The 70,023-nt window shown below is 41.9% G+C and overlaps 4 protein-coding genes across 7 annotated transcripts; all 4 read left to right on the top strand.

Moving 5' to 3' along the window:
• The first annotated feature begins 10,735 nt into the window (after positions 1 to 10,735).
• ATP13A3 (ATPase 13A3) lies at positions 10,736 to 46,709 on the top strand. 3 transcript variants are annotated; one of them, XM_062498992.1, is made up of 32 exons: positions 10,736 to 10,786; positions 12,538 to 12,711; positions 13,228 to 13,443; positions 13,719 to 13,789; positions 16,383 to 16,463; positions 17,155 to 17,224; positions 18,066 to 18,200; positions 18,990 to 19,062; positions 19,840 to 19,971; positions 21,005 to 21,184; positions 23,924 to 24,081; positions 24,753 to 24,941; positions 25,833 to 25,894; positions 26,457 to 26,607; positions 26,696 to 26,812; positions 27,852 to 27,869; positions 27,961 to 28,114; positions 28,200 to 28,320; positions 29,503 to 29,627; positions 30,528 to 30,706; positions 31,158 to 31,280; positions 31,363 to 31,442; positions 32,116 to 32,158; positions 32,253 to 32,362; positions 33,200 to 33,296; positions 34,167 to 34,239; positions 35,024 to 35,201; positions 35,873 to 36,060; positions 36,490 to 36,578; positions 36,776 to 36,856; positions 40,608 to 40,697; positions 42,168 to 46,709. In XM_062498992.1, the coding sequence occupies exons 1-32, from the start codon at positions 10,736 to 10,738 to the stop codon at positions 42,363 to 42,365; spliced, it is 3,807 nt and encodes a 1,268-aa protein (XP_062354976.1). In that variant the 3' UTR covers positions 42,366 to 46,709. The 3 variants fall into 3 exon arrangements, with proteins under 3 accessions (XP_062354976.1, XP_062354977.1, XP_062354978.1); XM_062498993.1 differs by lacking the exon at positions 16,383 to 16,463; XM_062498994.1 differs by lacking the exon at positions 40,608 to 40,697.
• Positions 46,710 to 47,907: 1,198 nt separating this feature from the next.
• Positions 47,908 to 53,736, top strand: LOC134047607 (platelet glycoprotein V-like). 2 transcript variants are annotated; one of them, XM_062498881.1, is made up of 3 exons: positions 48,149 to 48,194; positions 49,183 to 49,218; positions 50,535 to 53,736. In XM_062498881.1, the coding sequence occupies exons 1-3, from the start codon at positions 48,149 to 48,151 to the stop codon at positions 52,487 to 52,489; spliced, it is 2,037 nt and encodes a 678-aa protein (XP_062354865.1). In that variant the 3' UTR covers positions 52,490 to 53,736. The 2 variants fall into 2 exon arrangements, with proteins under 2 accessions (XP_062354867.1, XP_062354865.1); XM_062498883.1 differs by lacking the exons at positions 48,149 to 48,194; positions 49,183 to 49,218 and adding an exon at positions 47,908 to 47,978.
• LOC134047608 (leucine-rich repeat-containing protein 15-like) lies at positions 53,474 to 65,590 on the top strand. Its single transcript, XM_062498884.1, has 2 exons — positions 53,474 to 53,568; positions 62,330 to 65,590. The coding sequence occupies exons 1-2, from the start codon at positions 53,559 to 53,561 to the stop codon at positions 64,057 to 64,059; spliced, it is 1,740 nt and encodes a 579-aa protein (XP_062354868.1). The 5' UTR covers positions 53,474 to 53,558; the 3' UTR covers positions 64,060 to 65,590.
• Positions 65,591 to 65,952: 362 nt separating this feature from the next.
• On the top strand, positions 65,953 to 69,607 carry LOC134047707 (carboxypeptidase N subunit 2-like). The gene is made up of 2 exons (XM_062499059.1): positions 65,953 to 66,794; positions 67,694 to 69,607. Exons 1-2 carry the CDS (start codon positions 66,783 to 66,785, stop codon positions 69,317 to 69,319), a joined length of 1,638 nt encoding a protein of 545 aa, XP_062355043.1. The 5' UTR covers positions 65,953 to 66,782; the 3' UTR covers positions 69,320 to 69,607.
• Positions 69,608 to 70,023: the final 416 nt, after the last annotated feature.

Here is a 70,023-nt window from a genome sequence, read left to right as displayed (position 1 = left end):
TGTTTTCACTTAACATTTATGAAAAAGCAAGGCTGAAGGGGGAAAGCTGGGTCGAGCATCTGGACTAGAGCTATCTGGGAAGATACTCTACTTCTGAGTATTTGGCTAGACAGTGGTGATATTTCAGTTAGTAAGGTCACTGTTGAGGAAAAAGTGCTCCTTGATACACTTCAGGTACTTGAAACATTTCAGTCTTGCTTTTAAGGAAACTTTCCTCCTCTCAGCAGAGAATATGGATACAGTTACACTTCTTAATACTGTTATAAAATCTTTTGTAGGCTAGGAAAGAAAGAAAAAAAAAGTTATTGCGCAGATAAAAATGTTGCTCTAGACAAGATACCTTAAAGCAAAAATTGTGCCTTGAGGTAAGTGTGCAGGATAAAAGTTGGCTATAAATGGACTGATCAGCAAAAGCTGTTACAGGAGAAGCAAGACTCAAGATGTTTGCTGATGGTCATTAGGTCTGAGAAGATTGCAGCAGCTGAAGGGATAGCCCTTGTCAGATTTTTGCAGTCTGTTTCCATTATACAGGAGATGTCTCCCACTGCTGATGCTGCGGAAGTCATTCCCAAGGGTCACAGAAGCACTGAACAGTGTCATTTAAACGGAGATATTTAAGGCAATGATGAAATGTATTGTAGCAGGATGTGGGGAGTTAATTTCATGGATTGTGGAAGTCCTTCTCTGAATACAACTATTGACTCAATCTCTGAAGCTCTTCTGGGTTTGTAGGACTGTTCAGAATGACTGGGACATAGTAGCTAGATGGATGTGGGCCAAGGTTTACATTGGAGGCATGGAGTTAAATGTTACAGTATTGTAGGTCTGTTCTCTTCTTGTCTTTGTCAGACTTCTTTTCATGGAAACAGAGAGTGCAACTTTCCCCCTTGATTTTTTCATCTTGCCTCATATGGTAGTTCTGAGGGTAAATTAATCATTTTCAGGAGCTAAGCTGTCAGGTCCTATAAATTCCTGTGCATAAAAAATTGTCCTGTACAAGCTCAGTCTTGGAATGGAACTTGTTTGGAGATTTTTCTGTTAATTTTTTCAGTTACAGTAATTTGAGATCAAAACAAATATATTGTCATATGTGACATCTTAAATTGAATTTAATTCTTTTATACATTAATACTTAGTGTCATTATATAATATTTAGAGTTTTGACAATTTGTCACGCACAGTATTTCTATTGATTGACAAGTTGTTTGCACACAAGAGATTTTTCCTTGAAATGTTTCTGATCTAAGTTAAGTGAATCTGCCACATACTTCAGACTTTGTGTCAATTTATTATGGCTATTTTTAAAAATTGTGCTTTCAGTAAACATTAGAAACCAGTGGTTTAATGTATAGATTTTCTTACAGAATACATTTTTAGAAATTAGTGCAATTTGGTGCTATATTTGTTATTCTGGAATAACAGATACTTGTGTACTTTTAGTAGTTACATAGTTGGACTTCAGAATATCTAAGTTTTACATTTTGACTTCAGGAAACTGAAGAAATACTGCTGCTTTGTCTGAGAATGCTTGGCTGAAAGCAGTGAAAGGTACCAAGTCATAATTAGGATGGGAAAGGAAGGTGTGAAAGCCAGTTACTTGCTTATAATGAGTGTGACTGCTGTAGTCATAGGTGTATGCCACATATGTGCTTCTGAGGAAACAAAAATTAAATATATGAACTTTGGAGCAAAGTTCATCTCTTGTGATTTCTCTAGTTGTGCTTGATGCTCTCCTTGCAGACGAAGAGAAATTTGATACAAATGTTCTTGTATTAACCTCAGAAATATTTTCCAAGAATTTAAGAGGAAGAGGAAAAAAAGTCATTACCTCCTTTTATTGAGCATCCATACTACAAAAGCAAATATATCCCAGGAAGCAGATACTCTACATTGCACAATAAGGCGGCAGCCACACAGGAAAGGTTGGGCTCTTGGCACAGCCCCTAAGGGGAAATGCTTCCTTGAAAGGACCCATTGTTGCTGGGTCTGGGTCTTCAGACTCCCAGTTCTCCACTAGAATGGCTGCAGGTCTCTTGGTGCTGGGATGGGGCATCTTTGCCATCCCCGTTATCTATCCATAATAGTCTTGGTTATTTAATCACATAGAAGGGCTGAGTAAAGTTCATGCCTCATGTGAGAAAGGAACAAGGAACATTTCTTTGGAAACAGCCTCAGTGCTCAGTTGTTGAGAATTCATGCTGGGTGTCATGGCGCCATGCCTTACCCAAAGTATTTGGAACAGTTTGGCTTTCTGTTCCAAGAACAAACAAAACACAGTCTGTGAATTCTAACCCAAATGTCTGGTATACTCTTCCAAGAGACAAAAGAACTAATAAGCATCCAAAATAAATGTGTGCTTTGTTGAATTCCCTGACTGTGGGACAGGTCTTCTTTCCCTCATGGCAGATAGGTATGAGATCCAGAAATCTGAAAGGAAATGGATAAAGACTCTGTTTCTCTGAGCCTGAGAGTGGGAGCAAGCTTTGGGTGATTGCGATTTTTGGTGCTTGGTTTTTCAGTTTAAAATTTTCATTAATGTGAATAGCTGTTGCTTGAAGTAAGATAAATGAAATGCTGGGAAGGTTAGGTATCAAAATGCTTGACTAGTTGTCCTTGAGATGACCGAGGGCTTTCCTAAATTCTTTTCTAACATGTCTTCAACTTCTTCATTGCTGCTGTATTAATAACAAATTTCTAAGTGGTCTGAAAATAATGATCTAATGACAAGTTAGAAAGCAAATTTTGTGTCTAGTATTGGCTATAGTACTTCATTATCATGATGAATTGACATACTGAGTTTATTGTTAGTTGTGGAATTATCTTTCCTTAATGTAGACTGTACTCTACTATAAACATTGCAATTGCTATTACAGCCTGCAAAAAGTATACTTTACAAAGAATACACTCTACAAATGTAAATACAGTTTTGGTTTGGTGATTGTTGGATACAATGGTCTTCCTTAAGCCTAAACACAGAAACAAAAGCTTGTATTATAACAGAAAGCCTAAGATGGGAAGTGATAAAATAGGTATTGAGTGGAGGGCTTTGTTAAAATTTAGCTCGTGTACTTGTAAAATTTCCATGTATTCATTAAACTATTATGTCATTCTTATTGTTAGAGCTTGGTTGGTTGACTAAAGTGTTAAGCTTTGTTTGTAGTACAAATTATAACCTTAACTCCTTTCAAAATGCAGTTGAAGGATTTTTGATCTTCCATAGTTTTTTCAGTTTGTATGTCTTACCTGAGCATCTGTTGTACATTATGTGGATAACTTAGTGTTTAAGGGTTCAGCTGCAAGTTACTTGGAGGGCTGTAAACTGCATCAGCTGCCATTTTTTTAAGGTGCATTTCTTAGGGCGAGGCTGCCTCTCAAGTAGAGTATCTCTTGTGTTTGTAAACCAAATACTTGTAAAAATACAGATATGTTCAGATAATACTGAAAGCTTTACAAGTGAATTACCTGTGTAAGCTCACGGTAATGCACATTGAAATAAAAGTTATAACCTTTTGGTTTTTATGGTCACAAAAGTGTGACAGCCCCAGGCCTTTGGCTAAGTCGTGTATCACCTGTAAAGGGATCTGTTTGAGTTTCAGGGTGGTCTTTGAGTGACATGGGTTTTGTATTTTGGGGACAGGCAGAGAGGCTCTCACATGTGATGTCAGGCTTGCCAGGTGGTGTGAGAGGTCTCTGACGTTGTGCTGGTGCTCAGACATAGGGATCCTTCCAAGTCCAGGGCATAGCAAAATCCATCTGGCACACACCATGGCTGTGGTCTGGGTACCTGCAACACTGAAACAGAATCAGAGAAGCAAAAATGTAGAGTGCAGGCATACCTGTGTACAGAAACTCCTTGGAAACTGAGGATCCAAAAAGAGCAACTAAGAAACTCTTTCCTATAAGGAGGTACAGAGACTAATGATGAATCTTGATTATTGACTATTTGGTGACAATAAGTCATAAGGTGCATTTTAGCAGGACCTTCTTATAGCTGTTTAAATAGATTTCAACATTCTTAATTGCAAGTGTAATAAAATGGTCCTTCTTTCATTCTCAGTGGCTGCAGATTCTGCCTGTCTTGTTTCAAAAGCTGCCAGTGGGAAAATTTTAGGAAATGATGCGTTATTTTTATAAATGCTAAAGTAGGATATTTTAGGTTAAAGGGAAGGACTGGAAAGCAAATACAGGACTTATGTCCAAGACACTGTGGGCAGAAATTTTTATTCCATCCCTTGCAAGCTGGAAATGTTGTGTCCAAATTTGCTTTATGGTGATTGGTTTTTAGCATCTGCAGTGTATTGTGAAATATGTTTTGAGAAGAATGTGCTTGTAAGTATTTTATAATATATGTTTTTCCTGATTCTTACATTTTCTTAGCCTTGTGTCAAGGAAAATATTTATTTCATTGTGTCACGGAAAATGAATTGCCATCCTTTTCTGCTAGTGGTCAACTATTGACCAGGCTGAGTTTTCGTCTTTTCCCAAGAAATCAGATGAATTTTCAGATGGAATATTTTCTTAGAAGGTATATTCATTCCTTTTCCAGGTCTGTTATGGCTCTTCCAGCTTGAGTATTTCTTCAGTTTTAATTACATTACTGCCAGTATGGCAGAGATTGAGCATTAGCTGGTGTTTTGTATATGTGTAGCAATTATTTGATCTCCATTTTAGGCCCATTGCATGAATCCCAAAAACTTTTACTATAATGTTTGGAAAAAATGGACTGTTGGTAACTGATCTCAGTGTGTGGGAATCTCATGGCACTGTAACAAGAATAAGCCCTAGTGGTAAGCACTGCCTTTGTAAGGTCTTTTCCCTTCTAGGGAACAGATTTCTTCTTGGTGTAAATTGTTGAAAGTACGGCTCTGAAGTGCAGAAATTTTGAATTTCTGAGTGACTAAATAATGTTTGGCTTTCAAGTTGCAAAAAACCCCTAATTTTTTTCATGTGTTTTGGCAGCTAGTCGGGATATAGTTGAAGATGATGACTCTCAAGGTGTTTTTTATTCAAAAATATGAAAGGCTTTTCATGCCATTGAGCTATTTAGAAACTTAATTTTTAACAATAGGTGTAAGGTGGCTCTTGGTGGAAGATGTACTTGTAAATAGGTTCTGAAAGAGGAGATTTTGTCCTTTAGTAGCCTGTTTGGACCCAGGAGAGCCAGGTGAGTCACTTGCTAGGACAATAGCTCAGATGTCAGGAATAGGAATCGTGTGTTCGATTGTTTTCTAGGCAGGTCAGTCAGGTTTTTTCTGTTCTTAATTTTCTTCCTGTATTAGTTTACTTTGATTTATTTATTGATAGTGATTATATAGGGTGCTGAGGAAGATTTACTTGTATTAATCTTGGCACAGAGGTGAATTTGAAGTTTAAACTTTCTCGTGTTTCTCTTGCTTTCTCTGCCTTGCTGTATCTCTTGGTTTGCCTTTTGTGTTCTTACCAAAGCCGAGCTGACTGACCCTTGTCTTGTACAGAAAAGTACCTTGTTTCTGTGATGTTCAAGTAGTGACAAAGTTCACTTTCTTGGCTTTGTAGCACTCAGTCTCTAAAGGTCGTCTGATCTGGTTTGTGTGATTGCTTCATTATTCTCTGTGATAAACTGCAAAATGCTGAGAATGAGAAATGTGTGCATTTCTGACCTGCTGCCTTTAGCTCCTCAAAATGAATGTTGTTGTCTTCACTCACAACCTCTGTAAATACAAGGAAGGGTTTGGTCAGAAGCCTAGATGCTTTTAGCTGGGCAGATAGTATCAGGGCTTGTGCATAGCCCTGCAAGTGTCTGCAGGCTCCTGGGGAGGCATTTGTTGTTTGAATAGAAGGAGCTGGACCAGGCGGCTGATGCCTGGAAGTGCAGCCTCCGCCAGCCCGGCCACAGTCTTGCAATTGTTCGGCCACACTGGAGGGAAGAGGGAAAAAAAAAAAAGGCATTCCAAGCAGTGCCAAATTTTCTTTGATATGTTAATCTTTTGATAACAGTTTGAAAAGCCCTTGGAGACTTTTTTTAGATTTTAGACAAAATAGTTCATTTGTCAGGACTTCCCTTGTAGATAGGGTCTCCGTTATTAAAAACTGCCTCACATGGTAACAAAAGCAAGTGCAGAGGACAGCTGCTGGACTGCTTGTGGGTAAGAGAAACTATTAGTTATCACTGGACTTTTTACAAAAATCTGAAAAGAATAAAGTAGGGAGTGTTTAAGGTACAAATGTGTGAGTTTACTAATGTATTTTAAGCAGACAGATGGTAAGAGCGTAAGCAAAATTAATAACTTGATAATTTTTTGGTTTTTTATCCAATACATGGATATTATTAAAGACTTCACCTTCAAAAATTGCATTTTAATCTGAGAATTCTGGGGTTTAAATTACCCAGTGGTTATAGGAGATATCAAAACTTCCTTCTGTTGGAGCTGTAATTTGTCCAGACTTTAAAAGTTTTCTCTTGAAGCTATGAAACTTCCACTTACATTGAAAAACTGGAAGAATAAATAAATGGAAGCAACGTGTGTATTATTTAGTTTTTAAGGATTGTGGAATTGGGATAAATGTTGAAGGCAATATTCTTAGAGGAAATACTCCTTGCTTCCCACCCAAAAAATCGAACTCTAAGGGTAAAATTTGCACTGAAGTAGTTTGCTAATTGTGCCAGCTGTTAGAAAACTGACTTGAGGTAAGCCAGTAGTCCTTCAAAAGTGTGGCTTGCAGAACTCTTCAGGTGTACTGATGGAGACTTGCTCTGGTGCTTTTAGAACAGTTTCCTTAATAAATACACCATACTTCACTTACACCTTTTATACTGTTCCTACAAATGTTTGTTACTTACAAATATGTTGGTGCAATTGCTTTGTATCCTGGTTGTTTAGTCCGGGTAGATGTACAAATATGGAGTGGTGTAGTAATTGAGGAAAAGTGCAGCATTTTCTTCATTGTGGGGGATGCATATAGTTTTAAGTTCTGTACACTGCACTAATTTCTTCAATGATCCAATTTGTGATTTATTTTAGCTCCAAAATAGTGCCAGCTTAAGTCTGAAGCTGCAGGTGCTGTCCTACTCACAGCTGCACACTTCAGGACAGTAACAAATTGGAAATGCTGCTCAACTTAATTTTGATATACTGTGTTTTGCAAAGTTGCAGATTTACTGTTTAAGCTTGTGACTGAAATGTATGCTCTTAAAAGTACTTAACAGTTCAGACACTGTTCAGCTGATCTCTAGACCATTTGTTAAATTCATACCTACATTGTTACAAAGTATTGCAAGTGATTTTCATTCTCTTAATCTCAGCAGCAAATAGCATTTTCTTTTACAGACCTTTTTGGTATTTCCTACTGCTCTGACTCTATAATATTCTTAGCTATACAATAGCAACTCAATAAGTAAAAATTATGAATGGAGTGATAGTAACTTTCACCATTTCCACTGGTTGTAAGTCTTCTTTCTTTAAAAGGTTGCTATTTATTTTCAATTTATTAAAAAGGGGAGAGGATTTCTCTGGCTATTCACTCCAGGGCTGGAGAGAGACTGAGTGGCAGCTTGTAGTGTGCATCAGAAGCACATTGTATTTGGATATTCCCATGTTCATATTGCTTATTGCAAGTGGATTTCTACCTCACTTCATTTTGAATACTAGTAAAATGTCATACTCTCTCATGGTGTGAAAAGTCCAAGGTTTATATTTAAATCTTTAATTAAAGGTTTAAAGTAGTGAAATGTTTAATTCCCCATCATAATATAGCAGGAAGGAAGTAAAACTCAAATGCAGATTGCTAAAGTCACTTCTGAATTGGTAAGGTTTTTTCAGTCTGACCCAGCAGCCTGAAGTCACCCAAGGAGGCAGCCCTGGGGAGTCCATGGTGATGTTCAACCCCAGCCTTCAGCAGGGCAGTGGGAGACAAACCAAAGAACTTACCTCTTTCAACTCTTGATGATGTGCTTGGGCTGATGGTGTGCCAGAAGGGATATGATAGGAGGAAGAATGCAGTACTTTGTTGTGGAATAGGAATAATTTTCATGACCCATGAACAAAGAAAATATCTGTATAATGCTTTTTAAATTTAGAGATTTGAATTGAAGTTTAATATGGAAAATTACCAGCAGTATGTGCCATGTTGAGAATGTTAGTTGAAGGTTGTTCAGTAAATGAGTCTGTATAAAATAATGCAGCTGGAGCTAATGATGTGAGTCAGAAATAGCCTCCTAATTCTCCTCATGTATTCCCTGTCTGATTCTACCCAGCTGTTGAAAGAGCTTGCAGAATCACAGGAATTACTGCTAGTGCTGAGGTTTCCTTTCATACTTCTTCAGACCTACAACTTGATGTTCCTTCCCGGCAGTGGAACAACCCTAAATGAAGGCAATTGCACTTCTCTCATACTTCCATATATCCCATAAGGTCCCTGTGCTGACATATTTGCCATATGGAAATCTCAGTTAAGAGATTGATCTGGAAGCCATATGCATTTATTTTTCTGCCTGGTGCTTTCCTGTATCAAGTTCCTGCTTGATGTGTCCATCAAAGTTGGAGAGTTGTCTGCAGGCACCCTTTCTGATGTTACTGTACATTATAGTGGGGAAGTGTGTGTTGTTTAAGAGCAGACTAGTTCAAGTATGATTAACCTAATAATTCTTTCCTGGAGCTGTGAACTCTATTAGAAGTAGAATTCTGTTAATACACAGAACTTTTCTGGCTGCATGACTTCTTGATTGAAAATGTGATTTGTATGGTGTACATTAAGTTATTTGATCTGATTAACTCAAATATTGTTCTCAGGAGCTTTCTTAGCAGTCCTGTGTAGATTTAGGACAGATTTTAACTGGGTTTATGTGTTTTCTTTATCTTTCCCAGGACGGAAAGTTCCTTAGTTAAGAGAAGTGGCAATTTAAACAAAAGTCTGGTTTAGAACTTTAATAGCTTATGTGGCTTAATTTCCAAATAATTCTGCAGTAAAATTATAGTAAAGCAGTATAAAATTTTCAGATTAAAAAGGCAAGGGAAGTGTGAGCTGGTGTTCCAATCTAAGGAGGCAGTTATTGCCAAGTTAGCTTCCTTCCATTCAGAGCAAAATGTCAACTGTATCAAGCACTCAATTTATGAAGTACTGAGATTCTTCTCACCTGAGACTCAGCTCTGTGCTGTGATGCAGTTTTCTCCTTTGAGTGTGTATTTCTTTTACTAGGACCTTATTCAGCAGTGGGAATAGATTTCTGAGGACATTCAGTTTTGGGTAGCAAAATAAACCTTTCCTCTTGGGTTCCTGCTTCATTTATTGGGTTAACTGGGAAGGAGATAGTAGGTTTCAGAAAACACGTGTGGATGTGATGCTGTTGATAAGCTGCAGGAGATGGGAGGAGGGACCCTTGGGAGCTGGCATTGCTGGTGAATGTAAGTGCATGGATCCAGGGGCTGGCTTTGAGAGGAACTGCCTTGGAGTCTGGTGATTTGGTTTGCAAAAATGCTGGGGAGATAATGACAGAGAAGTTGGTAGTGATTGTACTTACTGTGCAACCTAGTACTAATAACAGCCTGAAAAAGGACAATTAGAGTAGCTGCTTCTGCTGTGAGTTAATACTTGAGGACTGGTTATAAGCTGTGGTAGTAAGTGCTGTTTTCTGAGAGATTTATGTATGTGCAGTAAATAAAATTGAAGGCTGTATCATGTCAGTGCAGAGAATTATAGTCAATCTATGTCTTGGCAGGCAAGTACTGGCTATTTAGTTATTTTAATTGTGGTAGTTGTTTGTTCCTATGCATTAATTATAAACTGTTTATTTACATTTAACATGTACAGGGGTGCCCAGATGAAGGTTAAATGCAGTTTTAATTTCAAAAATTTGGCTTTTTGGCATGGTACTTATGATTTTACTTGCTTATGTGACAAGGAAAATTCTGATAAGCCTCACAATATGTTCTAGCTTTTGTTTGTAGCTCTCCCCTTTTGGAGTATGGATCTGTGTGCGCTGCATTCATCCCATAGACAGTGCCATATTTTTTCCATGCCTTTTCTTGTTCATGAAAATTGTGATCGTAATCTGTCCTCAAATCAACTCTCAAGATTAGCAACTGTGAGAGATTTTGATGCAAATTGTGAATTGTAGGGGAATTGGAAAGAAGGGGAAAGACTGATCAAAAAGCATGTATAGATTTAGAAATGGTGACCTGGGGACTAAACGTTTTTAAGCATGTATTTATTCTTCTGCTCAGATGAGACGTGCAGATCCCAGGGGTACTGTGCCTTTCCTCTTTAAGGATAGACTGACTTCTGAAAGCATGTCATTGGAGCTATTACATATAGAGTGAAACAAATGTGTAATATTGACCTATTTTAAGCTTCTTTTTTTTTAAACAGGATTAATTTGTATGTCCATTATGAAGCTTGTAGGATGTACCAAAAACTGCTTGCTGCATGTAGAATGTAGCCAAGTTAAATTGGTACAAGCTTCTTCCCTCACTTTTAAAGCCTGGTTTTTCTACAGTATTTCACTTGTATCATCTGATGTTCAGTCATAAAGCTCTATAGACCTATTTGGATAGTTGCTTCTAGAAACTAGTAACAGTGAAAATTGAAGATAAATATAAATATTTTGTCAGTGTTGTGTTATATGTATGCACTTACTGAAAGTAGCTTGTAATGACTTAAAACTTGAGTGTAAAATCAGTAATGTTGCTTCAGTTTTTAATTCTTGTCTTTTTGAAGGTCTTCCATATCTCAAGTCGAGAAGTTCCATATCATACTAAACATGGAGAAAGAAGAAAAGAAATATGTCAATAAAGCAGAGGAAGATGAGATGGTAATGAACTCTGTTAATCTATTTTTATACAATGATGGAAACACATTTTTAGGGTTTTCTGTTTAAAGGGACGTATTCAATCAGGAAGTGGATTGTCTCAGTTTAAATCAATATAGCAATTTTATAAGATTATCCTTGGCAATATTTTTTGGTATTAAGAAATTAGTCTTGGAATAGGAAAGGCTTTTGTTAAGTAGTCCAGTAGATAACACATTTTGGTGCTTAACATTTCTACTTACACATGAAAATGGAAACAAAGTGGGTTGTGTTTTGGTTTTTGTTTACTATTGATATTATTTTGTTGTTCTTTGATTATTTGGTGTTTCTTCCCTCCATGTCCTGGAGATTTTTTGTTGTATTTTAAAATAGATTACTGCTTCATAATGTGATTCAAAGCAGTAAGCTTTGGCAGGAAAGCACTAGCAGCTAATCTTCCAATTTCTTGCCCACTTGGGGTTCATAGGTATTTTTCTAGTACACTTGGTATATATAGGGATTCCTGATTCAAAAAATGATAGGTTTCTGTGAATTAAAGATCTTGTTCTGTCCTTGTACCAACTGCTAGGAAAAGTAGTTGTTCACTAGACAGCTCTAATACAGAAAGTAAGCAAATGCATCTTAGAACAGGAGATGCTTATGGCCTGATCAGTAAAATTAATTTTTTTTTTTTTTAGGAAATAATTTTATTTTGTCCTAAAATGAGTGTTAACTTCTCTCACTGTCTTTCACTCTCCTATTTTGCTGAAATAAATAGTGTTTTGGGGGTAAGAGAGAATGGGCTTTATTTCTGCTTTTGTCATCAGCAAAGGTGGCAAACCAAACTTTTGAAAAGCCTTTTCTTAGGGAAGGAATTTAAACAATTTCTAACTCTGTTTAATGAAAAGTAGAAAAAAAAACCCCAAGAAGTTCATGTCAGTATGAACAATGGGTGGGACTCAATGGGAAACTTCATTGCCCTTTTACAGCAGGAAGTATAATGTAATGATGTAATGTGAAACTCAGGAATGTAAAACAGTGTCCAGTAAATCACTAAATTATTTTCTGTTCCTGGCTGTCATCAAGTTAAGTTAGTGCTTGCACACTGAATACTTGGGGTTTTTTTTCATGGGAGAAGGATTTTTCTGTCTGGTGCAAGTTACAGAACCTTTGAGTGTGGCTTGGAGTTTGTAAAGTAGCATTTCTTGTTAAATGGCAAGCAAAATAAGCAAAATTCTCTACTAAAAAATGATGTTTGATATATTTAGGGGCTTTTTCAGAATGTGTAAAATTCAGCCTGCAGTAGTAATTCAAAACTGTCAATGCTAGCTAATCAAATATCATGTCATAAAATCAGGATTTGACAAAAACACACGCTTTTGCTCTTAAATGTTCAGCTGACTTGTGCTGTGTCACAGCCAAAAATGTTGTTCACTGAGAGTTAAGGCAGGTTGTGTTGCAACCTCAGTCCTTAGGGAGCAGTGCAGAGAGGAGACAGTCTTGCAATGAAATGTTTTACACAGTATGCATGATCTGCCTGTCAGGCTTTTATTGATGTTTATATTTCTGACTAAGCAAAACAGTGTTCTTTTCAGCTTCCACCTCCATCATGTATTAAATGTTTCAAATCTTTCCTTCCCCTAGAAAAGAAAAAAGAGGAAATGGCATTGAAATTTTGTTTGCTTTAAATACTGCGCATTATGAAAAATTAACGTTGGCATCCCAAGCCACAGTAATGAAGAGAGTAATCCTATCTTGTTTCTGCTTCCGTGCAGGAGATCTATGGCTATGATCTGTGTCGCTGGAAGTTGGTGCTGGTTGCTGTAGGAGTCATCTGTTCTGGTGGCTTCCTCCTCCTCCTCCTCTACTGGATGCCCCAGTGGCGTGTGAAAGCAACGTGCAAAAGAACTACGCTTAAAGACTGTGAGGTGGTTCTGCTAAGAACAACTGTAAGTGTTCAGAGGGATGTGCTTCTCCCCGTTTGCAGTTCCTTCTGCTTGCTAGAGTACACCAATCTTTGCTTTGCAGTGTAGATATGACTGTGTTTTACAGCAGTGCACAGTGCTGCTCCTGTGTGTAGCTTTGCTGGGAAGACTGCCAGCTTTTTGCAGTGGGCATTGTGAATAGTCTTTCAGTTTTAAGAATCAAAGTTAGTAAAGCTGTTGTCAAGAACAGTTACAGAGCAAATACCTTGTTCATATCAGCTGAAACATGGTATCCCCTCCCGAGTTCATCAAAGATACATTTGTTGAAGTAGGGTGTAACTGCTGACCCAAGTGCAAAAATACTCTTTTAGTATTGTGCAACTAAATTTATTCTTAAGTTAACTGATATTAACTTGGGGATATGTTCTATAATTCTGTATGGGCTCTGCTAATCTATGAGCTGTGATTTTGCTACAGCTGTCGTTGTAAAATGCTGTTTAAATGCTCTTTCAGCTAACTCATTTTCCCCCTCTTTTAAAGGATGAATTCAAGATATGGTTTTGTGCAAAGGTTCGCATTATGCCTTCCTTGGGAGCTGATCCTTTTCAGAATCCTAACCCTATCGTACACAAGGTTTCAAATGGCCATGCTGTTCATTTCTCTGAATCTGCTGCAGAAGAGAATAAAAACGATATGAAAAAATATTTACCTGTAAGTGAACTTGCAATACTATACTGGCAGTACTATAATTCTCAAGTATTTCAAGTACTATTGAGAATAAACACACACAGTACAGGACACGTGAGCTGCTACTTTTGTTTGAAAGGCTAACTCTGGGTGGAAAAGAAATCTCTTCAATAACCTGTTACTGGAAATTATAGGAAGCTTGAAAGATTACGTCAGAAGAAAAGTGTTCATTTTTCAGTGAAGCTTTTCTAAATTCACTTTCTGTCACCTCTCTGAATAAGGTCAGTCAGAAGAGACGTGTTAAGTGGTACCAGTTTAACATCTCTGTGTTGTTGCCCTTACAGATTCGTTATTTCACGCATCACAGTGTGAAGTATTTTTGGAATGATTCAGTTCAAAGTTTTGACGTTGTACGGTAAGAATACTTTTTTCTTATATGTTGTACTTCAAATTGCATTTAAAAAAAAATAATATACCATGCCTAAGAACGTGCTGAAACACGGGTTTTATTTTCTGACCAGCTGTTCTAGCTCATTGAGTGTTTGTTTGAACTGTAGTGAGGGCAGGGAGATTTTGGAAGGAAGGTGTTTGTTTAATCTGCCTTTATCAAGTGTGGTTTGTGTAGGGTGACAGGCTGCATGCCTCTGCAGGCTTTTTTGCCTTTTCTTGGAGTGCTACTTGAGAATCAGAGTACCTGTTCATAGACAGTAGTACTTCTATAAACACTGAAAAACTTTGCTTATGATGAAATAACTTATTATGTTTTACGTGTTGCTGAGCTGGACCCAAAAGGAGTATCTAGGAAGAAGGAGAATTCACCAAATACCTTTTTTGCTCATTTTTGTGTAGGTTTTAGTGCAGTTGAGCTGGATCTGATCTTTTGTTACTCTTTAGTACCATAAACAGGTCTACTGCACTGATAAAAAATGTCTTTTAGTGGGCAGCACTAGCTTGTGATGCACTCTATTTTATCCAGCAGCACTGTTGCATGATGTTAGAGTTGAAGAAGAAACTTTTTCCTTTTTTGATAAGGCCTTCTCATAGTGCCCCAGGTTAAATGAGCACAGGCTTCTCCATATTTAGCAACTGCCCATTAAAATAATAAATTCACATCAGAAATACGATATCTTTTAAACTTAAATCAGTGCTCACTGCACTGAACTATCATGTGGAGCTGTTTTTTTCCCAAAAAAAGTGTGTGCAGATAATGTGGAAAGTTATCAGCGATGAAAACAATTTTAAGAAATTATTATAACACAAGCAATTACAAAACTGACTGAGCAGTCCTCATCTGGAAGGGTGGAAATGTCTCAGTTCAGGAGTAAGTAATTGAAAGCTTTATGCATTTTTTGTGTCAAGCCTACCATGAAATACAGTTGTGCAGGTAGTGACACTCATCATTTTGCATTGCAAAAATTGCTCCTGTTTTCATGCTTATAGTGCTCCTAATTTAAACTGTTCAAAGGGAATAGTTCCCACAGATGAGATTAAGAAACTGTGCTTGTACATTAAGAACAGGTATTGGAAAAAAATCATGTGACTCCGTGTGTTTAGAAAAAAATGTTGTTCCTTGGCATTAAAGCAGTGACTTGAAACTTGGCATTTGTGGCTATTTGACTGTGTCTTTTGATGTTCTTGTGATAACTCAGCCAATTTATAAGCCCTGGAAAAAAATCTCAGATATGCCTGTGAAGTTATGTGAGCGTTTATTCAATCACATTCTTGCTGATATGCCAGACTTTGATTTGTTTGATGTATTAGCCATTACTGAGTCTGGCCACTTGTTTAGTCAGGTACAGTAGCTGAGCTGGAGATGATTATTTAGCTGTTGGATAATAAAGAGGAGAAAGAACTGGATCTGAGACATTTTGGATACTGTTAGAGCACTCAGTCACTTTTCCACAAGGTCAGATAAAAATGCCAGTTTGTTATAGCTTTTCTCTAAAGTCTGTGGTCATGTAGTGAAGTACTAGATACTGTGCGCAAAATGATATCTGAGCTTGTGAATGATAAATATTCTGAAGTCTTGAAAAATTTGTCCTTCTCCAAGATACATTTTCTTATTCTGCTCTTCAGTTGATATGTATAAACCAAAAATTGATATTACCTAATAGCCTGGTAGAGAATCAAGTTAATATTTATAAAGAGACAGCATGTGAGACAGAGGTTTTTACTTTGTAGTAAAACCCTTAAAGCAGGCAGCACACTTGTGTTGTGATCTAAGCAGAGCACTGCATCATGAAGAGCATTTGCTTTGGGCTGCAGCAAGTACTCGGTGACAGAACAGCTTGATCACAGAATGAAAGGCTTTGCACAACACAGAAGGGGGCAAATTAAAATTTCTTGGGCAACTAATTCAGTTACAAGAGCTTGAGTGCAATATCATTGTTCTTTTTATATTACCATAATATTAAGATCACTGTTTTAAACACAGGAAATGCAAGTGTAATTGTTCTTGGGCTAAGTCAGACTTGGTCACATAGCCAAAGAGGATGCAACTCTGACCTTGGATGTCTGTTTTGTTTTAGCTACTGTCAACTGAATTTCTGAGTGGGATGATGAGTGCTTTATGTAATAAACTCTGCACACAGGGATTTTTTTTTTTTTTTAAATGCCCTGGGAATTCAGTCTGTTGTGGTAGTCTAAAAAGCAGAGAATGTCATGCTAGAAGCTCTCTCTTTGCATGGACATTGCATACACAGGTATGCATATTTGCATACAGAGTACTTAAATTTAGGGATTCTCCTTAGATCCACTGTTACATTTCTTTTCCTACAGGAAAAGAAAAATTGCTCATGACAGTATGAGAGGAAAGATACAGCTATTAACATTTTTGTGTATTTTTTAATCTAAAATAGTATTTTTAAAATCCTTGAACTTAAAACATTTAGAGAAACCTTGTAAACCTAGGGCCAGGTTAACACATAACACATAGCTCTTTTGATTCTGAAGACTTCATTTTAAATATCAGATTTCTGAAACAACTCATTGACTTTTTCCTTATTTAGAGGTCTTGATGAATCTACCTTCTGCTCTGCAATTCATAATGAACACAGCACAGGACTGACAAAGGGAATGCATGATTACAGGTAATATTGCAGTAGTATTTGAGAACAGAGTGTTAAAAAGACTAGAAGACAGTTGAGTGATCGGTGTCTGATTTTTTTGAAAATGAGACTTTCATGCAGGTTAAAATATGGGAGCATCTGCTTGCTTATTAATTAATCTTCTGGCAATTTTGTCTTTTTCTTAAATAAAAGCCTTTCTCCTCAGATAATTTTAAGGGCTTTTTCATGTTACTGTCATTTAACCAGCTCTGATCCCATCAGATCTTGGTTTCTTGCTCCTTCTTTCATGATTTGCCTTTCTTAGTTCTAAGAATAAAACTAAGGTACAGGACCTTGAAAACAGTGTCTTACTACAGGGTAGGAGTTAGCACTTGTTTAAGCTGAATGTAATGAGAATCACATACTGGCTTTCAGAATTACATATTTAATAACATTGGATTCATACACAGTTTAGAGAGAAATCTTGTTATGAAAGAATCTAAAAAATAAAGTACAGTTCAAATTGAGATATAAAATAATTATCTTTGTATTGGAACATCTCACTAGGTAAATGTTTTCTGAAAGGCCCTTTTAGAAACTATGATGAATAGGAAGAGAGACACAGATTTAGGGACATGTTATGCTTTATCAGATTAGTGGAATTGCTTTGACTTCAATAAGACTCCTAATAAAAATCTTAACATTATTTTGTGTTTTTTCTCTTTCAATGCAGAAGAGCATTCTATGGAGTAAATGAAATTGCTGTGAAAGTGCCTTCCATTTTTAAGCTTCTGGTTAAGGAGGTAAAATCTCTTCTTTAACAAATTGAAAAAGGTATATCATTGAAAGTTGTTTCAAGTGCAATGACTATTTACTGTTGGAAATCTTGCCCAAGAGCCCAGCACTGAAAAACAAGATCATATGGACAGTTCTTTTGAGCTTTCCAGCTCTCTTTAGAGCTAAAGATCAAAGAGGCCTCATCTATAAGCTCTCCAGAGTTCACAGCCTGGTCCCTTAGTAAGGACATTAGAAAACATGTCAGAATTCTTTGAAAGGGTCAGCATCTTATTTGTTTTTTGTAGTTAATTTAAAACATAAAATTACTTGTGTTCTCCATGTGGAGGCCTAGGATTATATATTAAAACATATGCAGCAAATAAATGTGGTGTTGTTGGAATTGTTCCATTTTCCTTGTATTGGGTGGGTTTGAATAGCTGGTTTGTTATCTTGTGCTATAATAATGCACAGTAGAACTTTTGAACAAAGAAACTCTCCAACCTGATCTAACAGAGTAAGAACTTAAGGCATGAGGGCATTTATTAAGAATAAATGGAAAGCAACATTGCAATTGGTTTAAGAATTATCTTTTAAGGTACATCAGATGTTCCCATTACCCTATTCTGAGGTGTAGGGGAAAATGCATGTAGTCTTCAAAGTCTGTAGTTGTGCATTATTTGAGTGAGAACTGTGCTTTTGAGGGACTGAGCAGGTAGTGAAAGAAAGGATCATTTTGGCAAACCGAACAAAAATTATGTATAAAGAACTGAAACTGTCTTCTCCCTGGAGGGGGATAATTTCAGCTTTGTTCTGATGAAGAGCCCATTTGGCCTTTTGGTGTAACTTGAATTTTTGTCACTTTTCTAGGTTCTCAACCCTTTTTACATTTTCCAGTTGTTCAGTGTGATATTGTGGATAACTGATGAGTATCACTACTATGCATTAGCAATTGTGATTATGTCTGTAATATCCATTGTTAGCTCACTCTACACCATTAGAAAGGTAAGTTCAAAGAAAATAGATGCATCTTTTTGGCTTTTTACTGGTTGCCTTGTTGTGTAATTGCCTACAAATATTTTAAGAATTTTTCAGAGTTATGCAGATAGAATATTATTACACATTTTCCCTCTTGGAGCTGAAATAATTTGGATATATGGTTTTCTTTGAGACCTTTGCAGACTTTCCACACTGATGAGTCAATAGGTTGGCCTCATGTAACAGAAACACTACCTTGCTTAAATAAAACCTGGACACAAGTTTTTTGTACCAAGTTTTATTGGCAGCAGTGATTCTATCTTGCATTGCTTCCTTGTTTGAAAAAAAGCCCTGCAGAGCTGAGCACCACTGAAGAATATGATTTGTTAAACTGGTGATTCAGTTTTCTCTGTGGACTTACCTGACGGAAATCAAAGTAGTAATTGTCCTTAAATTGCAATTTCTGGGTTCAGACCAGAGACAAAAAACCCCCAAACAGCTTCTACCTTAATTCAAGTTCATGTAACTACTGCAGCTTTTACTTTTGTATATTAATGACCTAATGATTGTATAATATTTTGTACGACAATGTATGTTTGCTTCCAGAATGCTGTTAAAAATAGGATCCTGTGCAGTTTGATGCACTCAAACTTTATTTGCCCATAAGTTTTCTAAACTATGTTCAAGAGAATGTTTTGAGTAGTGTTTTGTTGTTAAACAATGTTAGTAGAGAATCTCATTACTTACACTGTAGAATGTGCATTTAGAAGAAGATAAGCTGTACTTCTGAATAATGAACTTTTCTCCCCTTTGCAGCAATATGTTATGTTACATGACATGGTAGCAGCTCACAGCATTGTAAGGGTTTCTGTCTGCAGAGGAAACCAAGGTAAATTTCACAGGAGACCTGGAAGGTTGAATTTAAATTGCTCATGAAGTGTGAGTGTAAAGTGGGTCTGCATCTGTTCTTTCTTTGATCAGCTTGAAATGCTTGCATCCCTTAGCAAAACTGCACGGGAAAAGAAGTTCCAAGTGGAATTTATGTAGTGTAATATGTTCAGGGTTAACTTTTCTAAATAACGTTTTCAGTGAGTATCAGGTTTGTTCTGGTTTAGGTGCTTGTCCTGTTGCTGTTCCTCATTCTCTACCATTCCACTTACGTAATTGTCATTCTAGTTTCTTTCCTGACTTAAAGATGCACATGTGGTGGGTTTCATTACAATTTATTACCCAACAAGAGCTGCAAGATTATTTCTGAACTTCCCCTCGTTTGGATACCACAGCAGTTAAAGGTGTGGTATCCAAAAGATTGTGATGCATGATTTTAAGACAGGTATTTGTGTTGGACTTATGTCTTTATACTGAAGTTACACTGTAGCTAATCATTACTGTCTTTTGTATAAGCTTGATTCCTTTCATTTGTCATGATGCCCTCTATCCATGTGCTCCACAGTTTAATCTGTGGTGGAATTGGGGTTAATCAATGGCTTTTTCTGTATAATTTTAAAATCTCTTCATGCTATTTACAAAATGAAGTCATACTTCATTTTATTGATAGCTGTACTTGTCACCACCTGTATCTTGGATGTGTTCAAAATGTGATTTTTATCAGGTTTTATAGATGGTGGCTATTTTCAAGTAAACTTGTTTGTGTTCTAATATTCAGAAATAGAAGAAATCCTTTCCACTGACCTCGTGCCTGGAGATACCATGCTGATTCCATCCAATGGGACAATTATGCCCTGTGATGCAGTACTGCTCAGTGGTACTTGCATTGTAAATGAAAGTATGCTAACAGGTAAAGTAAATTTGATACACAATGCTGCATAACTTAAAGTATTAGTTTATACCTATGGGCATGCTCACTTGCAGTATGTTTTACCAGAAATGGATATGTTTATTTTATTTGAAATGTATATGTTCTTACAATTAGACATATTCTGAAGTACTCATGTACTTGTGTCCTTCTTATCTGCAACAGCTACCTGATACTGCTTGGAAACTCAAAAATTTTGACTGATGGTTTCTTGTTAAAAAGATTTCTTCTTGATAGCTTGTCTTCCTCCCTCTTGACTTGGTGTTCTAAGTGCAGGTGGAGTTCTGAAGCCTGCTTCTTAGAAAACTTTGCCCGAACTTTTTAGTTTCTTCTAAAAATGAAGATAGTGAGTATAATGTTCTACTGCATTTAAACCCACAAATTATTACCTCAAGTTGTGCCTGCGTATGCTGAAACCAAGGATCTGATGTATTTAAAAGACAGTTTCAATGACTAAGATGGATTTTTTTGTTATTCCTAGGATTATCTGTCCAAATTGATAGCCTTTAGAAAATTGCAGTTCTGAGATTGTGTGTTCTATCGTGTTCAGTTTTTCTGAATATGCTTGATCCTCTTGCTGCTACTAGCAACTGATAAAAATTGATTGTATTCGGTCACCAAAGGAGCTGAGAGTAACTTTCTTCAGCTTCTAGTTTTTCTTAATAAAGAAAGTAGTGATGCTTTTCAGCCAGAGAAGGAAGCTTGTCCTGTTTTTTTTTTTTAATGAAGCGTGTTTTACATCGATGTGATTTGAAGTAAGGGGCACAGCTCTATAAGGAATATAAGGAATAGTATATAAGCTCTATAAGGAATAGTGTTAAAGAGCATTGGGGTGAGGAATCTGCTGAGCTGAGACTAATAGGTGAGAGACTACCTAATAGCATGCAGAAAGGAAGATTACTTCCATATGTCTGCCTGTGTGCTGGTGAAGTGAGACTATATTATTCTACTTGTAGTTGTGAATGAAAAAATATTTTCTTCTCTGATCTTGCTTAGAGGCTTTCTTTCCTTTAAGGTGAAAGTGTTCCTGTCACAAAGATTAATCTGCCAAATCCTTCGGAATATCCAAAATCAGTGGGAGATGAGATCTACAGTCCTGAAGTGCACAAGCGGCACACACTGTTCTGTGGAACCAATGTCATTCAGACCCGGTTCTACACTGGAGAATTGGTCAAAGCTCTGGTAGTGAGAACAGGTATTGATTGTTGAGTTTATCCATTGTTAATATACTGCTCCTTTTTGTAGGTGTGTGTCAACTGGCTGATACTGCTAAGCTTAGCTAAAAGAATATACCCCAAATAGCTTGATAACAATAATAAAACTAAATGATGGTCAGAAGATTAACAGTTGGGAAGCCAGAAAGTGAATCAGTCTTCAGCATCGACTAAAAACTTGCTTGAATATGTTTTAATTTTCTTTAGAGGATTTTTGGTAGTGTGTTTGTTGAATTGCATGTGCCTCTTGGAAAAGGTTTGGGTGGATAGTGGAGAAGAGCTGATTTTAGCAGAGTCATTCACAATGCCAATGTTTTTCTTTATCTCTAGTTGAGTTTGAGCTATCTACAGAAATGCTAATTCTTATGTTAAGAGATCTGGGGTTAAATGATACACGTAGTGTATGAAAACAAATTGCACAGGCTAGTGCAATTGTGGGATTCTGCTTTACAAAGGTCTTTTTAGGAAAATCACCACAAAATAAATTAATGCAAGCTATAATCCATAGAATAGATCGAAGAAATTGGACTGCTACCTAAAACAAGTTTTCCAACAAATAACTTCATCCTAATAACCTGCTTCTTACTCGGGTATATTCTTTTCACCTTCTGTTAGTCTGCTTTAGCAGTAAAAGTTCTGATTTTTATTTTATTTCCTTTCTTGAGGCTTTTAATAGTATTTTCTTTCTAAGAGATACTTTCCTTCCCTTGAACAAATCTGTCCTTTGATAATACCCATTTCAACTTGTTTCTTAAATAAATTTCGTGTGCCCAGCTGGTGTGCAAAGTGAGCCCAAACACAAATTAACTGCTGAAGGCATGTTGCTTCTGCTTTGCAGGAATTACAGTACTTTTTGTTTTGAAGTCGGATACCATGGTCTGTAACTCTTACAAGGAGCATTGCAATTGCTCCCAACATGCTGAGTCTTACTGCCCTAACATCAGAAGCTGTGTGTAAAATGTTCTTTGCCCATGGAAGGTCTGAGTTAGCTCCTGTTGTAAACAGGATTAATTCAGCTCTGTAGGCTTTATTCAGGTTTTATGTATGGACAAATGCAGTTTTCCTGCTGTGGCTATGTATGGAGAGAAGCAAAGTGATGCAAAATACTCTCTTCTCCTGTCTGTTTCACAGGAACAGTTTTTAGGCAAGAGGGAATTTCCCTCAGGAAAGAGGGATATAGATATCATAGCACTTGCAGCTTGTTGCTCCTAAGAGGTTTGATAGTAAGAACTAAAGTAATTCTCACACAGAGAGATGCAAGTAAAAATCCCTTTATATAAGGGATGCAAATGCCACAAAATTGAAGGTACTTAAAAATCTAGTCCTTAAAAGATCTAGGAGAACAGAACTCAATATAGTTGTGTGCAAAGGCATGTAGTCCTAATCTTGTCATAAACCAGGATATAAGATTGATCTGCTGGGACTACACTCAAAGTACCTTTAACATGCTTGATGTTACAGCTGAAATACACATAAAATGTATTCATTTCTTTCTTCCTAAAACTCAGTTGATAGATGTTATTGTGGCTCCTATTTGTAATTGAAAAGAATTCAAAACTGGTTATTTTGCTTTAGAGAACAGAATTGTCCACTAAATTATCTGTGTATCCAGTGTGTTCTAAAGACACACCATGAGGTTTTCATTTATTGTTTTACTCTGATGTGCTCTATCGTGTGTAGCTACAGAACCTTCTGTAAAGCCATGAAAAAAAGTAGAATGTAGTTATGATTTTTTTGTTGACCACTATGTTGAATTACAAAGCATTTATTGCTAAATACTGCAGTACATACAGACATGGTGAACTTCTCTGAACAGGCCCATGGTTTGTATTCTGCAGTAGCAAATTCAAAGCCTGGAGGCTTCATGGCTTTTCATCTTGTGATGAGCTCATCTACTTTGAGTGATTCCATAGTTGCTCTGTTTTGATAGAATCCTGTATGTCAAATGTCAGAGGCTCAGCCTTTGCTGTGGTGGCTGGCAGACTGAGAAGCTGTCAGGGAGCTGCCACTAATTCCAGAAGACCTGGCATTGATTTTGAGGTTGTACTAATAGACTTTGAAGTCTAAGCAGATGGAAAATGTTTTGGGCACACAGAATTGGGCATTAATGTTGGCCTCTTTAAACGTCGAGACAAAAGTTCAAGGAGGACCTTGGGATATCTGCTGGTTGTTCAACTGTAAGGCTTTTAGAAGGATAGTCTCCTAGTTTAGTTGTCAAAATACCATCAGGAGGTGCTTTTCTCCTGAAGATGACTCCCTGCACTGCAGTTTTTTCTGCGACTTTTGTTTTGGCTCTCAAAAGACCTTATGGAGACTTGCTGTTTAAGTATTTAATGTTGGACGCTGAATATCTTAATTTTCTTTTTTGCAAGGACTGTCTTCATTAGACAATAAATATACCTATTAGCTCTGCAATGTGAGGGACAAAATGCAGTACAAGAAACTCTGCCAGGCTAAGCCATGTGAGGATTTGCTGCTGCTGCAGAGGAGGGGTTTGTTTGCATCATCTGCATGTCCTTGCCAAAGGAGAGAAGCCCTTAGTATGATGTGCACATATATTTTTAAAGCACCTTAATTACAGTATTGCAAAACATCTGCTATGGATACTGAGAAACAGTTGTAGTGAAATTAGTAGCTTAAGGGTTTTATTGAGGTTTTTAATATATTTTAATAACTTTGCTTTTGTATGTATTTTTAATCACTTATTCCTTTATTTCTAGGCTTTAGTACTGCTAAAGGACAGCTTGTTCGTTCCATACTGTATCCAAAGCCAACTGATTTTAAGCTCTACAGAGATGCCTATTTGTTTCTCCTGTCTCTGGTGGTGGTGGCAGGCTTTGGCTTTCTTTACACAATTGTCAATAGCATCTTAAATGAGGTATGTTTTCAGTTCTGATCCAGAACTGTCTTGTTTTTAGAAAATGGGTGGATGGATGACTTCCGTTGCACTTCAGATGACGAGAAACTATTTTGATTTAAAGTGAAAAATTTTTTGCTCTATTTTATATCAGTGAAATGAGACAAGGTTACTGAGAATAAAATTCAGCACAGAAGCAGAATTTGAATATCTTAGAGACATTTGAGTTTACCGTGATTTCTCTTGACCCAATTATTAGATTTTTTATCTTTGTTATGTATGAGATTGCCATCTGACTTGTATACAGTTGGAAGAAATAGGATACAGCACATCTAAAACATGCTGCAGGCAATGAAGTCCTTATCCAGGAATAACCTGACAACTGTTAAGTTTTTTGGTTTGTTTGTTTTCTTTTTTTTTCCTCTCAAGAAATTTTGCATTGTTCAGCTAATGTTTTAAAGTAATATATTTCCAGGGGGAAAAGTGTGAATTTGAAGCTGTGGGTTGCGGATAATTTAGGACTGTATTATTGTGGTTGCTGATGGTGGGTGAAGATTGTGCTAAATTTCTGGGCAATCCAGAACACACTGTACTGGGAAAACAATGTGTGGGTTCTGCTCTTGGTAACACATCAGTGGGATAGTGAATCTGTAAGCAGTGAGTTCTTGCTCATTAACTCTGACATGTTGCAGGTTCCAGCTCGTACCATCATCATCGAGTCTCTTGACATTATCACTATCACGGTGCCTCCAGCACTACCTGCTGCTATGACTGCTGGCATTGTTTATGCACAAAGAAGGTTGAAAAAAATTGGCATCTTCTGCATCAGCCCACAAAGGATAAATATTTGTGGCCAGCTGAATCTTGTGTGTTTTGATAAGGTTAGATGAATTTTGAAACCTTGCTACCTGGAGGGGCATTGTCTCAGAAAAGGGAGTTCGTATAGGCAAAAAGGGAAAACTCATTATTTTGTAATGAAAGTTAGATAATTTGTGATCTGTTAGCTTCCAGGTAGTCAGTGTTTACCATCTGTTAACTCTCTTAATCTTCTCTAAAAAGTTGTAATTGAGCTCCTTTCTCATCTCAAGACTCCCAAGTCCCAGCGTATTACTGGCACCTCAGAAATGTGAGAGTTGAGGCTTACCAAGAACTTTATTTAGCACACTACCTGCTAAAACACACAAGTGTGAAGTCCGACTTTTTCTCATTTTCATTTGTTTCAATGAAAAGCTGAGCAAGTGTATTTTATTATTCCTTAATCAAACACAAGTGAAAGACAGTAATGCTGCTAGCCAGAATTCTTTGCTGTTGCCTATTTCCTAGATAAAAAATATTTTCCTCCTTAGATTTTATCTCAAAATGCTAACTGTATTATTTCAACTGTAAGTACATTTCCATTACTGCTTTAACTATGTGAGATTGTACTAATGGTTTAGTACCCATTTTCCATTGTACCCTGTCCCTGATTATTAGGATATGTTATCACCTTTGGATTTTAAAGGTCTGTTTCATTTGTCCTGTCTCCAGTGAGGAGCATGACTGCTTTGAATGTTTTTGGAAGTTATTTAATGAGTTTGAGACTTAATTGCTAGCAAAAAACAAGGGAGATACTGTATTTTCTGTCCTGAAGTCTTGATTTGTATGTGAAAACAGAAGAAAATATATTGTTCAATTGTAATTTGCTTTAATAACAGTTAATTTTTGCTTTGCCAGAAGATAATTTGTTTCTGAAGGCTTTTTCTTCATGCCATGCTCCTTGGTCTCTTTTGCAGACTGGCACACTTACTGAGGATGGCTTGGATCTTTGGGGAATTCAGCGGGTGGAAAATGCTCGGTAAGGATGAGCTCATGATACTCAGTTTCAGCAGAATAGAATAGAAAATTCAGTGTGAACTCATACATATTTACATTTTTGTAATGTGCTGTAGGAATGTCTGTTGAACTGTGGTTCAGGTATACTGGACGTTACAATTTCATGTTGAAGCTGAGGTGGAACTTTATTCCTTGGAGTCTGAGACCTCATCACTGTCATACTGCTAAACTGTTGCAGATACTCTTTCATGTTTCATTAATCCTGCCCTCCTAAGCGATGACTTTTCAGGTTGCTAAAATGAATTAGCTTAGCTAATTAAGTTAAGTACTAAGTGATAAGAGGGGTTTGTATGAGATCAAACTAGACGGGGAAGGAGTGAACACTATGTGTTTGAAGGAGGAAAAGGTTGTGATAGTTTCTGAAGATTCCAGCCCAGAGTCTTAATTTGTTTTCTGTGATGTGTGAAAATACAAGTGAAGGGACTTGTGCAGTCAATTTTCTTCTGTTAATCTAAACAAACCTTTTGAAGTGGCTCATAATAAATAATTATAGTGCTAAGTATATTATTACTTCATTGTTTCAGTTTCCTTTTGCCGGAAGAGAGGGCTTGCAGTGAGAGCTTGCTGAAGTCAGAGTTTGTTGCTTGCATGGCAACTTGTCATTCCCTTACAAAAATTGAAGGGGTGCTTTCTGGGGATCCACTTGATTTGAAGATGTTTGAAGCAATAGGATGGGTAAGTGCCATTTTTTCCCCTGATTATTACATTATGAGCAAGTCAAAGTTAATGTATGTATAAATTAGTTGATTTTTTTTAAATACAGATTTTAGAAGAAGCAACTGAAGAGGAAACAGCTCTTCATAATCGAATCATGCCAACAGTGGTTCGGCCTTCAAAACAACTTTCCCCAGAATCCAAGCAAGCAACAGATCAAGAAATGGTATAAAAACTCAAAATAATTCATTTTAGTTAAAGAAACAAATTTTAATGTATGCCGAGGTTCTGGCTGATAAAATTGAAATGGGATCAGAACTGTGAGGGTTTTGATGGCAAAGACACAACAAACCTGTTTAAACCATTGTTGAAGGTAGTGGTTCAGTATATTCCACTCTCAAGGTGAATAAACTTTGTGTTAGCATTATTACCTTTACAGACTGGTTGTAAAATACAGTAAAGCTTTTTGAGCTTAAGCCTTTTAATATTGATACTTTTACCAAATTCTTACTGTTCTAACAAAGTGCTTAGCTGTGCTCACCTTGCAGTTCAGTTAAAACAATCATTTGTTAATGTCACTTTGTGGCGTGGAATTTTTGCCACTCTTGTACCTTAGAGATAATATTAAGTGCTGAGTAAAAAAACCAAAATGTACTTAGCAGATTTAAAAGTTTCTTCTAGCTGTATTTGGAAGTATTTTTGAATATTTCACAAAGGGAAATTTTAAGCATGTGAATAAGTATCCAGATTATCACACAGTAGGGTTGTGGGGAAGTATAACAAGTCAGTGCATTTGTATGAGCCATATTTTGTAGTAGACAGACGTGTCTTTCTTTTGTTCAGAGCTCAGTGTACATGCACAGCAGTAATTACTGTGCAGTAGTTAACATCTGAACGTGCTTGAAACGTACTGTATTATTTTTTGGGGGGATATACTTAATAATCATGGCCGAATTCTGAAACACCATTGTACTTTAGTCATTTACAAAGGCTAAACAGACAACTTGGTCTGTGAAAGGTCTTGGAAAGTCTATTAAAGAAGTCAAGCTCTACAGTTCTACTGTGTCTCACCTAAAGTCAAGGATACCAAACAGATGCGGTATATTTATATTCAGCTTTTATGAAATCTGTTGAAAATACAATATGATTTCATACCAAGAATGCTGTGCAGATTCATTTATTGATTTGTGTTGAATTAGTTCATAGCTGAAGAAATACTTAAAATGGATATTTGGAGTGACTGTATTTTTTTTTTTGTTTTTCAGGAATTGTTTGAGCTGTCGGTAAGTATGCTTTTTCATTTGGCACATACCTATTTTTCTTTAGATGTATGTGGATGTAACCTTTTTCTTCCTTCCTTCCTGTATGACACAGACTGGGTATGAAATTGGAATCGTGCGCCAGTTTCCATTTTCCTCAGTGTTGCAGCGCATGTGTGTAATAGCCAGGGTTCTGGGGGAAAAGAGAATGGATGCTTACATGAAAGGTGCCCCAGAAGTGATTGCCAGCTTGTGTAAGCAGGAAACAGGTAAAGGCACAAATTGTTTTTATTTCTTCTATAGCTCAGCTGAAATATGACTATTTTAATAACTCAGAACTTGATCTTTTTTAAGTTCCTGTTGACTTTGAGCGTGTCCTGGAAGAGTACACTAAGCAGGGCTTCCGAGTTATTGCTCTTGCTCACAGAAAACTGGAGTCTAAGCTTACGTGGCACAAAGTGCAGACTATTAGCAGGTAAGAGTGACTTCACTATTTTAATAAGTAACAGACTTTAAAAGATGCATGCTTTGAATTAATACATAATGTGTATTTTTGTTTAAATCAATTACTACTCTTATTCAGCTTTCTTCTGTCTTGACATACACAGTTCTGTGCATTCTTTAGTTGTGCCCTGGACATACGAGATAAGGAAGCTTTTTTTCTGCAAAGTGAATTTGGAGGATGAGCTTTAAGCTGGAAATGAACTGGAATATTATTTTCATGATGTCTAATTTACACAGTTTTGGCAGAAAACCTCGTCTTATTTCTTTACTTGCACATGCTTACTTCATCTGTATTTAATAAGGATAATGGCAAGTAGTGGAAATCCTCCTATGCATGTTTGATGCAGTTTCTTTGTCTTCTTAGGTAGCATGTCCATTTTCTCATTACAGAGGTTTGGAAGGTAGAAAGGTTTCTTCCTTCAAAGAGTAATACCTCCTGTGAATTATTTTTCAGCTGAGCCTAGTTTTGTGGATAATGTCATCTTTCCCACAGTGCTTGAATGTGTAGCACAGCTCTGAAAATGCCAGCTTTGGCTGTGTTCTTTTGTATCAGCCCTGTGTACAAGGTAAAGATTTGGCAAAGCAGAGAAATGAGTTTTCCGGTTTCAGGTGTGAAAATCTACAATAGTCATAGAATACCCAAGACCTGTAAATACACTGACTTTTTTTGTGTAAACCAAAGAGAATTAGTTTCTCTGCCTAATTAGCCAGTGCCTATTATTCTTACATGCCTTTGTAACAATGTGGTAGCTTTTATGTTAAGGTTCAGCTTATTTCGAAAATAGAGATGTACACTCTAAACGTATCTTAGTATTTGGCCTCTGAATGCAGTTAGTTTCAGAGCTATAAGCTCTGAACAGGCTATAACCTATTTGAGACTGTAATTTCATTTAGAAAGCATTCTTGTGGAAGAAACTGAAGATTGTGCTTGAGAGGAAACAACGTTTTCTCACACTGGTTTTCAATTAAAACAAGGGAAATAAGTACAAATTATTGTGATTATATTTTTTCACATCACTTTATTTATAAAGAAAACTACTTCATGGTTAAAAATACACATTCTTCTTTACTTTGATAAGCAGAAAATCAGGCATTTAAAGCTACATCTGTAATTGTAAATCTTATAATCTCTTCCTTGTCTCTTTTTCATCAGAGATGCTATTGAAAGCAACATGGATTTTATGGGGTTAATTATAATGCAAAACAAGTTAAAGCAAGAAACCCCTGCTGTACTTGAAGATTTGCATAAAGCCAACATTCGCACTGTCATGGTTACAGGTTAGCATGTAAACATTCTTACTGAAACATCCATCTCTTTTTGATCTTGGTTTAAATATGTCTTTGAAGTCAAACTTTAGTGTCAGTTGGTTTACACTGTGTTTATAGCAACAGGGAAGTTTAGAAACTTGAGAAAATATTCAGACACCAGTCTTTTTCTTTTTGGGTGCCAGTTGCTTTGGTAAGTCAAAGAAACCAGAAAAGGCTTTAATTCCACTTTTGTAGTGGAATTTGTAGTTTTTTCTCCCTAGCTCCAAGTATAAGCTGCTTGATACTGAACTGGGGGATGAAAACTCTTAGAAGTCTTCCAAATCAGGCTATGTTGAAGTCCTAGTCTCATTTTATGACTGAAATTGCTTTGAGCGGGAAGCTGGACTGCATATCCTGAGGGTCCCTACCATTTTGATTTGTACTATGAAAAGTCATTTTGTATTGGATGTTTTCTGGGAGAATGACTTAGATCCTTGTAAGCATGCTAGAAGTCTGTGCTCAGTGTTTTTCTGTACAATATGTGTTTTTTAAATCATACTTGTTGTAATTCTGGAATGTTTTGCTAGGCTAACCGTACAGCTCTGGTTGCATGTTCTGTGACTCTGTAAAAAGCAGTACTTTAAATGGCTGCAGGTTTTCTGCCTGATTTTCCATATATACTAAGATTTGGTCAATAATAGATCTCTGTAGGTCCAAGAAGCACACAAAATTTCTAAGGAACAGGGTTTACCTGGTAGGCTTTGGATGTTGTCTGTAGACTTGGTTTGCTCTGAGGTTGGCACTGGGATGTGGGGCAGTCCTTCTCCTAGTTCTTTACAGGTTTTGTTAGCTTTTCTCTTACAGGGAATATCAGTGTATGATCTTGATTCTTTTCTGACCAAAACCCTTTTAAATACAATTGTTTAACAGGGGATAACATGTTAACTGCTATCTCTGTGGCCAGAGACTGTGGAATGATTCTACCTCAGGATAAGGTCATTATTGCTGAAGCACTACCTCCAAAGGATGGGCAGGCTGCCAGGATCAACTGGCATTATGCAGATACCCTCGCAAAATGCACTAGTTCATCACCAGCCATAAACTCAGAGGTAATATGACCATATCATGCCTTTAGAGTGTAGGCAGTTCATTTTACTGTTCTTTTTATATTATTCCATTAAATAATAAATCTGCTGTTCAGTGTTAATTCAGAATTGATATACTGGTTCTTCAAATATCAAAGACTAGTAAAGCAGCTGGGGGGAGGTAGTTTTTCAACTGTGATATGACATTTGACATTTCATTTGGCAGGGTTATTTTCCCAATGTTTTAATCTGTTAAAACGTCTCTGTCTGCTTGTAGTTGAAACATTAAACCACATTTTCTCAGTAATTTGTAAGTGTTTTTATTGTATGAGTTGTTCTTTTCAAATGACATTCTTATAAACCTAGTCTTGTGTGGGATCTCTAGGAATACCCCTCTGTGTTATTAGCTTGAAATGGTAAGGTGTCTGTGTAAATGTGTAGCATTACTGCTAGAGTATGAAATTACTTTTGATAGGATATTCCAGTTAAATTGGTCCATGAAAGCCTTGAGGATCTCCAGATGACAAAGTACCATTTTGCAATGAATGGGAAATCATTTGCAGTGATTTTGGAGCATTTTCAGGACCTGGTACCCAAGGTGTGTATTTTACTTGAGTATGGGCACTTTCAATGGTGAATAGACTTTCCCAGTGAGCATTAAGAACTCTTCTGTCTTGCAGCTCGTGCTACATGGCACTGTGTTTGCTCGCATGGCACCTGATCAGAAAACTCAGTTGGTGGAAGCTTTACAAAACGTAGAGTAAGTATTTGCTTAAGCATAGAAAGCAGGAGGGTTGAATGTTTTTGGTGTGGTAGGAGACAAAAAGTATTCATGCTGCTAGCTATTTTGGCTAAAGAAAAATGCTGGTCTGATAGAACTCCTTGTGTTGATAGATCAGCCTGTTAGCTAATCTAATAGAATGAGAGTAGTACCATCTGCTGGCTAGTTGGGAAAGTTTCAGACTTTTCATGAAGTTCTAAATAAGAAATATGTATATAAACTGACCAACATTTTATAAAAGCAGTTGCTTGGTTTATGAAACAAAACCATCAAGCATCTTCTGTGTATTACAGAAGTGTAATCAGTGTGACTTGTATTCACATTGGTCAGTATGTGACTGTTGGTATCAGGCCTTGCAGCCCTACAAAGTACTACAGAAGTGTCATTGCCTAGAGCAAAGATTTTTTTAGACCACCTTGGGATGACAGAGAGCTTATAAACCATTTGATTGACATGTCATTGTCATGTTACTTTTCCATCTACTTCCCTGTATGTATAACAGGAACAGTAATTGATTTCAGCGTCAATGATCACTCATTGTTATGCAAACCCTGAATAACTCAAAGTAATATAGAAGCAATTAATAAAATAAGCTAAATGAACCATGTTTGGAGAATGGTCCAGAATGCTGATGTGTGTTTGGTTTTTATAGTTACTATGTGGGCATGTGTGGAGATGGAGCAAATGACTGTGGGGTAAGTATATTTTTATTTTACATACAGAACCATTCAGTTAAATTGTACAGCTGAAGGAAGTTCTAAATGGTCTCTATTTCAATGTTCCTGGCAGGCACTAAAGAGAGCACATGGTGGTATATCTCTGTCTGAACTTGAGGCTTCTGTGGCATCACCATTTACTTCCAGGACACCCAGTATTTCCTGTGTGCCAAAGCTGATCAGGTAATGCTATTCACTGTGGACTAAAAAGTGTCTGTGGAACTCATTTTGCATGCTCTTTTTTAGTATATGTTTGATGCTGTAGGAAACCAGTGTGAGCTACAGAACAATCCGTACATTTTAGTGGTTCTGTTTCTTTAATGAAGGTACTCTGAGAAAAGCCTTGCCATATCATGATTTATTATTATGTAAAATCCTTTGTCTATGTAAAATTAATTTTTCAAAGCATGACCGAGGTTCTACACATTGTCTTTAATTTTGTATTAGTGACTTTGCTAGTTTCCATAAAGGCTGTGTGTAATTGCAAGCAGTAAAAATCTTCAGATAATTGCTCAGCACCATACAAAGTAGAAGACACATTTTCTAAATAGGGTTTGACCAATGTTTTGACTCTAGAATTGGAAGTTAGGTAACGGTTTTGGATAAAGGTCAGCCAAAGAAGAATGTAGGAGTTTGTAGGAAGCTAGTGAAGTAATGCATTATCAGAAACATTTCTGAAGTCAGCAGCTCTGTGGCTGACTTTGTGTTCATTCAATCCATGTAGTAATCTAATGCTTCATAAATGCTTGTGTAAAAAGACTTAAATTTTAAAACCTCTGTTGAAAAACCACATGAAGTCCAAAGAGAACTGAAGTTAGTGGCTGAGTTTAGAAGACATTCCCACAGCTTTGTTGCTGGGGGAAGTGTACCATTCTAACTCCTGTTTCTCTCCATGTGTATAGCCTGATGTCCCTCAAAGGGTTTGCTGGTGTGTTTAATTGCAGCTAACATTTTGGTAGGCAGAACTTAACTGCTTGCACAGAAAGCTTTGTAGTTACATGATTGTGTATGTTTTGACAGGGAAGGCCGTGCTGCTTTAATAACTTCCTTCTGTGTGTTTAAATTCATGGCATTATACAGCATCATCCAGTACATCACTGTTACTTTGCTGTATTCTGTAAGTATTCTGTAAATACCTATGCAGTGTCAGCATACTTCAGAGATTTGAAAGTTGGTAGATATTTAATACAAATTATTGCAAGTCCCTTTGAGTACAACACATGCATTCAATAATACATTTAGACTAAAAGTATTGTTGGTATTTTGTGTGGTAATTTTTTCCACATTAACTGTACAAAATACATGGCAGTATCTGTTTAGAAAAGGCATTGGCTGTGAAAAGAAAGTCTCTACAGTGGGAAGACCAAATAAGCATATATACAAAGCAAAAATACAGATTTCAGTTATTTAAAAACTTTCAGCATTTTGAAACAGCCTATTTTTTTTTTAAAGGGCAACGCATTCCTTTTATGTTAGAATTTAAAGAAACTGGAAGTACTGTTTGGTGGGGGGGGAAGCAAAGTGAATATTTCCTGTTCATATTATTGGTTTCACATTAGTGGCACCTGATAGAAATCCTGTATTTTAATTTGTATTCTGAGCAAGTTAAAGGTGCAGAGTATTAAAGGACTTTTGGGGTGGAAATTTTAACACCTGTATGAGTACATAGTAAGGCCTTGGTGTTTAAAGAACAGTAGGCCTAAGCTATAATTGCATTGGTATGTAAGATTCAATAATACAATTTTGATTACAAACAAATTTCAATTAGAAATAGCTTGTGCGTCTTGAAAAGGAAATTGTTTCATACCATGATACTTGGGGAATTGTTCTGTGTACTCAGGACTCCTGCAGGTGAAGGAGGTCAGTTTGACAGGATATTGTCTTGTTTATAGAGTGAAATTCAAAAAATTAATTTTGTAAGAGTGTCAGTATAATTTTTTTCTGGTGTGAAGAAATTACCGATGTTTCATTTGTGGTTTCTCTCCAGATCCTGAGCAATTTGGGAGATTTCCAGTTTCTCTTCATTGATTTGGCAATCATTTTGGTGGTTGTCTTCACTAGTAAGTACTGTACTGAATTACCATTGTGGCTTTTGCTTGCTCAGATTTTCTTTAATATCTAATTACATGTGGTTTTGAGAAAACACCGTGATATACAGTGAAAATGTTATGACTGTTACATCTATGCATTAAGAAACCCAAACCACCACTGTGTATTGAGTTAGATTCATCTGAAATTAGTGAAATGTCCACTTACAAGAAGCAGGTTGTGGGCACGATCTTGGGGAACTAAGTCTTCACAGTACAGGAAGCTGTTTTGAAATCAAAACAGGAGTTATTGCAATATCATCTTGCTCAAATGTTTCCTTGCATTTTTACTTTGAACTTCTGTCCACAAGATGTTACACTCAAAGTATTGCCTAGTGAAACATTTGATTCCACATACAAACCTAGCATTCAATTCACTGGCTAACAGTAGAATTCCATTTTCAAATTTAGTAAAAACATCTGAATTGAATCAATGGCAATCCAGAATTGAGGAGGCAAGCTGTAAGTCCTTGTGCCAGACAAAGGGAATTTGGCCAGACACTACTAATTCCTTGTGTCTCACTGCTGCTTCTGTCCCCTGTTATGCTATGCTGCTGGGGAACCAGCCTGTAGAAGGCACTGTGGCGTTGTTCTAGGGCTCTATGGTCTTTTCAAGGTGGTTTCACATTTGCAGTTCTGGACTAAATTTTAAAGTGATGTCATGAGCAAGCCATTCTAATCCCACAGAATGTGAACAGGATAACTCTTGAAAACCATAATGATGCAATGTGTCATTTGTTTTTTGTTCTCTTTGCAGTGAGTCTGAACCCTGCTTGGACAGAGCTTGTTGCACGAAGGCCTCCATCAGGTCTTATCTCAGGTCCACTTCTGTGTTCCGTGTTGTCTCAGATCATCATCTGCCTTGCTTTCCAAACCTTGGGGTTCTTTTGGGTCAAACAGCAGTCCTGGTATGAGCCTTGGGCAGCAGACTCTGAGTAAGTGTTTCTGTGGCTCTGTGCAGGATACAGTAGTGATTGGAAAGCTGTAGGCAATAATTGCTCTTTTCTTTCTTGACCCTCCCTTTGGCAACTTTGAAAAGAAAGCTTCTCTTATGGCAGCTTGATAGTCTGATTTTTCTGTGAAAAGCATAGTAATGTATGAGAGCTACCCAGTGGCTGAAAAGCAAAATTGGGTCAGAATCAGATGGCTTGGTCTAATGACTCTTCAACTTTGGGACAGATGAGGTAGAAATTTGAAATTTATGGTTAAGATCTGTTTTATCTCTTTCATGTTATAGAGCTTTTCTTTCCTGTTAGAGTTACAGTAAATTAACTTCATATTTTTGAAAATGAAGAAGTGTTTTAATTTTGGGGTTTTTTTTTGATTGTAGTGTTTCTTTACCTGTCTCTGAAGTCTGTCTACAATTTTAGTTTGTAAACAGTTTATATAGAAAATTTACAAACTGGCAGCGTAAAAGAGCTCTAATGTCTGAATTCACAAAAACAGTCTCTGCTGCAGTTTTGAATTATTTCTTACTACCTGTAGTATGTTCTCAAGTTTAAGTTTTTTTACTACTGTAAATTTGTTCTGTCATTATTTTTGTAAATAAGTGGGCCCTATTTGCCTCTTCTCCATAACTCAGTGCTCAATGTTTTTTGTGTTGTAGTGCATGTAATGTGTTGGACACCAAGAACACCAGCTCTGCACACCATGGGAATGAGACTATTCATGATGAACATTACATAAAAAATTATGAAAACACAACTTTGTTTTTTATATCCAGCTTTCAGTACCTCATAGTGGCAATTGTCTTTTCTAAAGGAAAGCCCTTTAGACAGCCATGCTACAAAAACTGTAAGTCCTTTCTTAGTATATACAGTTCCAAATAAAACTCCCAAGAGACTGTGCACTTGTTGACAATTCTGTTATGCCACTTCAGGAGTAATAGTGTTGCTAGGAGATCATAGTGCAGTTATTCTCTCATAATCACAGCTAGAAATAAGGAAATATTAAACTGTATGGAGAAATTTGTATTAATAGTTCCTTAATTTGTAGAAGTATATGTGTGTGTATTTAGACTCCACAAGTGAGCCAGAGAGGAGTCAGGACTTCTCTCTCTTTGTGGCTATCAGCACAACTAGTATTGCCCAAATTTGCCTGGAAGGGCTTTAGGGGGAGAAGAGAATTTGTTTCCAGACTGTAATGAACTTTTGATACATGTTAAAACTGTCTAAAACTCTTGATTGTGAGATGGTCCAATTAATTTCTTTTCTTCTTTTACAGTTCTGTTTGTTTTATCTGTTATAGTTCTTTATGTCTTCATATTTTTCATCATGTTGCATCCTGCTGAACCTATTGATGAATTTCTTGAGGTGAGAATCAGCAGATCTGTGCGTATGTCAGCTCCCTAAAGGAACTGATGGGCTGCCTTTGGGGCAAGCATGACCCCTGCAGAGCTTTAGCTTCACATCACTGGGTGGGGAAGGGAGAATTTATAATGCTGAGTCTGTTTTGAAGGTGTGTTTACTTCACATGTATGTTTCTAACCTTTGGCAACTTGTTTCCACAGCTTGTGTGTGTGCCACCAGAGTGGCGCCTAAGAATTGTCATCATTGTTATTCTAAATGCAGTTGTATCCGTGCTGACAGAGGTAAGCAACCCACATGGGAAAAGTGCTTCTCTTTTAAGTATTTCTTTTTTCAGGGTGTACATTTGCTTTTTATATAGAAGGTCACTCTTCACAGCATGCCAATATAAGTGGCTGCTGTTTTCTTATTAATTGTGTATTTCTGCAAAAGTCCTTGTAAAGTAGATTTAATGTGTCAAGACTTTCTGTGTCTAAAGTTTAATTTTTAAATGTTTTTTTATTAAAAAATTGGGGTGAGGAGGAAGTTGAAAGACTTAATAATTCAACTATTTCGTATTAAAATACTCCATTTTTATTTTCTGTGTTAGTTCAGAATAACAACATACTAGAGAACTATCTAAAATCCTTAGGGAAGCCCCCCCCTCCTTCATTTGGATCCCCCTTCCTTCATTTTGGATACACATAGCTTATTGTTCAGGATAATGCATGTCTGTGTAACTATTGTCTGATATGATCAAAGTCCAGAAGTAGAGATGTTCATGCAAATCTGCTTTTTCCATCACTGAGCTTGTCTGAAGTCAGTCACTCTGGATGTTGACCTCTTCTGCTGTAATTCCCAGAGTTAGTGTGTGCAGAAACATGCCCTCCCTACCTTTCATCCAGGTGCCTTGTTTTTGTTTCCAAGAATCAAAGTTGGACAGATAAATCTTCCAGAAGAAGTCTGAATTCACAGTCAGTTATTTATTCCTGTGGTTAGTTCTTCTCCCTGTTAACTGATGTGTCATTTCCAACCTGAATATGTTTGGGTTTTGGTTGCAGTCATGAGTCACTTTTTTCCCTGCAAGATGAAAAAGCCTTCCAACATTATCTAGTGCTTGCACGCTACAATTATCTCTTTTTACTGTGTAACATTTTCTGCAGCTTCTAATCAGTATTTCCATTGCAATGTGAGGGATTGCTATCAATGTAACCAGCATAATACTTGCTTAGATCATATAATTGTGGCCTTCAAGGAGTACTACAGCATTAATATTCTGTCCAATTGACACATTTTTTTCCCCCTTTATTAGTGACCAAGTAAAAATTGACTCAAAGGGTTTTTTTCAGATACTTGAAACAAAATTGTCATGGTTTTGTGCTTAAAATGTTATTCCAAATGGAATTTGCAAAATATGCTGTTAGGTTGCTGCCTATTGGAACACGTTTTTGTGTTTTCACATGGCAGGTGACAACTTGTCCTTTTCAAAACATGTCAGTAGACGTTAGTTTTCTTGGCCTCTTGACTTGTTAACAAGTTTATCCACTATTAAAGCTCCTGTGCCTTTCTTATGTTGTCCTTTTGTACTCTTAACTCTTCCTGTGATGATTTTCCTTTATGCCCTTGAATTTTCTTTTTTTTTCCGCATTAGTGAATGCTTAATAGGTTTTTTTTTGCTTCCTTTTGTTTGTGAAAAGTCAAATTTTATGTATATTGCTGTCTTTACCACTGAAAGAAAATAGCTATTCTGAAGCTTTGGAATCATGCCCTTTTTTTTTTTTGTCTTCTGATAAATACAGAACAAACCTCCTAGACAGAAATATTTTTTTCCTATTGAAATTTCAATTTTCAGTCCAGCGATAAAGATTACTGAGAGAAATAATTTGCCATCTGCTTGAAAACTCCTTTGTTCTGCAGGTGATCTTGTAACTTTTCTAGAATCTGGTGGTGTTTCTGTTCTGGATGCGTAAGGGCTCCAGTAGAAAGTCTGTACAATGTGCCAATCCATGTATAAGCACATGGCTCTTGAGGATAAATGGTTCTCCTCTGGTTTAAAAATGTGTTCATAAAGCTCCACTTCTGGGCCCTGTTGGTTGTCACATCAGCCTGAAAACTTGTGAATTTCTACTAAGCATCACCTAAGCAATGTTATTAGCTACTGACTCTGTTCTTTCACCCAGTGTTTCAAAACTCACCCCACTCTTTTTCCTATGCAGGTTTGAGTTAGCATCTTTCTACACTTCAGTCATTTAACTTTCGGTACCAAAACTGCAGGGGTAATTTAGCGTATTTCTTTTAAACAGACTTTCCTATTTATCTTGCTGCCTGTACTTTAGTAATAAAATAGAAGTACCTATTTCTTGGCACTAATTGTTTGGGCTGTTATGCTTTGTCTTAAACCAAGTTTCTTCCACTTTTTAGGTGTAAGTTGAATTCTTTGTTATGGAAGATTTGTTTTACTGTACAGCAGGTGTCCCAACAGAACTGTTGTCTAGCAATCCTCAAAACCCAAACCTTGTTTTACAATGCACAGTTCGCCTTCCATAACTTCAGCCCACTGCTTGAACTGCATTTGCCCAGTTCCAGCAGTGCTACTCTACACTCCCTAAAGCTTTGTCATGTGGTGCCACCTACTTGAATCCAGTGTGTTGTGTAGAAATCCCAGGCTATTTCTTTCCTTCATTTCCAGTATAGCTCATTGTCTTTTTCTCCCTGTGTGCCTGGCTGGATTTTCTGCTCCTTACACTTTTCACTGCAGATTTAGTGGGTGCCACAGGCCACATTCTTAGTATCTGGAAGAGGCCCCTGGTGGCAGCTCCTTCTGTCTTTTAACAAAGTACCCTGTATTTCATCTAGAGTTTGTTCTGTTATCCCTCAGGAACTGCCTCTTTAAGTATCTCATGATTATGAGATACATGAGGAATTGGATCTTCTTTAGTCACACCTGCCAGTGTGACACTTCTGTGTCATACTATGATCATATGTAGTTTTGTCATTCCTTCTACAACAGGAATAGTTTCTGACTGTGGTTGTTTTCTGTTCATTTTCTGAAATGCTCTGAAAAGCTTTTACTCCTTCCATGTGGGGGCCAGACTAGGTTCACAAAGCATGCAGATTCTTTCTACCAGATGATAGAAAATATTGCACAACAAAGGCAGATCCTAGCAGCTGTTCCTCCTTACCCCTGATGCCTGGCATAGACATGCTTAAACCAGACTGGCTTCAAAAATGAACATCTAACAAGCTGAAGATTTGTTGGCTGATACTTTAGAAAAGCACTACCAAATTCTGGTATATTATAAAATCACAAGCATTATAAAAATCTGTTACAAAAGTCTGACTAATCAGCTCCCCATTTTCAATGGCAGAGGTTAGTCAGATGTTAGAAATGGAATCTGTCCAAGGATCAGAGCTGTAGACTCGAGGCCATGGATTGTAGAGGTTCACACCTGTGTTGCCAGATTTGCTTAAAGCTCCTGAGTCTGCCCACACAGCTGTATGAGGATAACCAGATGTGCTCAACATACTATTCAAGTTCTGCCCTCTTTTAAAAAAACCTGGAATTATACCTACCAAATTCCTTCATTCCTGCTGGTGGCTCAGCTTTGCCACTCCACTGCTGCTTTTCTGAGAATGTCACTGGTTTAAAACAGATTATGTAAAAAGCATAGCTCCAAAATGAAATGAAGTGTAATGTTAAAGATGGTTTATGGGGAAACTGCTCTAAGCACTCCTGTCTTCATGTGGTGCTTCACAGGTTTTTAGAGTATTGAAACACATGTGTATTTATGGTTTTTACACATATCGTTGGATGACGTTTTGGTCATTGTTGCTATTGATTTTAGAGTACACGTTCATAGTCTTAAATTTTGTGTGATCACTTTAATAATGAAAATGTTTATCACAAAAGTACCAACAAGTAGCATAAACTCTCCATTTTGCTTGCCACTGAGTTATGCCTAATGCACTGTTTCAGGTTTTATTTGTAATGTGCACACTAACAACAAATGATCATTAGTTTCTTTAACTCTTCCCACTCACTGTAATGTCTCACAGAATGTGCTCCTTGATATGATCCTTTGGAAGGTTGTGTTCAATCGAGACAAACAAGGAGAATCTCGCCTCACCATACCCCAGCCGCCTCAGGTTGGAGACGAGTATTTTGCTGTCCTCATTAGAGTGCATGTGGATTAATTTGGTTTTGTCTCTTATCTATAAGTGTCTGTTGCCTTATCTTTAACTTAAATCTGCTTAAATTAGACTTCTGTAACTGGAATATTAAAAGCAAAGACTTTTGGGTCTGTATTTTTTCCTGTATTGATGCTTTAAGATTTAGTGTGTGTGCAAGAACTGTAAAACAAACCTAGAGTATTGCTTTAAGACTTTTCTCACTTCATCTTTACTTCCCACATTAGCAAATTTTATTTGTGGTGTCACAAATCAGCATGCTAGGACTGGGAACATCTTGATTTGCTTAGAAGCAATTAAAATAATTTAGTTTAGAGTTTTAGGTCATTGTCTGAGAGCAGTAATTTTCAGCATGCACAAATGAAACAAAACAAGATGGCAAATGAAAGTACACTGTTACTACTTCAAACGGTTTAGGACTCTGAAAGATTTTTCAGGTGACCATGAATTATGGTCTAATCTGCCCCTTCCGCAGTTAATATATTAAGGAAATCTATGTGAATCCCATAAAAAAACAGCTTTACTTTAAGCCTGTTGGCTTACTACTTTTGGCTGATTATTATACATTTGTGCTTGCTAGAATTACAGTGGTTTATTTCTCAGCACTTCATTTTATTAAATGTATTCACTTCAGATTTACATTTGTCCTTTTGAGGTTGTTATAGAACAAGTTGTTTTGTGTTCGCTGAAGAATGGAAACTGTGTTCAAGGCTCACATTTGTTTCAGTTCAGCAACTGATAGATATTTAGAGCATGATGAAAACTATAGAATATATTACCATTAAAATGTCAGCCCTGCAAGCTATAGGTGTTGTCTGAGACATGAGAGGGATTCAGTCTCAAGAGTGAGGAATGGTGTTTCTTCTCCCCAGCTGATTAAATTACATGCATTTAAGACTGGGAGAGGAAACATAGGAAGGAAGACTTAAGTTCAATAATATGTGTCTTTTTCAATAGCTATTAATACCTGCAGTATTTAGATTTCACATTCCAGCAAGTTAAATTCTGCTACTTTTGTCTGACTGGCTGTCTTCAGTTTAACAATTATAAAGTGTGTTGGGATTTTGGGAATTTACTTTTTCTAGACCAGGCTTTTATTCTCCAACAAGTAGTTTATTCCCTGTTCTATCTGTGATTATTGAAATTATTTTAAAATATGCATAAAAACTGTTGGTGGTCTTAGATGTTACAATAATGTGAAATACTTGTTCTTTTCCTTAATGTTTTTTGAATGCCATCACTACCATAGTATGTAAGTGATGACACAACAGAAGAGTTACTGTACCACAGGTCCAATCCAATGTGATAATGAAATAGTAAATTAAAGACTGGAATAATAGTTTTTCTTCAAGCAGTTTACTGTATTGTTGCTGACCTTTTTTTTTTTTTGTTATCTAATCCAATTTTCAAATCTGTTCATTTCTGCAGGAGGCTGGGGACCGCTGTGGAGTCTGTTTCCTTTCTTCCCTGTTTGGTTGTAAAGAGAAGACACCAAAAGCCAAGTATATGCACCTAGCTCAGGAACTGCTGGTTGATCCAGAATGGCCACCAAAACCCAGGACAACAACAGAAGCAAAAGCACCATCCCAAGAAAATGGTTCATATCAAATCATCACTGTAACGTAGCAGTGGATCTTGGTGGCATGTATCTTTAATAGTATTCAGAAGAATGTAATTTTAAGGCTTTATTTGAAACTACAGTGTGCTAAATGTCAAATTCTAATGCAGATATTTCCAACTGTTTTGTTTCTCTGAATACAGAATTCAGAGCCAGGTGTCTTATGGCTGTACATTTTAAAAATGTAAGTTACTTTAGGCAGAACAAAAACGATTGTGTTTCCTTCCACCTTCTTTCAGATTTTGTTGTTCCTAAATGAGATGCATTTGAAGGTTTAAACTGCAAGGCAGTTAAAACAGGTTCACATTATTTGCCTGGAGTATCTTAATAGTTGTTCTAACGTGCTTATCTGGGCATGTGTTCATGTAAACCCTATGATGTGATGGTTTCATGGCTGTGCTAGAGGTGCATAATAACCTTGCCGTGATTTTGGGGGTTTTTGTGTTTGGTTTTTGGGTTTGTTTTTTTTTTTGGTTGATTTGGGTTATTTTGCTTGTTTAGTTGGTTTTTATTTGACGGATGAAAAGTTTTGTGCCTCAGAACAGTTCTAAAGTTTGTGTGTGTACCTCTGAAGTTTTTCCCTATTAGTAATGAGTGTTTCCAGGTGTAATGTTTGAATTCTAAGTTCAGTTCTTTAGTCTGTCACAGCAGGAAATGGGATTGTTGTAGAAGCAATATGCTCTGTCTTTAAGAAATAAGCATATTGCTTTCATGTGGATTCTTAACTTCTTTTCTAGCTAACCACAGGGAAGGGCTTAGGTGGCCTCCAGGAGAGCAGCCATACACTAAAGTTTTTGGAGAAAGAAGGGTGGAAGATCTAAACACTTTCTTCTATGTCATGTTTTATTACATTTAGCTATGCATTTCTCCATAGACCTTGCTTTTTCCAGCAGAAGGGTTGGATTATCCCTTTGTGGACCATGTTTTATTTGTAAATCTAAAGGTAATTTTCTTATATGCCTTGAAGTAGTAAGGCCAGAGTTACTGCTCCAAGGGGTGTGGGAGTGGGGTCTATTGTCACATGCCCACATGTGGGATTTGTGCACGTTGAGAGTACAGGCATTTTGAAGAGTCTGTTGGTGTCTTAAGCACTACATGTAGCTGTCTGAAACAAAATTTAGAGAAAACTGAGCTAAAGTCTGTCTTGCTGCAGAACTATAAAGCTTATACAGATTCTATTTATTAAAAAAAAGAAGGAAAAAAAAAGAAAAAAAAAAGCTTGTATCACCACTAATGCTGCTTAAGCACTAGGGGTAGCCATACATCATTTTGCCATGAGGCAGTATCAGAACACAAGACCACTAGAAAAATAGGTCTACAAAGAAGTAGAGGCAGACAGAACTTTGACTTGCAAGGTTTAAAACTTTTTTTTTTTTTTTTTTACCACGAATTGCTTATCTCCAAACCATTGTCAACTTCATAAATATTTGGAAAAGTCTTCCTTGGTGTCTTTGGCAAGATAAATACTGAGTCTTGATCAGTCTATTTTTGACCAGGGCAACTAACTGGTCCAGACACCTCCAAGCTTTGGGAGGGGATCTGGGGTCTGAAGAAGTCATGATTCTGTAGGGATCCTTTAGAGAAGGAAGTCAGGTTCTTTAGAGTAGTTGTGGAATGAGGGCCTCAAACTCACTGGCTGGCTGGGATTGTTTTGAAGTGTGTATATTCTGATGATGGAATTTGAGGTTTTGATGTTAGGGATTTTTTTCTTTCTTCCTTTTTTTTTTCTGGCTTGTCTTGTTTTGTTTTGTTCTTTTAAATTCCTGTGGAGACAATTCCATTCCAGCCTTGTTTTAATAAGCAGAATTTTTCAGATCAGGCCTAATTCCCTTGTGCTGTTCTGTAATGCAGTTATGGACAGTGTGCCCTGCTGCTTATAGAATCATTAAGGTTGGAGAAGACCTTCAGGATCATCAAGTCCAACCATTAACCATTTAATGTCAATCATGTTGTGGTTTCTGCAGTGTTGAATATACTGTGCCAACAGGGAATTTCAAAGTGGTGCTAAATGGTTTGGAAGACCTTTTCCTAGAACTTGGTTGTTGAAGTTATTGCTCCTCCTAAATAGTATGCATATGGTGTACTATCTTCCAGTCCAGCTGTCAACTCTTTTCCTGATTTCTGTTGTTGTTGTTGTTGTTTGTTTTTGAGGAGTAGAGCAGGGGGAAAGGGGGAAGTGGTTTTCTTAGCATTCATTCAACAGAGCAATGTTCTTATTATTATCCTGACTTCATAAGGTCATAAACATCAAACAACATTGGTAGCTTTTAAAAGGTCTGCAAACATTGGATACATTAATTAGTCATGAACCTGAGTCAGTTGGCTAATTTCTGCTGATGTTGATTTTACAAAACCTTTGTAGCATGGAATAACTGATGAAGAATAATTCTTAGCTGCATAAGTAGTATTCAAATCTAAACAAAAATAATATTTTAGTTGAAAAATATTATGAAGCTATGCATCTTGGACCTGGGAGCTGTGACTTATCCTTAAATGCATAAGCTTCTGCTTTCCTTTTCGTTGACCATTTTAGATTTGCTGTTTCATGAGAACTGAAAGAAAATATTTTGTCTTTCCCTTTTATATGCTTTTGCTTAATACTTTCCTAAACTGATAATTTCTCTAAGCTTGTTTGGTTTCTGAAGCTAGGTTTTCAGTCTTACTCTAGTTTATTAGACTTAACTAGAAAGTGAAGAGGAAACAGCTGTATTAAGGTGGGCTTGTCTTCGGAGAACATTTTAGGGAACTCTTACTAAAACAGAAATTGCCAAGTGTCTCCACTTAACTGAGTGGCTAATGGCTCATGAGCGTCACAAACTTGAATGTTTTGCAAATGGGAGCTTGTTTCCTCCAGGTCTGTGTTCAGGGTTGGTAAATGTTCCTGAGGTTGCATGCTTGAGCTCTGACGCTTAGTCAATAATAATAAATCAGCTTTTCTGAGAATCCGTATTGTTATTGCAAGTTCAGCCACAAAATAAGCTTTTGCATTTTCTGCAATTATTGGGATTTATGCCTTCCTGCCCAAGATCTGAATTTGACCACCTATAATTTTTCTCATTTTGAGCAGTTTAGTTTTTCTGGTTTTCAGAAATGCAGCAAACTAGATCTGCACTAGTGTATTCAGTTTCTGTTTTGAAGTAAGATGAAATTCATTTTGTAGTGCAAAAAAAACCTCTTTCAGTGTTCATCTTGGAAATCTAAATTCAGGTGAACAGACCAAGTTAGTGAGCTCCACTAAATACTGGGTAGACATTTTCTTCCTGCTGTATATTTTGGCCTTATGTTGAGGAGTTTGATTTATTATTAAATTATTTGTGTATGCAGACTTCAATCTGTACGTATTTTATTTTGATGTATTAGAACTTGTAAATATTACTGATTTTTAAATATTATTTATGCGCATACTTAAAGGACTGGTCTATCCAGAAAAGCAGTTGCTAAATAATAAATGTTACTTTTTAGAAATAAATTACAAGATCATGAAATTGTATATCCCTCAGGGTTATTTTTAAAATTTTTTTCTTCCTTTCCCTTCAGATTCAATTAGCTGTAACTGTAGTTTCATGTACTATAGAACTAAATCTACTGTAAAAAGAAAATGCTGCAAATTATGCTTGAATAGAAGCGGTAGAAAAAACCCACAGAACTGACTGTCCATATTCATTGTAACTTTAAATTGGAAACTCTTACTGTTGCACTTTTAAAAAAGTTGTTGGATTTTTAATTATATTTATTTTTTTCTTTCTTCATGAAGGTTGTGCTGAACAGTCATCCCAAATTGGGTAAATAATCCTGTACTGTATATGTGTATATGCAGTATAATACTAAGCAGATGTGGAGTCCTTTTTATGCTGCAAATTTTTAAAGCTTATGTTGGTCATCACAAAATGAGAGAGCTCAAGTCCTGTAGGATTTCTCCCATGAAATTCTGAATTGTAAACTTAGGGTTTTGTATGTCTAAGGGAAAGCTGTGGGTTTTTGACAATTTTTAGAGTCTTGAATAGGTTGATTTTATATACAGTAAAGCTTCAGGTTTTTAAAACTATTTTCAACAAACTGCAGCTTGTTTAATAATTATGTGAACCAGAAACTACTTAGTTTGTCATTAATTCCTCAAGCCTAACACAGATTAAAATATTCATCATTACAGCACTCTCTAGAAGCTCAGCTTCCTTTTATTTTTAAATCTGAAATGATACTACATCTTTGTATTTAAAATATGTATTGCTGCTCTAGAATGGTACCCTGTTGTCAAGAGGCATACATAAATAACTGTACAATAGAATTGTAAATAGACTTGTAAATCATTTTTGTGACTGAAGCTCTTTGAAAATAAAATTTAATTGAATGGATTTTTTAACTCTTCTCATTAGTTTCATGAAATTGTTTTAATTATTCTTTATAGAATTATATCCAAAGCTTGTTGAAGAACGCAGACTTAGCCATGAAAGCAGAGGGACTATGTTGTTCAGCACCTCTGTGTTTTTGCAGGTGGGGGTGGGAAGGGTGCCTGCTGTGTTAGTGTTCTGCAGGGAGATCACACTGACTGCAGCTTCACCTGGTGGCTTAGGAGAGCCATTCTAGAGCCAGACCTTGTACATGTCATACTAAATTGTTTCCACCTTCGGTTATTCAGATGTTCCTTCTGCTTGGACACGCGGGAGGCATGATCTGAGCTGTCTCCGTCATCTTCAGAAAAATCATGTGGAAATTAAGACATCTTTTCTATCCTGTGGATCACCTTCCATTGAAACAGTCATTGGCAGAGCACATTATTTTAAACTTGAAAACAAGATACTTAAAATACCTTTTTGCTTAATAACAAAAACTTAGTCTCTCAATTTCAAGCTTCTGTTTTTAAAACTTAGCTTTTCTCTTTCAGAATCCTACAGGTTTTAGGTTTTGTTGACCTGCCGGAAGACTTTGAGGAAAAACAGAAACTAAATGTCAACCTTGGAATGCTTAGTCAAAGCATTAAGTAAAAAGCCCCTTCATTCCTTAATGAAACTGCTTTGACTCCAATCCTGCAAGAAATTAAAAGTCAGAGCAGCACTGTGAAGGTATGAGCCCTTGGTATAAAGTGGATGTGTCCACTCCTTCAAAACCTATGCAGCAGACCAGTGACAAATTGGAAATTTCTGCTCACATCTCACATTGAAATGTAGATTTCTGACTTCACTCAGATTTGCTTTGGGTTGTGTGAAGCATATACTCCAATATCACTGCCAAAGAAGCTGCAAGGGGATTTTCTGCCATTGGGTGTATGACTTAAAACTTTCTCCTGTTATGTGAGTTGCTTCAAGCCCTACTTTTGGAGTTACGTACAGCCTGTGGAAGTTGGTTGCTTGAACAATTGAAGGCAAAAATCTGCTCTGAAGCTTCAAAATATTGTTTGGCCTTTGTCCTGTCTCAGTAACTGGGCAAATATGGGTGAAAGTGTTATCTAGAGGATGCGTTTTGCTGTTTTACTTCCCATTTAAAGTGCAGTGTCATGGTGAAGCCTGATTGCCTGCTCTGCTCCTAGTAAGTTCCTTTAAAAAGCAGATAAGTTTCTAAGGTACAGCTCAAAATTCCTTTTTCATGCCTGTATGAGTTTAGGAACTTCCAAGACAATAAAAGAGGTAAGCACCACCGTAAGCAATACATGTTCTATAAAACTTGGTTCAAAACTGATTTGAGATGTCTAATATAGTAACAGTATTAATGTATTGTCTCTGGCATCCTTTTGTATTCTTGAGAAATACTAAGAGGGGGCTGAAAGGGAAAGAGGCTGTAGACCAAACCTTGGTAAATGACCAGCCAGGCTGGTGCCTTTTCTGGAATGCCAGATGTCTCATGTTGAGGGAGAGTTTAAGAGAATTTTGATGCATGGGAATGTAGAATTATGATCTTTATAATGGGTATTACTGTATTCTGTAATGTTAAAATCTTCAAATGTTTCTTCAAATATACTGTTAGCAGCTCTAGATGTTTGAGACCCATAGGCTTATCCAGTTCTTGTCACAGCACTTACAGCCTTCATATCTTGCAAAGAATTTCTACTATTTTGCTGTTTGTTTGTCAAAACTAGTGCTTTCTAGCATTTCTGAGCATCTAACCCTGTCTTCTTGTATACTGTCTTACCTTTTGCTGTAAGACCAGGAAAACAGACATCACAAACCTGCAGTCCAGTGTTAGTCTATTTCTGATTTTACAGAGTGGCCTGTAGTCATACCTGCCAAGGGACATGCCTTTGCAGTTTCTAGCATAACGAATTGGGAGTTTTTCCCTCCATCTGGTTCTTTAGATCCTTGCTTCTCTCATCTCACTGAATCCTGTAGTTCTGTGGTCTTGAGTTAAGTTGGTGCAGGTTGAGATGCCAGTCAGGGCTTGAAACAGAAATTTCTGAATGTGTTTCTGGATGGAGGTTTCTGCTCATGGGAATAGGTAGGATCAGGGACAGGCTGAGTTACATATTTATTGAGGTAAAAGCATCACTGACTTATGAGAGTTTTGCGGGGGAGGATTACTAGGAGGGCGAGAATCTCTGAAAGATTCTTGTTTGACATGTGAAAAACCTTTGTAAGAGTGAAATGTGCTGTTTTTTGGTGATGCATATGTCTCATTCAATGAGTTGTGAAAAGCCCACTGAGATCTAGCTTTGTGGCACCATGTTGCTGGTTGTTGATAGCATTAAATACCATGTCCTTCCCTTCCTGAGGGAGAGTTAGAGATTTTACCAGACTTGAGTACTCTGAACCTAAATAAAATCTTAAATTTTTTTAAGCATCCCCTTTAGCTCTTTTGTTGTTGCTTTTTTTTTTTTTTTTTTTTTTAATGCCATAGCTGGTTTGGACATGCAGCTGTTTTGGGTCTGTTGTGGTAAGTCCTTGTGAGCAGTTCAGGTGCCTGAGAAGCTCTGCTGTCCTTCCTGATTTAAGTGATGGAGGTTGTACCCACCAGTCTCTCTGTGGGGTTGATACGGGAGAGCTTCATCCTTGCCCCTGAAAAAGAGCATGTGGGTATGGAGCCTTCCTCTCTCCCCACGTTCCTGGCAGAAGACTGACATTTTATCAGCTATCCCAGTTAACATCTTTGAGGTTGTGTCTGTGTAGCTATTCCTGCTGTCCCAGCTGCTGCTTATTCTGCTGCTCAGCCAGGTGCTTGACATCCAGGTTTCTGATACACTTGGACTTGTTGATTTCATTAAGGAAGTATTTCTAGACTGTGGGTTTCTGTTTGACTTGCTCTTTTAAATATTGCCTTTTATACCTACAGTGATTGCTTTCCTCTTTGGAAATGTATGCAACTTTCCAACTTTTTGGTGTGTTTCATGCAGATGTGTCTTTATTGCTACAACTTCCCATCTAATTTTGTGCAATTGTTTCATTTCACTGTACTTTTAATACCACTGCTGAGAGCTCGGTATTGCGTTCAGCTGTTGAAATGAGCATTGTTGGTTATCAGAGGCTCACTACTGTCCTGTGCCACATGGGGTCTTCTGGATTACTTCAGGCTGTGTTAAAAATAGCCTGTTCCTTCTTGTGTGTTCCTGGGCTGTTCCAAGAAGCCATCACTTGAAAATGCTGAGACAGGATTTAACTGGATGGTGCTGTTTTGCTTTTCACCTCTTAAAGTACAGGACAACCTTTTTACCTCCATTGTCTATTTTTGCAAGCTGAGCTTTATTTTTAAACCTCAGATAACTTACAGTGGAAAAACACAGTGAGTGCAGGACCTTTTGATAATTTTTGAAAATATTTTTGACATGTAATTTATTATAATATACAAAATCTTGTCTAGTGGAAGATGTCCCTGTCAGTTGGAAATAGATGATCCTTAAGGTCCCTTCCAACCCAAACCCTTTTGTGATTCTGTAATGCTATTCTGTTCAAATAAATGCATGTCTTTTGACTACTTAAGCATTTCATCATGATTTTTGTATACTTTTATTATAGTTAACTGGTACAAATACAAACAAGGAGTACTTGATTTACAAAGTTAATTTATCTGTACTTCTCAGTGTAAGCTGAGCACTTCAGAAATATTGGCAGTCAACAATAAATGATTTTGAAGTTTGCTTTCAAGCCAAGGGAAATTTTGCACGCATTTGTGGGTTTATGATATAATCACACATCTTTGTGTGCTGCTAAGTTACCTATGATCAAATGCTGATTCTCTCTTATCTCTTGTAACAGCTAATGTTGCTGGCACTTCAACAAGGATGTTGGTGCTCCGTTTGTCAGTGATGATCAAGCTTTTCTTCCAGCTGGATGCATCTATTTGTCCTGAGAAGTGTGACTGCTCTTCAAAAAATGCAATATATTGCTCTGGCCCCCACATAAAAGACCTGGAATTGTTAAATCTGCCTTGCAACATGACAGAAATTCACATAACAAATGCTAACATATCATACTTGCAGGATGTTTTTGCTAGGATGGTGGAACTGCAGCATCTCATCCTGTCTTCAAACAACATTGCTCTGGTTTCACCAATGGCTTTTAAAGGCTTGGGAAGGCTAAAAGTCCTCAAACTGCTAGATAATAAGCTGGTTGAACTTCCCCCAGAAGCGTTTGATGACATGGTGCAGCTTCAACAACTGATCATTGAAAGTAACAGGCTGAAATCTATAGAGGAAAATCTGTTTGACAAACTGGCTAGTTTGCAGGAGCTTTACTTGAACAAAAACCAACTAACAGCACTTCCCAGTGGTGTGATGAAGAAACTCACCAAACTCAGAGTACTGAACTTGTCAAGAAATTACTTAGCAGCTCTGCCTAGAAATATATTTAGTGCATTAGCTAGGCTTGAGAGGCTGATGCTGTATATTAATAGGCTGTCTTCAATAGAGTCTGGTATGTTTGATAGCCTGAAGGAGTTGCAGGAGCTTTTTCTGCACTCTAATAATATCCATTCTGTTGCCCCTGATGCATTTCATTGTCTTCGTAAACTAAGAACCCTGACACTCTCCAGAAACAGGCTTCAGGTTTTGCCTTCTGGGCTTTTTTTGCACTTGCATGACCTGTCTAAACTGACCTTGTACAGGAACCCACTGAAGTCTCTTCCAGAAATACTGTTTGGAGAGATGAGGCATCTTGGTAGCCTATGGCTGTATCACACAAAGCTCTCAACAATACCAGACTTTGTGTTCAGTAACTTGACAAATTTAGAGCTTCTTGTGCTGAGTTTTAACCCAGAGCTTACGGTTCTTCCTAGGAATGTATTCAGCGGCCTGAAAGAACTGCGGGGCCTTTCTCTCCATACAAGTAATATTTCCAATTTGCCAGAGGGAATCTTTCTGAGCCTTCAGAAACTGCAGAACATTTCCCTCTTCGATACAAGGCTCGAGGTTCTTCCTAGAAACCTCTTTCATAATCTCAAGCACCTCCAGAAAGTTTACCTGAATAGTACTAACCTTCAGTCTCTTCCTGCAGACTTCTTTACTGCTTTACCTAAGCTGGAAGAAGTTGTCCTTGACAACAACCCTTGGAAATGTGATTGCCAAATTCTTGGCTTCCAAGAATGGCTCCAAAAGAGCACAACAATAGTTAAAAATGTGCCATCTCTAATGTGCCACAGTCCAATGGAACTGCAGAATATTTCTCTTGTGTCTCTAAGCATTGATGACCCAGAATGCCTGCCAACCACAGCTATGATATATCAGACATTCAGCTCAGCTTATTGCCAGACTTTGACATCTCCTGTGATGGAGCACTTCGCATCATCTGGGGAGACTGCTGTAACAGTGCTGTCCAACATGGAAACCATCAGCACACCCATGTCAATTCCTCCTGCAACTCCAGGTTTTACCTACTCCCATGTTGAAGATGTTGGACAACCTGGGTTACATCTCTCAGATGTTCCAGATCAAACTTCTCCCAGCATCATAGCACGAACCAACAGTGTCAGAGGGACAGATTTAACTACTCTTGTTTGGTCGGATGAGTTTCCAGCCCACAGCAGTGCTAAATCCTACTTCAATACCAGAGTTAATTATTGCCAACTATTTTTGTGCGTTCACAGTTTGATTTTAACACTCCAGACTGTGGTCATTGTGCTCAGTCTGTATGTGATGGGTAACACCAGGCAACTATTGCACTCCAGAAATGTTCCTGCTCAGCCTGTAGTTCTGATAAGAATATTAAGAAGATAGAGAAATCCAGACCAAGAAAGAACTGGAAGTGTTGCTTTGGATCCTTTTTGAACATTTGAGCAGTTAATATTCAGTTCAGATCTGGATTACAAATCTTCACAGCAAAGACCATAAGGACTTTGTCTTTATAACATAAATGTGCCCCACAGCATTTTCCAAGAGTGGCTGTAATCACTGTAACTTGGTACAGCACTTGGTGCCCAAACCCAAAGAGGGGGAGATGAAAGTATTTGTGGTTACCACTACCTACATTTGTGCTGTGGGTTTCCTGCCTTGGATTGCAGATGCCTACCAAGTGTTCACTGCTCAGAAGGAGTGGCATCAGCATAGGAGCTCTTACATAGGAATATGACTTTCATTGTGCTTTAGAAACTGCCCAGAGTACTCCAATACTATTATGTCCTGTACTACCTGCAATGTTTTTTCTCCCTCGTGAGAAAACAAGTGGTGTTTTTGGGAGGAGATGCTGGGAAGGACCTTTAAACAATGGGGATGTGTGCAGAATGATGTGGTGCAAGTGTCTTAACTTTTGCTTTCTGTCCTTAGCCCCTTTCCAGGACGTGGCATGAGGAAGGGGTACAAATTAAAGCTAACAGGGGAGGAAGCTGCTGGGCTAGGAAGTATAATCTTGATATATTTTATTGTTTGCTTGGAGGTTTTCTGGAAACTTTATAAAGTTCAAGTAAACACTTTCATACATAAACTTTGGCCAGTGGTCTGACAAACAAGGTGTTCCTGGCTGCATGATGCAGGGAATCTTGAAACCAGAGTACCAGGACTGAGGATGGGCTCCGCAGGGGTTAATTGATTTGAGAGCTGGTCTTGGCTGAGCTGGGAGAGAAAAGAATGGTCTCTCCTGAGCTTGGGCTAGCAGAACAGCAGCATGCAGCTGGGGGCCAGGGAGCCTGCCTGAACTGCGAGCCACAAAGTGTTGCCTCCATTTCGAGTTGGAATCTACACAACTTCATCAGCTTGGAGCATTCAGTCGCATTTTCAGTCTTTTTTTTTCCTGCTATTTTTTACCTTATTATATACTGCTATTTACTGACTTCAGTCCTTTCAAGTGTTGATGAGCAAAGGTGAGTATTAGGCAGTAGTGTGGCTTTTGGTCTTTATACTAACACTTTATTAATATTTTGAATTGTATGAATATTTTAGTTCATAAGTAGACTGGTGGCTGTCAGACTGCCTGTGCTTTAGTAGCTATTGGATTTAACTACCAGCTTTTATCTACTTTATGGGACTTAGTTCTTAAAAGCTGTGATGTGCCTAAAAACCTCTGGGTGTGGTTCCGTGGTTCCTTGGGTCAGAGAGCCTCTGCTCCAGCAGTAATTTTGTAACCTTAGTGACTTTCTTACTGTTAGAGACTTTTCTGGATGGCCTTTAAATGCATGTGACAGACTTGAGGTGACCAAAGCTTGCATTTCCTCCAGGTTTATGGTTGGTTCCATGCTGTGTGTTACTCTAGGCAGTGAGAATAAATTGTGACTGCTTTGTTGCAGGGTCCTCTGCTGCTGGGCCTAAATTTGTCTTCCAGTCTGTGAAAAGAGAGAATGTGCTTTAATAGTGTTAAATGATCATTGTCTTGCTGGTGAAGTTTAACAAAAATGGCTAAATGGGAGTTAGAGCCATCTCTAAAGAAGCAGAAATCCAAGTCACTGCAAGTGGTGCAAAGCAAACTGTCACTGGAATCGTAAACAGATGCTCCAGAATATTTATTGCAATATATTTGAGAGAAGCACAAAACCAACAATGAGCTTTCTCAGTGGTGGTTCTGGGTAGTTGCATGTAGTGTTTAAGAAGAGAGAGTTGTTACAAATTTAGGTTCTTGGTTGGACAGCTGTAATGACTGCTTAGTGCTGTGCCAGCTCCAGTGCTGTCGCACAGTGCCACGCAGGCATCTGCTCGCAGCAGGCAGATCAGTATAACCAGGACTGGTGAGGAAATGGTTCTACAAACCATGCTGGTGGCTGTTCCCTCAGTGAAGGAAGTGTGCTCCAGGCACTTGGATGCACAGTGTCTGATTTCTAAGGAAAAAGCACATGTTTGCTCATGGTATGGGTACGACACCTTGCGTGTACACCAGCACCAGCTGCCACCTTTCTGAACCCTTCTCTGGCTGCCCCAGCCCTGCAGTGCAGCCAGCTGGGCCCCCACGCTGCTCCTTGGCTCCCGGTGCAGTCACTGAGCTCCAGCTCTGGCACGCGGGGGCTCTGGCACAGAGCTGTGTACAGTCAAGTGCTAAGATGAGGATGATTCCTCTTCCCGGGATGATTCCACTTCACATGCTGTCATCGGGCTTTCCCCACGCTTGAGCCAGACAGGGAAGTGAAGTCATCAGACAACAAAAGGCTGGAGCAATGAGTGCCTGGGGTGGTTTACTAACTTTTCCTCTGAGGTGTACTGTTTTGAGCTGCTTCTGATTCATTGTTTCTTGCCCAGTGAAGCTCAGCCCTTCCTGAAAAACTCCCTGGCCTGAGAAATCCAAGGATGTCCTTATGCATGCCCCATTTCTGTTTTTCCTGGAGAAGGGATAGTTGTCCAGGTCAGCATGATGCAGCTGTGGCATGCAAGAAGGCAACAGGCTGGTCCCCAAACCCTCTTTGGGCAGCCCTGCCTTGCTGCTGCCTCAAAGCACCGCTCCTTTGTGTGCAAGGATTTTCTCCATCCCTGAAGTCCACGCTCGCATCATCTACTGCTCAGCCTTTGCCACTAGGCTGGGTGAGGACACAGTGAGCTGGAAGAAACTTGAGGTACCTAATCCCTGATCCACTGGGTCTCTGATGCTGGGAAACAGGTGAATGCAAAGCACATCTGCATACAGTGGCTGAAGGAGTTCTGCTCTCTTGGCTCCTGATCAGGATGCAGAGTTGTGGTTAAAAGCCCTGCATGTTGTCCAGACCTCCAAGTCAAGGACCTGCTTCCAGGTTGGGACCAGCATCCTGGCTGGGAGTGTTTGGGTACCATACCACTAGGCCAGCTGTGCCAGCCTAGCCAGAGCTCGCTCCATCCCTTCAAATGCTTCTTGCTGTAGCAGTTGCTCCTGTTATCTCTGTTTAGGAAATCCTGGAGCAGTGGGAGCTGTGACTTACCCTGTGCCAAGCCATGGGAGTTATTCGTTGTGTTTCCAGGTTGATGTCAGTACAAATGCCATTCTCCTTTGCTTGTTGGGATTTGAATCCAGCGAGTCCCCAAAGCAAAGGGTGCTGGGGAGGGAGTTGAATGAACTGCTGCACAAACACTGGCAGCTCTGCCTGTTTCACAGCCACTGCAGCAAGCACTTCCAAGCCACCAGCACACATATCCTTTTCATATGTCTCTGGTGTCCTGGTCCTTTCCATCCCTCCACCTCTGCCCTGTGAGACGAGGAACTGAGGGAGGCCCCTTGTCACTGCTTGCAGAAGGCAGTGAGCTTGGGCAGCTACCTGTGAAATGCAGTTTAGTCCTACGAGGCACAGCAGCAAGATCAGAGCCTGCACCTCAGATCTTCCCAGTCCTGATGTCAAAGAGAAGAAGGGTGAGGGCAGATGTGCTTGGAGGAGGCCCCCAGCAGTGCTGCATGGTTCAGGAGTGCATGCAGCTTCTGGCTGTGAGGCAGGAGCCTTGGGAGCCTCTGCCTGACGTTATGGAGCATTGGTTGTGTCTCCTCTAGGCTTCCACCCAGCACGGCTTGCCTAATGCTGCTGATTTGGCAATCCTGATATCGGAGTGCTTCCTAGGGATGCCAAAAGAGCTGGGAGGAGATGCAGCCCAAGGCATGTTCCCACCAGACAAGGCTGGGGCCACAAATGTTTGCAGACTCAAGGTGACCAGAAGGCCTGAAGCTCCTGCTTTGTCCCAGCTAGGGAGTGGTAAACTAGGGAGGTGCTATGCCTCCATTTTGTAGCTAAAGTCTGGGTTTATACTCACCTGTGGGTATTGGTGGATGGATAAGCCCTGGTACAGTCTCTTATTTGGGCCAAAGTGGATGAGTCCCACTTCACTACAGACTGGGATCTTCTGTTCCAGCAGCACCCAGACCCATCCACCACTGGCTCAGCCCTTGTGCTATTGCTGCTGTAGGATTGGCATGCCAGACTTCCAGCTGTGCCTTTGTGTCTCTCTGCATGGAAAAAGCTCAGGGCAGAGAGCCAGTGGCTGGCAGCAGCTCTGCTGTTCACTCCTCTCCTGGGAAGAAATGATGCCCCTTCCTCCTTGGTGTGTTGGGAAGAGGTCCCTGGGGCACTTTGTGGTGCCAGAGGTAGCTTTACAGAGATTAAGCTGATGCAGGAAACATTTCTGTGAGCTCCATACCATCACCTCCTGCTCCAGCTGGTCCTTTCCCCGCTTTCACAGAGCACATCGGACAAGCTCTTTCCGCTTTGGATTATCTCCGCAGGCGGACTTGGCTGCAGCCCTGCATTCCTTCCAGCCTAGCACTGCCCTGAGCCTGGGCCAAGCCCTGTGTGCTGCTGCTATCGCTCGGGCCAGGTCTGAGCCTGGAGGAGACAGTTCTGCTGCTGGGGTGAACCCCACCAGAGCCTGACATCCTAAATGCTCTTTTCCTTGAGCTCTGGGAGGGTTGTGGTGGGCTTGGTGCCGGTGCTTGGATGGAGGTGTAGCCTGATGGCCAACCCTGCTAACCATCCTCGATGGACCAAAGCTGCTGCTACTCCCTCCCAAAGTTCCCACTTTGCATAAGCACTTTCCCAGGGAAGGCAGGGCATGTCCCCATCCCTTGGGGCCGGTGATGGCATCATCTAGCCATGAGCAGTGATGCAGCCCTGGCCTGCATTCCACAAGCAGGGAGGGAAAATGTCACTCTGGCTGGATCAATGGCCCTATGGAGGAGCTTTCTCATTTGGGCTCCTCAAAAGATTAGGGTGGGCTTGTGGTGAGGCAGGGGCTGCTGGTGCTTCTCTAAGGGTGGAGGTGGCCCCAGCACCAGTCTCTGAGACACTAATGCCTCTTCCTTCATCCCTTAGCCATGGCTTGAACCTGTGGGTCCTGCTGCAGGGCTTACACTGAGAGGTGTTCCCCTGTGCTGGAACATGGAGAGATCTCCCTCTGTGGCCCCCAGCCCAGCCCTCCACCCTCCTCTTCCGCTTCAGCAGTGTTTGGCCTGGCGCCTGCGACCAGCTGGTCTCTGTGCACACCAGGGACCATGGGGGAGGGGGAGTTTCATAGCAGGGTGGGTGCTTTGCAGCAGGGCAAAGTAATGGGTGGTCCCGGCAGTGCACTGTGGGGAGCAGCAGGCCACGGGGAGGTCCCATCCTGCCCAGGGTACTAATTCAGGCAGGAGCTGGAGCTGTGCAGGGAGCAGGGGATGAAGGGGGAGCTGGGGCTGCATAGTGTGGGTGAGCATGCTCAGCTGTCTGGCAGATGAACAATGTGCTCTCCCAGCCAAGCCCACAAGCTGCTAATTTTAGCGATTACGTGAATTTTTCCAAGCAGTCTCGAGTCTCTTGGTAATTCAGAGCCACTCAGCTTTGCTGCGTCCGCCACACTGGCCGTGGGGATGTGCTGGAGGTGTGCCAGCATGGACAGACAGACAAGAGACTGTCCTGCTATCCTGTAGCAAGGCAGACAGCTCCAGCAATAAGTGACTCTGCTCTTCTGGGGCTCCATCATCTCCTTGAAGGTGCAGGGATACAACAGTGATTCCACACTGTCCAGGGCTTGGTCAGGGAGGCTTCAGTCTCTGGCTAGTTCAGCTGGAGGTGGGAAAGGTCCACCAGGCAATGCTGAACCTGGGGCTTTCCTGCAGCATGAGTCCCACTTCACTCCATCCAGTGCCATGTGAGTTCCTGGCTATGTGGTACAGCCTCTCCCTGCAAAATGCTAATCTTACCCTCAATCATATCCATTTGCTGTCTCAGGAGCTGCCTCTCCACTCCAGATCTCTGGGGTGGGTACATGCTGCTGTCCCAAGTTCTCAGATCCTGTGTTTGTCTCCCTTGTAAGTGGCCTGGGGCAACCTCCCACGTGCTCACCTCTGGGAGTGGCTGCGGAAGTGGTTCACGGGTGTGTGTCATTTGTTATTCAGCCCTGCTTTATTTTTAGCCATGTCTTGAAAATAATCATCTTTTCCGACCAGAAGCCAGAGCCAGTTTCCTGAGGCCTGGGCAGAGGCAGGCAGGTTTTTGCCAGGGCTGTCACCTGGACTGCTCTGAAAACTTTGCCTCGTGGTTGGGACCGTAATCTGATGACCCCCCTGTTGGGGCAGGGTGTTTGAGGTACCCACCACTGCCTCCCTGTCCACCCTGGGGCAGCACTGCTGGGAAAGAGGTGAGTCCAGCATTCCTCTGATGAGCTGGGCTTGGGGCAGTGGTTTGTCGGAGGTGCAGAGGTTTAGTTTCTGTGTTGCCTCTGAGAAGCTGTGAGCTTCTGGATGAGTCAGAGCGGGCAGAAGCCCAGCAGCACTGGCAGTGGGCAGACAGAGCCGTGATAAGGCTTTGATAAGGCTGTGGGAGCCCTGCTCTCACACCAGGGCTGCAGGGAACAGGCAGCTCCCAAGCCCAGTGCCTGACCTGCAGCTGCAGCACTGTCACAGAAGTGGGGAGATTGTTTTGGGAAGTGTGGTTCTGGGAAAGTGCTGTGTCACTAGACTGTGAACTAGGGCATTTGGTGGGCGGTGTTTTCAAAATGCCTATCCTTTTTGCCCAAATGCCTAGGTGTTGCAACAGAGCAGGCAGGAAGCGTGGCCAGGGGCAGTTTCAGCCTCTGCACTCTTTCCAGCTGAAGGGGGGACCTTGGCCATCCAGCATGTCATGTGGCAGATGGGCGTCCCATGCGACCTCACACTGTGGTGGCCTCCGGCTGAGGTCCCACTCCCAACCATGTTCCCACGATCCCTGTCTCCTTTCTTTGAGACTATCTGGGAGCTCTGCTCTCCATCCCTGCGGTTTGCTGTTTGTCCTGGTCTGGTCCCCTCTCTGAAGAGAACAGCTGTCCCTTCCACTGCCCTGCATGCTCCCACCCCTCACAGCATGACACATTTCCTCCCCTTTCTGCGACAGTAGCCCCACACTGTTCCCATCCTCAGCAGCTACCCGGAACCTGAGCAGAGGTTGTGGCTGAGACTGGATTAGAGGCAGTCAAGGAAGATCCAGCTGCCCCGTGCTTGGCAAGGGACGGCAGTGGCTCTCCAGGAAACCCAAAGGGGCCACGTAAGCTGACTCTCCTTAGCTGCTTCCTCCCAAATATCCTTTCCCGGTAGCTGCTGGACTGGGTCTGCTCCGAGGATGTGGGAGAGCTGGGGAGACCTGGGCTGGGTGATGGGACTTGAGGGCACCCCAGTGCACCCATGTGCACTGGAGGGAGCAGGGGAGGGGTGGCAGCAGGTGCCTCTGAACAAGTCAGTGGATGCTTTCCAAACACCTCTGGGTACCAGGCTCCATCACCTCTGTGTCTGAACTGCTGAGGGGGCAGAGCAGGGGCAGCCACCGGGAGATAGCTCTTGTGCTTGCTCTGGGGTTGCAGGGATGCCTGCAGTGGGGATTCCTCAGCACCAAGGTGTTCCTCATGGCTCGTGGGCAATGCTCTGGCTTACTGAGAGCTCTCTGAAGCAGCCTGGCCCGTGGCTGGCACCCACACAGCTGCTGATACTGGCACGGTGCTCACTTCCTGGCACTGGTTGTGCCCACAGGACAAAGCCCACACTTGGCGCTCGTGGGTTTGTGGCCCGTTGGCATCTGTGGCTGTGGGGGAATGAGAGCTGTGACCTGGGCAGGGTCAGTGTGCCAGGGGTCTGCCTGCATTGGTGGCCCTGGGCTGGGGCACAGCCAGAGGTCCTGACACTTGCAGGAGCCATAGATAGGGAAACAGGAGCTGTGCCTGTGCCAAGGAAGTGCAGTGGAGCAGCCCTGGTGTGAACACGTGCCAGGGAAGAACAGGGCTGTGCCCAGGGGTCAGGCCTTGCCTTGTCTGCCCCCATGGGTCAGGGCACTTGGCTGTGTCCCACTGGGGACCAGGTGGACTCCCAGGGCCAAGCAGCTGCCTGGGCACTGGCTGACATGAGCAGCATGTTCACAGGGCCCTCTGCTTGTCTTCTTACAAGAGCACCGGAGTTCAGGAGGGGGAAACCCAAAACTCCATCCTTGAGATGCGTGCTCTGCTGAGGAAATAGGAGTTGAAAGCAGCTCTGCTCCAGTGCTTTCCCTAACCCCGCCACTGCCCCGTGCTGATTCATTGATTTGGACGGGTTATATACTGGGAGGGGAAGAATGAACCACACTCTGCTCTCTTGCCAGCACGGAGCTGTGCTCACTCGGCGCTCGTGGCTGCGGGACACTCGAGTAAGTCTCCTTCTCCTACTGCCCCAGTGAGTGGACACAGATTCTGGGGACTTCCAGGACAGTTCTGAGGGTTGGTGGTGGAGTGGTGGGATCTGCACGTTCAGCACTTTTTTTATTTGATGGCGATGTTTATCTTGCAATGATTCTCTGAAAAAGTGGGACCTCTTAGATGCTGTGGGAGCTGAGAGAGTTACATAGGCAATGTATTCCAGACAATGATCAACAGAGAAAATTAAGGGGGGGCAACGTAATATTTTGGGGGGAGCAGTGGGATGTTGTGGGGCTGAGCAGCAGAGAATGTTCAGCCTCTTAGTCTGTAAGTTTTTTGTCCCTAGAAGAAAAAGAGATCAGTAGTTTCCAGCTGCCTTTCCTGAAGGTTGCTGCAGTATGGGTGCTGTCACTGCTGGCTTACCAGGGAGTGACATGAGCAGGGCTTTTGATGTGTCGAGCTTTTGGGGAAGTTTATAAATGTCTTGCTATAAACAAAGCTGTTCTTGGATGCAGATTGTTTCCATATGGGAAACATAAACTATGCTGGCTTATGGAGGGTTCCTCCCTCCCTGCCTGAGCGCAAGAGTGTTCCCTGGGGGCCGGGCGGGGAGTAGGGCAAGGGCTGTGCCCCAGCATCCTGGGTGCCAGCTGGAGCACTGTGGCCACAGCCCTGTGCTGCCTGAGTCTCCGGTCTGGCTCAGAGCAGGAGAAGTTGAAGATTTTCTCCCTCCCTTGTGCCACATGAAGCTGTTAATGGGGGGCTGCTCCATGCCAGCCTGACACGAGGCTGCTGCTTTATTTGAGGGAGGGAGGAAGCTTCCAGACCAGAGGAGAGAGGAGAGGGTATCCATGGTATCTGTGCTCGTGGGGTAATGGAGAACTTTGCTGGGCACCATCCCTGGGACCAGCCTGCATACACATGCCCACACCAGACACCCCAATCACAGCAAAAATAGTCCAGGCTGAGACCTCCTGCTGGGGATGGGGGGAGCACAGGGCCAGGCTGTACCCAGCCTGTGCTGGGGAGTGGGCAAGGGTCCTGTTGACCCAGGCTCCTGAGGAATGGAGCTAAAGCATCCCTAGGCAGTGCTCTTGGTTTTGAAACAGGAGCTCAGAGCTAGGAGGGTGATTGGGGTGCTCAGGCAATGCTGGGACCCACTGCAGGTGCTGTGACCCAGCTCTGGTGAAGGTCTGGGCTCTTTGGTGGTGCTGGGGGGTCTGTGCTGCTGGTAGCAGCTCGCCACACTCTGTAAAACAGGAAACCACACTCCCAGCTGCCAGAGGAGCCAAGAGAGCTGGGACGCCAGGGATGCCACTAATAGCTGTGGTATGGCAGCCAGGCGCTGTGGTCTCCAGCTCTGTCTTGCTCTGAGCTCCTGCATAGGCTGAGCCTAACCTTGCCTGCCCCAAGCCTTCCTTGCCTACCTTTCTCTGCCTCATTGCCATGCTGGGGACAGAATGGCCATAGTCTCAGTGGCTTTTTCCAGGAGGAAAGCAGCATCCATCCCTGGCAGCGGCTCTGGGAGCTGGGAAATTGCAGGGGTTGAACCCCCCTCCTTTGTTTTTTCTGCAGGCCCAATGGAGCAGGGAGTTTGGCAGCGGTGGCTGCTGCTGCTTGTGGGCATCCAGCTGGCCAGTAGCCAGTGCCCAGAGCAGTGCCAGTGTGTCCGTAGCGCCCAGGTGGAGTGCTTTGGTGCTGACATCACCACAGTCCCCAGCCCCATCCCTGCCAACGCCATGACCCTGCAGATCATCAACACGCGCATCGCCGAGCTGGGCGACGCCGCCTTTGGCAACGCCTCCCTGCTGATCGGGCTGCGCGTGGAGAAGAACATCCTGTCGCGCATCAGCCCCAGGGCCTTCCAGAACCTGCCTGACCTGCGCTACCTCAGCCTGGCCAGCAACAAGCTGCAGGAGCTCCCTGTGCAGGTCTTCGAGCCTCTGAACAAGCTGGAGTCTCTGCTGCTCTCCAGCAACCAGATCCTCCAGGTTGAGCCTTCCCACTTCACCCATCTGAGCAACCTCAAGGAGCTGCAGCTGCACGGGAACAACCTGGAGGAGCTGCAGGAGGGGGTGTTTGACCAGCTGACCAGCCTCACCAAGCTCAACCTGGCCAGGAACAACATCGACCGCCTGCCGCCCCGGGCCTTTGAGCGGCTGGCGCGGCTGCAGGTGCTGCGGCTCTATGAGAACCGGCTCCGGCACATCCCAGTGGGCACCTTCGATGGGCTGCCAGAGCTGCAGGAGCTGGGGCTGCACCAGAATCAGCTGGAGACACTGTCCCCGGAGCTCTTTGTGCACAACACCAACCTGCAGAAGCTCTACTTATCCAACAACCTTCTCACCACTCTGCCAAGCGGCGTCTTCTTGCCCCTGCACGCTCTCGCCAAGATCACCCTGCACGTCAACCGCCTGCGGGACATCTCTCCCAGTGCCTTTGGGCCCATGCCCAACCTGCAGGAGCTCTGGCTTTATGACAACGAGCTTTCCACCCTCCCCACTGCCGTCTTCAGCAACCTCACGCAGCTGCATCTCCTGGTTCTCAGCAAGAACCGGCTGCGGTCAGTGGCACCGGGGGCTTTCCAGGGCTTGGGGGAGCTGCAGGAGCTGTCGCTGCACTCCAACGCCTTGCGCCGCCTGGATGCCCGGGCACTGGAGGGGCTGCCCAAGCTGCAGAACATCTCTCTGCACCATAACCAGCTGCAGGCACTGCCACGGGGCCTCTTCGGGGCCACACCTGGGCTGCGGCACCTGCAGCTGCACTCCAATGCCCTGGAGTACCTGCCTGCCGGCATCTTCTCCCCGCTGACTGCCCTGCGAGAGGTGAGACTGCACAACAACTCCTGGCGCTGTGACAAGGGCATCCTGCCCCTGCAGGGCTGGCTGGAGGAGAACCCTCACAAGGTTGGTGAGATACCCCCGCTGTGTGCCCAGCCTCCTGCCCTGCAGGGCACCCCCATCGCCAGGCTGCCAAAGGACCAGTTCCTCGACCCCCAGCCCCCCACTGCTACTCCCCATCCCAACACCCTGCTCCCTGATGACACCTCTGAGGCAGCATCACCAGATGATGCCTCGATGGAGCCCCCCACAGGGCTGCCAGCCTCCCCACAGGAGGAGGAGGAAGAGAAGGAGGAGGAGAGGGGGCAGTGGGGGCTGACACGCCTGCAGAGTGGAGTGGTGGTAGCAGTCATCGTGCTGGTGTGTGTGGCCCTGCTGGCTGCTCTGGTGGCACTGGTGGTCTATGGCTGTAGGAAGAAGAGCCATGTTGTGCTCATGAGGATGAAAGCTCCGAATGAAGCCTGAGTATCTGGCAGATCCTGAGGGCAGAGGTGCTTGTGGGGTCAAAGGACATGACAGTGGCTCTGCATCAGCTGCCCTTGCTGACTGGGAAGGGCCAACATCACCGTGTGCGGTGTGTACCACTGTCCTGCTCTGCTTTGCCCTGCCCCTGCTCTGCAGCAGAGACTCCACACTGAGTGACCTCCCATGGCTGCCCACTATCCCCTGCCTCCAATGCGGTCTCTCTGCTCATTCCCTGCCCCGGTCCAGCAGCTGAGGTGTGGGATGCAGAGAGGGACCCCTTGAGCCAGGAGCCACAGCCTGGCCACGATGGTGCTTTACTCCAAGTAACAGTGATTCCCCATCCCTCACCTTGCATCGTTCCCTGCAGTGTTGCTGCCCTTATGCTGCCTGCTGCCCTCAGCCCTGCCCAGCCCCTCTTCCCCCCCTTCTGCCCCCACCATGCCTCCCCCCTCTCCCTGCCTGGGCAGGCAGTGTGAGCCATCATGCTGGGCCAGGAGCCAGGTGAGCACCTTCGCCCCAGGAGAGCTGCATGTCCTCGGCTGCTCTGTCACTCACCGGTGCCTGGGCAGGGCTCCACGCAGGACTGGGTTGCTGCCAGGCTGGCACACCCTGAGTGTCTCAGCTGCGTCCCAGTTGCCCTCCCTGCCTGCAGGCAGGGCATGCCAGGGCACAGGCAGCACCCTCTCCTGCTCCCAGCATCTGCCTGCTTTCCTTGTGCACCTCCAGCCAGCAGAGCCACAGGACAGTAGGCTGGCATCAGGGATGGGCAGGAACAGCCACCCAGCCCTCACTGCATGCTGGCGCTGACACTGCTGTGACTGTGCCGTTGCCTCAGCCCCACAGGGTGTCAGGGGCTTGCACTGGCCCCACTGTGAGGGTAGAGGAGTGGGACAGGTGGGTGTGAAGTGTCTGCAGGGGCTGTGAGAAGCTCCTCTGCTTGTGCTTCTGGGCTGCTGGAGCATTGTTAGGGCTGCTTCTACTGCACCTCATTCCTGGTCCTCATTTCCTTAATACCCTCCACCAGCTAGTGAGCAACCTGGTCCCGCTGTGCTTGACAAAGCTTTTTCATCCTCTTCTTACTCCCTTGAGTGCCCTCCTGAGTGTTCCCCGTGCCCCTGCTTGGTGGCAGTCCTTGGCCAGGGAGATGCTGGCAGCACAGTGTGCAGGGGTCAGTGAGTGCTGGCTGCTCTGCAGTTTGCAAATGGGTGCCCTGCCATCCCCCCACAGTACCTGTATCCAGCTGCCTTTTCCAGCTGCACCACGACCACGGGGGGATTTAGCTCACCTCCGTGTGTGCTGCAGTGGCAGGAGGCTGCCTGAGGACTGCTGCTGTGGGACAAGCTGTGTGTTTGGTGTCCACCCTGTAGTGTTGGCTCATAGCACCTCAGTAGCCAGTGCTGGCACAAGCAGCTCCAGGCTGGTGCATGTGATGGGTCACTCCTCTGGGCCAAGTCCTGCATGGTAACAGGAGACACAGGACTGTGTCACGGGGCTGTTGGGTGCTGGCTGATCTGTGACCTTCTCATTAAAGTGCCATTGTCCACTCCAAGTGCCAAGAGCTGTTTATTCAATCTTTTGTGGTAAGCAGCAGGGGAATGGCCCAGCAGGGAAAGGGGCTGCACTTGATTTCCACTCCTCAGAGATTTTTGCAGTGTTGAAGAAAAGCCTGTTCGGGTTGGCGAGGCTGGGGGAGGGTTAGTAGGCTGTGTTTGCAGAGCCCTTGCTGGTCCCTGGACTCCAGCCTGGGATGATGGACCAAGGAGGGCTAAGCCATACAACAGCAGTGGGTGGGCTTTTAGAGAGTGAACTGAGACCTCAGCAAGCTTCTTGATGAAGACGCTGACTGTCACCTACACAGTCTGCTGCTGGGGTGGTGAGGAGCTTGCTTGGCTCCCTTCAGAGCTGGCTGCCACTGGATTTTGTGAGCTGTGTTTTTCCATTTGTCACCATCTGCTCCATGAGACACACTGCAGTAAACCATCACTCCTCCTGCCCCTGGGGGTGCCTCTATGGCAGCTGCCAGACCAGCTTGTGCCACCACAGGCCCTTGCAAGGCAGCTTTTATGGTAGAGTGTGCTGCTCCTCTGGGCAGGTTGAAACTTCTAAGGAGTTCAGCTGATTGATGGGTCCCTCGCCATCCCACTGCTGGCTGGGATGCAAAACCCCTGGTGACCACCATGATGACCCCACAGTGGTCCCCTCCCCATAGAATCATAAAGCTGGAAAAAACCTCTAACTTCATGTTTAAACTTCATGTTCAACCTTCATCTGCCTTGCTATGCTGCACCTGGTCTCTTCTCTCATGGCAGAGATATTTTGAGCACCATTTCCCAGTGATACTTAATAAAGTCACGGAGTTCTCTTAGGGGGATTCTGGAAGCAAGCATGCTGACCTTGGTGTGGGACTGGAGCCACACAGCAGCAGCCTGCCACCATCCCTGCACCAGTGGATGTCTGGGGCCAGAACCTCACTTCCTTGACAGGATGCTCACAGGCAGCTGCCTCTGGCCTCACCTCCAGTCCCTCTGAGGCTGGGTTATTTTTCAAAGTGCTCCAAGGACACCGGTTGTTGTTGCCGATAAGCAGTGAGGGGCAGCTCCGCCCCAGCAGGAACAGCTTGTCCCTGGCTTCGGCTGGCTTCCCATCCGCCCCAGAAAACACTGTCCCATCTCAGCAAGCAGCATCCCCGCAAATCTGCTGCAGGTTTGGCGATCGTCCCTGTGATGCCACACTTGGTAAGTGGTGCCCACACTGCTTGGATAGTTTGGGGGCCTGGGACGGGTGGGAAACACTGCTGGTCTGGTGAAGACAAGCGAGATGGAGGAAAGGAAAAGCCAAGCCCAGAGCTGCTCTCAAGTGCTGGTGTGAGTCCAGGAGAGCTCCACTGATGTGGGGTGTCTGTAGGTGGGCATTGCTGTGGGGTGGGCAATATCCCCCATCATGAAGAAGACTGGCATGTATCCCAGCTAGGGAGGGACTGGCAGAGGTCTGGAGGCCATCGCCCCAGAAAGTGCTTCTGTGGGCTGGCAATAGATGTTTGGTCAGGCTGAATATCCCTCCAGCAGGTTGGATGCTGCTCTGATTCCTTGTGTAAAAAGAAGTACTCTACAGGCAATTAAAAATATGAGTGGTGGAGCTCACTCCTATTGCCACAGAGCTCAGAGCAGCCCTGCAGGTTTGTCCCCATCACCCACTGTGTGCAACACAGCCCTGCATTTCACATATTCTCCTGCCCTAGAACCTAGCTTGATGCCTGTGGGGACACCTGATGTGGGTCCAAGACTTCCATGGACCCACACAGGTCCGAGCTCAGCTGCTGCTCTGCAGGATGTGGCTGCTCGCCTCCTTTGGTGAGGAAGGCATTACTCCAGTTGTCACAGGGTGGGCTAGGGCACAGAGTAAAAACCTAAAATCCCTGGGGAAACACTGGGGAGGGAAGGGCTCCCTGATGCTGTAATGGGAGTGCTGGGGAGGTGCTGGCAGCACGGGCTGGAGGGATACCCCATGGCCAGGGCAGTGGCCTATGCTGGTGGTGCCTCAGAGGTTGATCCTGCTGCATTTCTGGCTGCAGAAGCCCTTTCCCCAGCAATGCCTGCCTGTAGGTGCATGGGGTGAGGCTTGGTTCCTTTTCCAGTGCAGGCTGGTGATCTACATGTTACTGGGGCTGGGGTCCCTGCTGGTGAGGGCTTTGTCCCCATCCTGCCCCGCTACCTGCCAGTGCTATGACACCTCCAAAGTCTTCTGCTCAAGTGAAAGAATGCGGGAGATCCCAGAGGGCCTGCCAGGAAGTGCCACCCACCTCTTCTTCGTGGAGACAGCCCTGAGTAGCATCCACAGGGGCAACTTGGGTCCCAGCACCACCCTCACCAAGCTGGTCTTCATCAATAACAACCTCCAGGAGCTGGAGGCTGGGGCCTTTCAGGGGCTGCCCAGCCTCACTGAGCTGGAGGTATCAGGCAACCCCTTGCCAGCCATCAGCCTTGGGATGCTGGCAGGGTTGACCAGCCTCAGCAAGCTCTCCCTCAGTGCCAATGCTATCCGCACTCTGCAGCCAGGGCTCTTCACTGCTTCTTGCCACCTGCAGGACCTGAGCTTGTCAGGAAACAGGATCGAGGCACTGCCCCCTGGCATCTTCCACCCACTCCGGCGGCTCCAGACCCTGGACCTCTCACAGAATGCTCTGGCTGAGCTGCCAGATGGGCTGCTGGCCCCACTTGTCACCCTTCGTGTCCTCAAGCTCAGTGACAACCTGCTGGCACAGGTGCCTGCTGGTGCTTTCAGGGCACTTGGCCAGCTAACTGAGCTCCACCTGGATGGCAACCATCTGGAGGAACTGCCCTCTGGCATCTTCTTTGGGCTGGGCAGGCTGCGGCGGCTGCAGCTGCAGCACAATGCCCTGGGCAGCCTGGCCCCTGACATCTTCACAGGTCTCCTCAACCTCACTGTCCTCAGCCTGGAGGGCAACAGCCTGGCCACTGTGCCTTCCATGCTGTTCACTGGCACCCCTGGCCTCCTCCACCTCTCTCTGGCTCGCAACCAGCTGGAAACACTGCCCCAGGAGCTCTTTGCTAACCTGTCAGTGCTGGAAACCCTGGTGCTCTCACACAATGCCATGGATCACCTGTCCACTGGAGTTTTTCAGGGGCTGGCAAGGCTGACGGAGCTACAGCTGAGCCACAACAACCTCTCCAGCCTGCCAGCAAGGCTGCTGGCTGGGCTGCCCTTCCTCACTGTCCTGGTGCTGGACCACAACCGCCTGGCCCGCCTGCCCCCGGGGATCTTCAATGCCAACGAGGAACTGGTGCGTGTGGGGCTGTCTGACAACCCCTGGGTCTGTGACTGCCACCTCTCCTACCTCCTGCGTTGGCTCCAGAGCTTTGCTGAGCCCCTCATCCACAGCCAAGCCTTCTGTGCCAATCCAGCTGCTGTCCAGGGCCAGTCCCTGCTGGAGGTGTCCCGTGGGCAGCTGGAGTGCCCAGGAGCACACGGTGTCCCCCCAGAAGAAGGCTGGGACACAGATGCTCCGGGGCAGTGCATCTACACCAACCCAGAGGCCACTGTAAGCGTGGCCTGCAATGCCACATCCTGCCAGAGGCTCAGCCTTCGCCTCCCTCCTCCCAGGCAGCAGCAGGGCTTGGGGCCAGAGTATCAGGGGGCCTGGGTGCTGCGCTCCCGCTGTGGCACGCTGCAGGTCAGTGTCCTTGTCACAGCACAGAGTGGGAACGAGGCCACATCACCAGGTCTCCCCACGGTGCCATAGGGCTTGGGCAGGTGTTTGCTTCTGCTCTGGCAACCTCTGAACCAGCCTGGGAAACAAAGAGCTCTCCTCCTCGCTCCGCTACCACTGCCATGGTCACCAGCTGTCTCCAGGCTCCCCACAACAGCTGGCCTGGTGGTATTTATCCTCTCAGTTATGTGTTTCCTGTGTATTTCAAATACAATTAAAATTTATCTATTATTTCTGTGCAACTGGTTCCCATGGCAGAGAGAGGATTCATTCTGTTGCCCCACCACTGTCTGTGTGTCTGGGAGGGCAGTGAAAGTCGATGTGGTACACTGGGATCTTGTCAGGAGCTGTGCATGGTGTGGTATAGGTGCAGGTGCCTGGTGGTGAGTAGGTGCCACCCTAGCATGCTCATGGGTATGCTCGTGTCTGCCTGCTGCATCCACCTTCCCTTGGCACTGCAGAGAGAAGAGAGGCCCAGCTGCAGCCTGGCAAAACCTCAGGACAAGGATTTATGTTGTCCGAGGGAGGTGTGAGTGAGTGCTGCTGATTGCCCAGCAAGGGGCATGAGCTGCCTGGCTGCCCAGTGAGCTCCAGCCCAGGTGTGCACAGGCAGGTTCCTCCCACCCTGTCAGGGCTTGGTCTGCAGCCCTGCAACCTGAAAATGGAATGTGGCAAGTTTCATACAAACAAGAGGAAGAACTTTGCTGTGAGGTTGAGTGGAACAGGTTGCCCAGTGA

Source organism: Cinclus cinclus, chromosome 10 (genome assembly GCF_963662255.1).
Source record: "Cinclus cinclus chromosome 10, bCinCin1.1, whole genome shotgun sequence".
In the NCBI taxonomy this organism is placed as follows: domain Eukaryota; kingdom Metazoa; phylum Chordata; class Aves; order Passeriformes; family Cinclidae; genus Cinclus; species Cinclus cinclus.
The sequence above is the reverse complement of the archived record's forward strand: the minus strand, read 5'-3'. Positions and strand labels throughout refer to the sequence as shown.

Bases quoted from the DNA above. Each gene is read 5' to 3' on its own strand.
- LOC134047607 (XM_062498881.1), top strand. From the start codon at position 48,149: ATGACCAGCCAGGCTGGTGCCTTTTCTGGAATGCCAGATGTCTCAT. The intron at 48,195-49,182 runs GTTGAGGGAGAG...TTAATGCCATAG, and splicing joins TGGAATGCCAGATGTCTCAT to CTGGTTTGGACATGCAGCTG. The intron at 49,219-50,534 runs GTAAGTCCTTGT...CTCTTGTAACAG, and splicing joins GCTGTTTTGGGTCTGTTGTG to CTAATGTTGCTGGCACTTCA.
- ATP13A3 (XM_062498992.1), top strand. From the start codon at position 10,736: ATGGAGAAAGAAGAAAAGAAATATGTCAATAAAGCAGAGGAAGATGAG. The intron at 35,202-35,872 runs GTAAGTGTTTCT...TTTGTGTTGTAG, and splicing joins CCTTGGGCAGCAGACTCTGA to TGCATGTAATGTGTTGGACA. The intron at 40,698-42,167 runs GTTGGAGACGAG...TCATTTCTGCAG, and splicing joins CCATACCCCAGCCGCCTCAG to GAGGCTGGGGACCGCTGTGG.